The sequence below is a fragment of the Xiphophorus maculatus genome, chromosome 3 (assembly GCF_002775205.1).
Source record: "Xiphophorus maculatus strain JP 163 A chromosome 3, X_maculatus-5.0-male, whole genome shotgun sequence".
Classification (NCBI taxonomy): Eukaryota; Metazoa; Chordata; class Actinopteri; order Cyprinodontiformes; family Poeciliidae; genus Xiphophorus; species Xiphophorus maculatus.
Window position 1 is genome coordinate 30,633,190 of NC_036445.1, and position 72,089 is coordinate 30,705,278.

At 40.0% G+C, this 72,089-nt stretch overlaps 3 protein-coding genes across 6 annotated transcripts in view; 2 read left to right on the forward strand and 1 right to left on the reverse strand.

Moving 5' to 3' along the window:
- Positions 1-3,003, forward strand: part of LOC111608155 (ectonucleotide pyrophosphatase/phosphodiesterase family member 2-like) — a 23,445-nt gene extending 20,442 nt beyond the window's left edge. For both annotated transcript variants that reach the window (XM_023331328.1, XM_023331329.1), the window contains 2 exons: positions 1,532-1,685; positions 1,797-3,003. In XM_023331328.1, the coding sequence (XP_023187096.1) occupies positions 1,532-1,685; positions 1,797-1,967 (325 nt within the window). In that variant the 3' untranslated portion in view covers positions 1,968-3,003. The remainder of the gene's footprint in view (positions 1-1,531; positions 1,686-1,796) is intronic.
- A 1,487-nt stretch (positions 3,004-4,490) lies between these two features.
- nod1 (nucleotide binding oligomerization domain containing 1) lies at positions 4,491-17,753 on the forward strand. 2 transcript variants are annotated; one of them, XM_005812597.2, is made up of 12 exons: positions 4,491-4,728; positions 6,117-6,313; positions 6,405-6,579; positions 7,234-9,046; positions 11,038-11,121; positions 12,303-12,386; positions 12,493-12,576; positions 12,646-12,729; positions 12,818-12,901; positions 13,885-13,968; positions 14,097-14,180; positions 15,566-17,753. In XM_005812597.2, exons 2-12 carry the CDS (start codon positions 6,137-6,139, stop codon positions 15,636-15,638), a joined length of 2,826 nt encoding a protein of 941 aa, XP_005812654.1. In that variant the 5' UTR covers positions 4,491-4,728; positions 6,117-6,136; the 3' UTR covers positions 15,639-17,753. The 2 variants fall into 2 exon arrangements, with proteins under 2 accessions (XP_005812654.1, XP_023186084.1); XM_023330316.1 differs by lacking the exons at positions 4,491-4,728; positions 6,117-6,313 and having other exon boundaries at positions 6,416-6,579; positions 7,238-9,046.
- A 3,849-nt stretch (positions 17,754-21,602) lies between these two features.
- LOC102232239 (E3 ubiquitin-protein ligase znrf2-like) lies at positions 21,603-52,404 on the reverse strand. Of its 2 annotated transcripts, XR_002752497.1 has the most exons (6): positions 51,559-52,404; positions 32,965-33,060; positions 25,758-25,863; positions 25,475-25,548; positions 24,421-24,541; positions 21,603-24,308 (listed from the first exon to the last, which is right to left on the reverse strand). XR_002752497.1 is itself a non-coding variant. In XM_014473922.2 (5 exons), the coding sequence occupies exons 1-4, from the start codon at positions 51,965-51,967 to the stop codon at positions 25,491-25,493; spliced, it is 669 nt and encodes a 222-aa protein (XP_014329408.2). In that variant the 5' UTR covers positions 51,968-52,404; the 3' UTR covers positions 21,603-24,541; positions 25,475-25,490. The 2 variants fall into 2 exon arrangements, 1 of the variants encoding a protein (XP_014329408.2); XM_014473922.2 differs by having other exon boundaries at positions 21,603-24,541.
- Between the last annotated feature and the right edge of the window lie 19,685 nt (positions 52,405-72,089).

Here is a 72,089-nt window from a genome sequence, read left to right on the forward strand (position 1 = left end):
CAACATTAGTCAGTGAAATTGATATTTACTAGCCTCTACTAATTATAAATATAGGGAACAAAAGAAACAAATATAAGGACTAACAAAGAATCAGGACAGTCTTGTAAATGAGATTTTTTTAAAATCACAATTAGGTTTTCCTGGTTAAATGAAGGTTAAGTAAATAGACAGAAAAAATAAACAACTTGACCTCTGCTATTAAAAATATAGGGAACATTTCTGAAATAATAAATGAACATTCAGAATTTTTTTCCAACAATGGACAAATCTCTAATGGTTATTTGGGGCTTACTGGACCCTCAGAAACCCAAGGTTAAAAGCTACATCTTAACTTTAATCCTAATCTAACTCCACTGGATCCTAGGATTCCCACATGTCCACCTTTAACTAATTACGGACATATAAAAATGTTTGCAAAGGAAACATTTGGATATGTCCAAATATTAAAATGTTTGGAAATATCCAAATGTGTCGGTTTTTGTGGCCTGCCGGACAGAGAACTGGTCCTCTGGGTCGGCTCAAAGACGGCAAGACTCTGTCATCTTCGGTGGAGGTGTGAAGTCATGCGGCCCTTCTGAGTCTAACTAGACTCGATGAACTGCAGGCCCCGGCCTGATTGGTTCCAAACCGGGATTGGGTGCCTTTACATTCGCCTTGAGGGCCCCCAGCCGGAGCGGAGTCCTGAGAGCTGTGGTTCCATTGGGGCCGGCCAGATAGGCATGTTTGCAGTCAATTGATTGGTGGGTTGGTATAAAGGAGTGCTTCTCAATTCCAGTCCTCAGCCCCCCCTGCTCTGCATGTTTTAGATGTGCCTCTATTCCAGAGCAGCTGATTCAAATGATTGTATGACCATCAACTGCTGCAGAAACCTGTTGATCACCCATAGATTCAATCCAGGTGTATAGCAGAAGGGAAACACCTAAAACATGCAGGGCAGGGGGGCCTGAGGACCGGAATTGAGGAACGCTGGTATAAAGACAGGTTACCTTCCATATCTCTCAATCAGAGACTGTGGCTGACCAAAGGGGGAATTCGCTGGGCTGAACAGGCAGGTTTGCAGCAGTAGAACAGGAAAGTGGACAAAGTCTTTTTAGAAGTTTACTCCAACTGATAAGTGAGTGGTGCTGAGAAAACTATTCTGCAAACCATCAGTTTTTAACCATCCGTCTGTCTTGGTTGGGTGGAGGAAGCGTCACTAACTAGCACTCAGTGGTGCTTCTCTCAGAAACTAAGAAATCAACTTTTAATTTTTTCTTGTGTAGATAGGCTTTTAGGTCTCACTTGTACCTGCACTTATCCACATTAATCATCATAACAATATTTTGCCACAGTCAGAAAGAAGGAAGAGACTGAATGTAAGTTCAACCAAAAGGAAGGGAAACCAAGAAAAACCTTCAGCCATTGAAAAAAGACCATTTTTATTTGGACTTTGTTCTTCATAAGCTGTTCATGTCAGACTCTCATAATTTTTAGAATGAATTGCTGAGTCAGAGTCAGCAGACTCCTAAGTAAAAGGTGAAATCTTTTCCAGCCATGTGAGTGGAGTCGTCCCCATTCCGACTCATTACTTCGTGGTGATGACCAGCTGCCTGGACGCCACACAGACTGCACGCTTATGCAACGGTGCACTGAGAAGCGCCACTTTCATCCTGCCACACCGACCCAACAACGACGAGACCTGCAACGTAAGAACCAATCACATCGCATGTACCTTTCAAGTTCTGGTCCTACCTGTCCACACGGCTGTTTCTGAGAGCAGCGGACATGACTTTCTGTGTGTGACCCCAACCCAACAGAGCTCTGAGGATGAGTCCCGCTGGGTGGAGGACCTGATGAAGATGCACACGGCCCGGATCAGAGATGTGGAGCTGCTCACAGGCCTGGACCTGTTCCGGAGAACCAGCCGGAGCTACACCGAGATCCTTTTCTTTAAAACATTCATGCACACGTATGAGAGCGAGATCTGACCTCTGCTGACCTTTTCTGCAGTTGTGGCGGAGGAATGTGGCACACACTTCCATCTCTGTCTGTCTACAGTATGTACGGCTAGAACACCACTGAACTCTTCCAAAACTGTGCAAAGGTCTTGAATCATCCCTCATCTCACCTTCCTTTTGAGGACCCAGAAGATCATGTAGCCTTTCGGTTCCCTGAAGGACTTTCTAGAGTTGCAGAGATACAATTTTACATCCTCTTGGCACCTTAATATAAACACGCTGCACTAAAAAATCAGTTTGTTTGCACTTTTTCTTTTAAGCTACAAATCACATTCAAAGCATCCCAGAATGAAAGGTATAATAATCATATTTTTGCACTTATGTGATTCCTGAGCAGGCGTTATGTTACGCCTCAACCATCCAAAGATGGTTTAAAGGCTGCTGCCTCTGCACTTTGTTGCCCCTGTATCCCATCAGCTAAAGCTGGAGTCCAAAGAATCTTCTCTGCAGCAGCTCCAGGTGACTATACAGTCACACATATTTTGGTTTCTTTCAGAAATGTTGTTGCACAGTACATGAATATTCTGATTAGCTTAATGAGAATCATGTGGAATTTGTGTTAATCATCCATCCTCAATACCTGCTTAGTTCCTGCAGGGGGAGCCTGTCTCCAGGGGTCTGTGTACTCCCCCTGCAGGTCGCCAAGTAGACACACACACTCAAACCTTAGCACAATGAAGTCCCCTTAGAAGCTGTGAGATGAGTTGCAGTTGTACCACTTCATCAGGCTTAGAAAATAATCAACAGGCCGATATGGAATCACTCTGGCTGGAGATTATTGAATAAACCTGATCTGTATGCCACCCTTCATAAAAAAGTCGTTGCTTTTAAATGCAATTTAATGGTAATGATGTATCTGTGTTTGTGAGGTTGCGTGTGTGTGTGTGAGACAAATATAACATATCGGACTGTAAATGTGGCTTGAATGTGTGTGTGGGTGTGTGTTGTGACTTTGATTTGTGCACAATTAAATTTGTTGATTATAATAAAAGTTTGATCAAAATCACCATCTGTGAGTTCGATCTATTTGTCTGTACGTTTTCCGCCCCATGAATTCAAATATCTAAACATGGTGAAGATGACTTGTTGAAGCCCGACCTGAACTTCAGAATGAAGGGGCTTTTAGTTACTTTGAATGTGTTGTGGGTTTTGGTACCGTACGGTGTGGTCTGGGTCTCTAACGACCTGTTGATCTACTGGGCTGTAGATCAGCACAGCCATCGCTCAAGCCCAAAGACAAGAAAGGTCTTCTTTTCCTATGGTTGCTTCATTTGACTGAGTGTTTTTCATTAAGCGAACCTGGATGATCATGACCATGATGAGAGGGCAAGTAGGTGGTGGAAAAACAAAATTATCCAAGCGCCGTTAAGTTGAAAAGAACTTATTCAGGTTTATTAAATGATCTTGTACGCAATGAGAACAAAAACAGAATGAGTCCTGTCATACACATTTACAAGACTCTCTTTGAGAAGAAGTGCAAAAGTGTTTAGGAGACAAATTCTGAGAACTAACTTCTCACTCAGTCACTTTGAGAGAAGTTGACTTCTTTATCTGCATCTCTTGCAGCTGCAAAAACCAGCTCTGGCAGATCATCTGAAGAGTGGCAAGTAGAGAAACCTTTTCCACACAAAGTCCACAAGTAACATAAAAATAAAGACATAATATAAAGCATAAGTTCAGACAGTCATGAGACTTTAGGGACCACAATTCAACAGTCATAAGACTACTACCATAAGCAACTGGTTGCTAAATTTACAGTAACTAAGAAGGTGGTTTGGTAAAAAGCATGGGTATGCATATTTATACAACCAAATGTCTGAGGTTTCTCCCTATAAGATTTTAGTTTGTTTTTCATTAGAGTTACACAAGACAATAACCGATAATATATTGGTGCCCAAAAACTTCTACCTACTGTTGACATCCAAGTTTTAGCCTTTTTAAATTTAATTAGGACAATGTCCTAATTATGTAAGAACATTTTAGAGGTTATAAGTAACAATTGGCAATTATGAAAGTGACTATAACACAACGAAAATGTAATCAGTGCAACCAATATTGTATAATAATACATACATAGGACTGTACTGCTATATATTTACTGCTGCCTGTTAGCTTAGATTTGGATATTTATCATTTCACAGATGGAGAAATATAATTTCATTGAGTATTGTGACATTTATTTGGTCGTTAGATCTCATGGCATAAAAAACTGTGATCATCTGATCTACGTGTTGCACACAATTACTGACTGCTAAAATGTAATTTATCTAGATTTTAATACATCTGAAATAGTTCAAGTTATGACATTTCTGTTTCTACACTGTTCCAGGCGTCAGATTTATATAACCAAAAGGGGTTATAAAAAGAAATGTGGCCCTAACAACAAGGTAGAGCTAAATGAAACGTTTTACCAGTTTTGTGTTGTGCAGTTTGATGCTTCACCTGTGTTACCTCTGTCACATGTCAGGGTGTTCCTGAACACCTCATGGCTGTTGTTGTGAGATCCTGGAGAGAAATGACGCAGTTTTCCTGAACCGTTTCACTTCCTCATGCGGGTGCTGGTGGAGAAACCACCCCTCTTACTTTCATTTCGACATGGCAATTTCTCTGAAATAACATAGTGTTCGGAGTCACTGCACAGTGAAATGAGACTGGACTGCAATAAGTTCGGCTGTTTTCGGAGCTAAAACCGGTCCGGACTAGGAGGTCGAGCAGTGGTGTTCGCTTCAGGGTCTGTATCTCTGTTTACAGCCGTAGTGACTGGGTCAAAATCAGTATGTTTTTATTCTACTTTTGGCATTTCGGGATAAGAATTATTATTGTAGCGTAGATGTTAGTCCACATGAGATGATTTCAGGCTTAACATGTTTTGTTTTTTACTTTTTCTTCTTTTGTTGTTGTTGTTGCTTTTATAATCACACAACAGCAATGTAGGTCAACGTTGTATTGCCAGAATTGATGTGTTAAGGCAGGAAAAATTGGCAAATATAAGAATCTGAGCAAGATTAAAATTTTTGATGACGACTGGGTCAGAACTTCTCAGAACCTGCAGTTCTGTGGGCTAGCGGTGTTACAACGCCCTCTAGTGTCTCTAGAGGGCGTGATTTTTTCCCCCACCTACAATGTAGGCTAATTAGTTTATATTTGATCGATGACAATAATACTCTCTTTCACATACTTAATTATGAATGTGAAAGTATTTTGTTGAAATTTGATAGCATAAATACTTAGGAAATTAATACAATATATGTATCATAGCTTACTCTGTAAAATGATCTTATGAAGAGATGATTTTTATGACAGTCTGTGTTGATGAAAAAATATTTATTTTTGACTGTCAGAGTTGAAGTAAAATCATCTATAAGTGATCAGAGGTCACTTTTGAGCCATTCGGCCATCTGTAGATGGCCGAATCTTCCTCTCTTTGCCATTTTATTGCATCTGAGGTTCCGTGTGATTGTTTTGTTTAAATTAGAATTATGTTGCTAATTAATGTTTTGCAAATAGCAAAAGGTTTCACTTCATCTGTGCTTATCCAAACATTTAAAAATCCATAAATTCTCCCAGATTTTTAAATTGTGTAGTCATCTGTAATCATTCATGATGTGCTTTCAAGCGTTATCCTTTGACAGATTTATTTCAACTTTTGCGTTCCTCTCTCCATTGATTTTCCAATCAATTTTTAAATCAAATAAATATAACTTGAATAAATGAATGAATAGGTTTCAAAAATGATTTTGTAAGAGAAGAAAAAGGAAACCAATTTGGCTATTTGTGGAAAAAAAGAAATCCCTCATCCTACAGTGGAATATGGTGGTGGCAGAGTGACAGGACCATGTCATAAAATCCTGATGGAAAATATCTGATTACTAGTTTATAACTTTAAACTCAAACTCACCCAGATTGTGCAGCAGATCAATGATCTGAAGCACACCAACTAGAAACCCATATAGACAAAAGCTTATTAAGTTTTAATAATTAAAATATTATTAAAAGATAAAAAGTAGTTCACTACTCTTTTGTCACCTTGTAGCATTCAGCTTTTGATCCGTTTTTTTCTGATACAAACTCAGTTTTGTTATGCTACTGACCAAAGTCTGGTCTGTTGCTGTTCCACAGAGGGTGACTGACCGTAAACAATGGGTCAGGTAGAGGAAGCCAGAGTGTCGTGCCTTGACCTCCTCACATGCCACAGAGAGCTGCTGGTGTCCACGCTCAGGAGCATCCAGTGCCTCCTGGACAACCTGCTGGCCAACCGCTTCTTCTGCGAGGAAGACGTGGAGATCGTTCAACGAACCATCACCAAACCAAACCAGGTTGGATGTCCTGGCTGGGATCCATTCCACTCATCTATAAATACACCGAATAACATCTTAAAGTTTCCGTGTTAATATTTCCCTTATCCAGGTGCGCAAAATCCTGGAGCTGGTTCAGTGCAAAGGAGAGGATGCCTGTGAATACTTTGTTTTTATCATATATAAAATACGTGACGCATATATAGACCTGCAGCCATGGTTAAAAGAGACCAACTACAAGCCAAGCGGAGACATGGAAGAGATGAAAGTGGTGAACACCGACCCTAGTGAGTGTTACAAATGCAAATACATCAGTGCGAAGTATGTCCTTTAACTAAGGCGTGTTTCTACTGTTCTGTCCACCCACCTTAAGGTCACACTGTTTCAGAACAGAATTATATCATTATGCTTATTAGGCATAATGAAATAAGGATCTGAATTTAAAGGAACTCAGTGTTTTAGCAGTTCTGGAAGTTTGTTCCAGATTTGTGGTGCATAGAAGCTGGATGTTGCTTCTCCATGTTTGGTTGTGGTCCTGGGGATGCAGAGCAGATCAGAACCAGAAGACCTGAGAGGTCTGGAAGATTGATACAGCAACAGCAGATCCTTAATATATTGTGGTGTTAAGCTGTTTAGTGACTTATAAACTAATAACAGTATTTTAAAGTTTATTCTGTCAGTGGAAGGACTTTAGAACTGGGTTGATGTGCTCTATCTTCTTGGTTTTAGTCAGAACACGAGCAGCAGCGTTCTGGATCAGCTGCAGCTGGAGGGTTGATTTTTTTAGGCAGACCTGAGAAGACACTGTTGCAGTAATTAATGCAACTATAAATGGATTAGTCTCTCTAGAACTTGCTGAGACATTAGTCCATTAATCCTGGAAAAAATGTCATTTTTTATATCAGCCAACAGAGACTTAGTGAATGTGCTTTTCCCTTAAGTCAGCAGGTACTGTGAGAAGCAGCGACATGAGATGAGCCGAGACACCAGCTTCATCATGTCTTATGGACAACAAGATGAGACCCGATTGGAGGATCTCTACACAGACACTGTGATGGAGTTGTTCAATGACTCTAATGAAAGCCTTGGCTTCATACAGAGTCTGAACCAGCTTCTTGGAGAAGATGGGGTCGTTAATCCCCAAGGTGAAATCATCTATGTGATGGGGGATGCTGGTGTTGGAAAGTCCATCCTTCTGCAAAAGCTCCAGAATCTCTGGTCCAAAAGGGAGCTGCAGACAGATGCCATCTTCTTTTTCAAGTTTCGCTGTAGGATGTTCAGCATCTTCAAGGAAGCAGAGCTGATGTCCCTCAGAGACCTTTTATTCAAATACAATTGTTACCCAGATCATGATCCAGATAATGAAGTGTTTGATTACATCCTGCGCTTCCCTGATAAGGTCGTATTTACTTTTGATGGCTATGATGAAATTCAGGAGGACATAGACCTGATGAATGTTCCTGAAGTTGTGTCTCCAGAAGACAAGGCAAACTCCTTGCAGTTGCTCCTCAGCTTGCTCTGTGGAAAACTACTTAAGGGCTCCAAAAAAATACTGACGACCAGAACTGGGATTGAGTTGCAAAGTCGAGTCATTAAGAAGAAAGTAGTTTTGCGTGGATTTTCTCCAGACCACCTAAAGACGTACATCAAACTGCAGTTCAAGGAACAGGAGCACCGGGACCTGGTGTCTGTTCAGCTGGACGCCAGCCCTCACCTCTGTGGCTTGTGTTCCACTCCACTCTTCAGCTGGATTGTATTCAAAAGTTTTCGCCACCTGCATACGATGCATGACACCTTTCATCTGCCTGAAACCAGCATCACGCTAACAGACATATTTCTTCTGCTGTCTGAGGTGTTCCTCAGCCGCTTGGCCACCCCCGCTTCTCCCCTGCTGAAGAAAAGCACCCGCTGCACCTCAGAGACATTCAGGGTGGGGCTCAGGCCCCTTGCTGGGTTTGCTAAGCTGGCTTTGCAGGGTTTGGAGAGAGGAAGTTTTCTGTGCAGCCAAGAGGAGATCAGTGAGTGTGGTCTCACAGAGGAGGACATGGCCCTAGGTTTCCTCAGACCCATTCGTGAGTTTGACGCCAGTGATGCCCCCGCCACCTTCGAGTTCATCCACATCACCCTCCAGTCGTTTTTGGCTGCATTTGCTCTTGTGTTGGACGAGCAGACTTCTGGCAACTCCATCCTCAAGTTCTTCACAGAATGCAGCCGGAGGAGAGAACCCTGCTGTCTCCCTTTAGCTTTCTGTACCAGGAGCTTTGTGAAGCCTCGCGAAAAGAGGCCCTTCTCAACAAACGAGCACCTGCAGTTCACAAATCTGTTCCTGAGTGGACTGCTGTCAAAGACTCAAGCAAGTCTGATGGGACTTCTGGTATCTCCTGTTTTATTGAAGAAAAAACGAGCCTTGTTGAAGGCTTACTTGTCCAGTAGCGTCAAGGTCCACCTGGAGGGCTTACCCTGTCATACTGCTGATGGAGAGAAGAAAGTTCACGTTTTGCCCCACTTTCTTTGGATACTACGATGCATCTTTGAGACAGGGAGCAAAGACATTGCTAAGATGACAGCAAAAGGCATCACAGCAAGTTTTATCAAGCTGGGCTACTGTAACGTGTACTCAGGTGACTGCACGGCCATAAACTTTGTGCTGCAGCACCGTCAGAAGCTCCTGGGGCTCGACATGGACAACAACAATATCAGTGACTATGGGGTGAAGCAGCTCCAGCCCTCGTTTTGCAAGATGACAATTGTCAGGTATGAAAGATGTCTTTTTCACTACAGCTTTCTGTTTGTCCTGTAATGGGCTGGTAACCTGTCCAGCATGTGTACCCCACCCATTGCCCATTGACTGCTAAACATAATTTGCAGGACCCAACCCCCCAGGCCCTCTCCACAGTTCATGAAATTCTCCAAGTTTCATGAACTTATAGCTTCTGAGTTCAAAGTGCTATATTGTATTCAACTCATGTAGCAGTAACATTCAGGAAGCTGCAGTCTTTGCCGTGTTTCTGGGCAGCTACTTAAAGTTTATTGCCCATGTACTGTAGCTCCTTGTATTAACTCTTTCTTTGTTCCAACAGCGTTAAATGGATTTTAGTTTCTCATATAAGTTCAATCTTAAACAAACTTTTGCTCCTGGTGATGATGACCCTGGCTAGCAGTAGCTTAAGCCTGTCACAATAAGCAGTTAATCAGTTAAATTGCATGATAAATTAAAATGATGATTAATATTTTTTTCATGATTAATATTTTTTCCTAATCCAATGGATTTATGGTTTCAGTTGTGTTTGTTTTTTATTTATTGTTTTTGGTTGTTGTGTTGTGTTTGTTCTGTTCCCGGGTCTTTTTGCATGGAGTTTGCATGTTCTCCCTCTGTATGGTGGGTTCTTTCCAGGTACTCCGGCTTCCTCCCACCAAAACATGACTGTCAGGTCTCTAAATTCTCCTAAAGTGTGAGTGTATGTGTGCATGGTTGTTTGTCCTGTCTGCCTCTGTGTTGCCCTGCAACATTCTGTCCAAGGTGTGCCTGTCTCTTGCCTGAAATGTCTCTCTGGAGATAGACACCAGCACCCCTCCTGACCCCATTAGGGACAAGGGTGTAAGAAAATGCATGGATGTTGTGTTTTATTTTGGCTATTTAAAATCTCTTCCAGTTGTAGTGTGGCATGTTCTGTTCAAAATTAAAATTCAATAGTGTTTGGGAGTGCAAACTTACATTATTATGCCTTTATCAATACATTACTTGAAAATGGTCTCAAAATTATAATATTATTGTCCAGCTTTGTGACAGGCCTATTTTGCATTTTTTCTGTTTTGATATTACTCCTTAACAATTAATCTTCCAACATATTTTATTGCAGTTCCAGGTAATTGTGTGTTGATAAAAACCTACAGAAAAAGCAGTTTCCCATCTCTATGAGTGTGGCACGTCATTATGAAGATCCTAATTTTATATGACTTCTGATTCAGCTGCTTCTATGTTTCACAGAGAGGCAGGTTAGAACGGTGGCTGAGAGCAGAAAGCAAAACAATCCCACTTTTTTGTGTGAGTGTTATTGTAAACTGAGGTAAAGAGAGAAAAACACAGTTTCATTAGCTCAACAAAATTATTCTGTGTGGTCTACAATACAATGCATGTTGGCTCAAAAATAGATTGTGATTTTTATTTTTTATTTTTTAAACTGGGCTCGAAAAACTGAAATGTGCTTCTCATCTCTAACTTGTACTGGTAGAATTGCCACCTTTGTCTGCTGTCATTATTTTGACTGTTGGGTCTACACTGTTCAGTTGTTTTGATTATACTCACACAGAATATTCTGGTAGGTTCTGCTTCCTCTGAAACTTTGCACAACGTATGCCAGAGCAACCACAAGAACACCACGTTTAGAAACACATCGCTGATGCTCTCTGCTTAGCAGCACTGTGGAAATACCCTGTGTTTTACTGTCAACTTTGCCCAAAAAGTTGCTATAATTTTTGACTTTTTATTTGAAAACAAAATGCAGCAATAAAATGACCTAAACATCCCAAGAAATTAATGCTGTAGGAGAAAAATTAAAATCTATAACCAAAAGTAATTGTGACAAAAAGGAAATACAACATTCTGGTGATTTAGCTTCGCTTTAGCTTACTGTAGTGGTTAACACAATGTGAATGTAAATTTACTGATGTTTTAGATTCTGAGTGTATTGACTGATATTCAGTCTTTCTCATTTAATGCTCTGTGTATTTCTTTCTTCCTTCAGATTGTGTGTCAATAACCTAACTGACAGCAGTATTGAGGTTCTGGCAGAAGAGCTGTGCAAACACAAGGTTGTGAAGGTTTTGGGGTGAGTAACCATGATTCCACATCAGCTTCTCTAATATGAACCAGTATTTAAAGACAGAGCTTCTACACCCATGGAACTGTTTTATATTTCCACCCCGGTCCATCCGGAAATTCTAATGTGTTTTATTGTGATTTTTGGAATAGAATAGAATAAATCGAGCAGTGTTGTGAGCTGTACCGGCTGTGAAGTCTGACATCTGCTCGGAGGAAGGACCTGCAGCTTCCAACATGTACTAACATGTACTGGTGTTAGTTATTCCTTAGTTTTCCTTGCAAGAAAACCCAGCAGATTGCACCAAGTCATTGATTTGCAGCAGTCACTCCTCTTGGACAAGAACATGGCATCAGTCTCCTGCATTGTGTCATTGACTTTACAGCAATGCACTATACAGAGCCTGCATGTAGTGACAGTGGAGAGGAAAACCTCTCCTTTAATAGGAAGGAAAACCTCCAGCAGAATCAGAACCTGGATCAGTACAAGCGGCCATCAGTCATGACCAACTGGAGGTTTGAGAAGACAGAGCAGAGAGACAAAAGAACTGGTGTATGAGTAGCTTCTATGCTGATAAAAACTAAAAAGTAAAAGATAATAATGCCACAATATTCATATTACTTGGATTTTGATACACCAAAACATCTCCTCTAGTAGTCATTTTAATTAAATGCATTTCGCAGATGATTTTTTCCACATATTTGAGTTTAGAAGCTCTCATCACTCTGCTGCTGTTCGTAGCTTCCTAACGGTGAGTTTAAAACGGTACTGATTGACTGATGGAGCTCCTCTACACTGGAAAAATAAAGGTGATCCAACTTTAAAAAATCATTTATTATAAGTAATCAAATTGAGTTCATTAAAGTGTATTAAGTTGTCATGTTAAGCAAATGCAAATAAACGAAGTTTGACAAACTTTATTTGATTACGTTTAACAAATTAACTCATTCTTTTAAAGTTGGAGCTCCATTTCTTTTTGTCAGTTTCTACGTCCTCCACAGCTGGAAATATTTCCTAACAGGTTCAGTTACCTTTTCTTTTATCCAGAAGGTAAAAAGTAGAGGAATCTTCTGTCAACTAGCTGGTCAACATGTGGGGGAGGGGCAACTCTGTGTTACTCTATCATGTGTATCTTTGCAGGTCATAACATCTGAGCAGTGATTTAAAGCTGTTCATCTTTCTTTCCTCAGGCTTTACAACAACAACATCACTGATGCTGGAGCCAAACTGGTTGCTCAGATCATTGAAGAATGCCCTCAGCTAGCAGTTGTGAAGTATGTTAAACACCCGAAGAGTCCAATATGTCACATGACTTTAATAAGAGTGATTTTAAAAAAAAAGTTTGTTTTTTTGGTGTTTAATGCTGTGATTAACATTTAGGGTCGGTAAAAACAAGATCACACCTGTGGGTGGGAGGTATCTGGCCATGGCAGTTAAGAAGAGCACTTCCATATTCGACTTGGGGTAAGTTCATCAAAGTTGAACTAAATATAGATTAGATGTTCACTAGATAACACTGATGTTGTCCTCTAGGATGTGGGGCAACAGCATCGGTGATGAGGGAGCTGAAGCTTTTGCAGAAGCTTTGAAGAATCACCCACATCTCACCAACCTCAGGTAGCAGGAAAGGCCAACAACAGAGCAGTTACTCACCGGGTGATCCACACACACTGATGTGTTCAGTTTGTTTTTCTCTGTGCTCCAGCCTGGCAGCCAATGGCATCACATCCAAAGGAGGGAAGTGTCTGGCAGAAGCACTGAAGGAGAACACAGTCCTGAGGATATTCTGGTATGAAAGTTTATGAGTTTAAGATGAACCATCAGAGAGTTTGAAAAATGAAACTTTTCCTGTTTTACGTTTGTTAGGATGAGGAAAAAATGTGTTTGCCAAGAGCCAGAACTTTCTTTAAATTCAGAAGTTTACAATCCAGTCAGATTACTGTGAGGTAAAAGAACTTGGGAAAGCCCAGATGATGATATGACTTTAAGTGGAGGCAATTTATGGATCTATTTTAGGTAGTGGAGCTGCTCCATTAAATCGTTAATTGTAGCATCTGTGATTACAATTATTTGCTTTTTAATCAAAAGTTGTAAATCAGTGGAATAAACATTTTCAAATTCAAAACTTCTTTTTGCTTCTAAATTATGGAATAAATAGACATATGAGCTTTACAGCAATCCTCAAGATATTTATTGTTTTTAATCTGTTAGAGCAAAATGCTATTCCAGTGTTTCAGGAACTCTTGATCATTTATGGAACTTCTTGTAGCGTTGGGGACGTCTGTGCTGCTGCTACATGTATCAGATTCAGATGCCATTTTAGGCTTGAATAGCTTTGATGATAGGCTAACTCCTTTGAGCACAACAGCAGAGAGGCTGGTAACAGAAAGAATTTGTCCCCTGTGAAATGGACTGAAAGGCCATTCATGAAAAAGCAGCATAAAATCCAGATTACAGTTTGGAATTACAGAATTCCAGAAAACCCAAAACGTTTGACCCAAGTCACACAGTCTAAAACCCAATTCCACCAAATTCCAAGAAAATTGATTAAAACTTCTGATTTTGAAGAAATTAATAAAAAATATCTTTCTCAATATTTCATTAAGAAAATATAAGTATCTATTGTCAGACGGTGAGGAACAAAAGGTTCTGTGTCCCTCATGCAGTTTGTGTAACTGTGTGGTTTAAACTGCAGCTCAGCCAGACATCGAGCTCACGGTGAGAAGGCCGGCTGGGTTTGTCTCAGTGTTTCTTGTTTCTTCTTTTCTGCAGGTTGGTGCAAAATGAGATGATGGACGATTCAGCTCCACACTGGGCCGAGTTAATCCAGGCCAACACTGGACTGAGCCACCTCTGGTGGGGAAACCAGCCATGCATTGAAAGTAGCGTCACTGTAACGACTTGGGCTGGACTCGTGCCGCTGCTGCCGGTCTGCCATCGATTGTGAGAAAGTCACCGACCGACTGTGTTTTGTCTGTCTGCAGGTTCATCAACAACAGGTTCACAGCTGCTGGGATCCAACACTTTGCTGAAGCACTAGCTTCCAACTCCAAGCTCAAGGAGATCTGGTGAGATTAAACCGCCATCTAAGGCAGTGGTGCCCAAAGTGGGTCCTCGAGGGCCGGCATCCTTGTTCTCTCCCTGGTTCAACACACCTGGATCAAATGATGGCTCATTAGAGCAATAAGAAGAACATTGACATGCTGACCACCGGGGAGAGAACTAAAACATGCCGAACCCCAAGGACCGGCTTTGGTCTCCACTGATCTAAGGGTTTATGTCGTGGTTTGATCACTTGTTAAAACAACCTGTGGCTTCACGCTCTCTGTGATCTGCTCAGTGTGGTTCATAAAAATACATTTTGGGTTCAGTGTGGATAATATCTGTTGCGTAAGGTCAACATGGCTGGAACCAGATGATGGTTCCCTCCACAGTAGGGAGGAAACTGATTGTTGAGGTGCAGATAGAATATTTAAAATGCAGTCATGCTTTTCTTCTCACATAAACGGTGGCATAGCAATAAGAGCAGTCAAACAGTACAAATGTACTTGGTGTTACCAGAGTGTTTGGCCTGGATGTTTGAATCACTGAGATTTCTCCAGGATAGAAAGTCTTTATCAGTCTGTTTGTTTTACACTTCACACTACTGAATCTGTATCTGAGGGTGAAAAGGTTCTATTTGACCTGAGCGTGATCACAGGTGATTAAGCTGCTACCATCGATTTCCTCGGTAAATGTATTATTAATATTTCTTATGTTTACACCACATGCCAGTAATAACCTAAGCTATCGACTCAGACATAGAAATGAAAGCAAATGCCTCCATAAATGACATCATGTTTAAAAACATGTAATGATGTAAAACAGACACAATGAAACCAGTTGAAAACTGTTTAGAAAATGTTTCTATTCAAATCAATATTATGAGATTTGACAGTAACTGATCCATTGATCAGTTAGTGATCAATAGATCATTAACTGATGATCTATTGATCTATTGATCAGTTAATGTCAAACACTTGATGCTTTACACTTAATGCTTTGTCATAACCAAGTATGGCACAATTACTGCTTCAAAACATAATAATATTAAAGGTTAAATAGGCATCTCTAAACTTCTAAATTGTTTTATTTTTATTGTATGAGATATCTGTTGTTAATTGGCCCCATGTAAATAAACTGGACTGGACTAAATGTTATGGAAGACTGCTGACCAGGAGGCTAAACAACATTTTGCTTTGGAAACTTTTAAAATTTGGTTAAAATACATACATATTAAAGTTTTCATAGTGAGTGTAAACATGTCATTTTAGAACACTGATCATTTTGCATTAAGATAAAATTCAAGCTAAAGTGATGTCAGTCCAATTAGCTTTGAGCAGTGTTTGGATGAGGACCTGTTGTCTCTGTGTATGTGTGTGAACTGTGTGTGTGATGGCTTTTGTTTCCACAGCGTGAAAGGAAACCAGCTCTCTGAGGAGGAACAGAAGCGGTTTGAGTCAGAGAAACGACTCCTGTTCCACTGACAGGACGACTGGATCAGAAACACAAACACGTTTTCTGCTGCGCTTCAACCAACTCAACAACATCACTTCCTGTTGTCCACGAGTTGAGCAGGATGGACTCTGTGTTCACAGAAACAAGCACTGGGATTCAGTTGGGATGTAGTTTCTGATGTGAACCAAGATGCATCAGAAACATCAGTTCACTCTGAAAATGATGTCCTGGAATCAAAATGTCTGCATGTCAGTCGCCATCAACTCTAATAAAGGGATCGACGGCTAGTTGAACTTGTTGGCCAAAATATGTTGTAATTTTCCTGAAAGCGTTGTGGTATGTAAAATCTCATAATTACTTTAAAAAATTGTATATCAAGTTCTATTTCTCACCTATGTAGCTTGTCATTTTTTCAGCTGCGCTATGCATGCTGGGCCGATGATGTGGGCAGGTTATATGGAGTTGAGCCTTAAACTAAACACAAGTCAAGGTCATGGAGGCTGACAAGGGCAGAAAACACCTGGGTTGGGGCAAACTGTCTCAAAGTTTTGATGTGCAGCTACACACAAGATATCTGTTGAAACTAATACACACGATTGGCTTGTGCTATACTGTTTACTATGTTAGCTAGAGCTAACCCCGTTAGCAGGAGTTGGCATGAAATCAAAAATGGGAAGATAATGAATGATAAAATTGAACTCTTTCTCACAGCCTCCTGAAAACCTTAAATACAAATTAGTGAAAAATCTTCATACAAACTTCTAATCCTTTAAAATAAACTAGAAAAACTATTTTATGGATATTCATTAGTTATTGATACAGACTCTTTGACATGGACAATAACAAGTATATAGTCACTGTACACCTTATGATTTTGAAGAAGATTTACTTCAAAAATAATTAATTGAATATGTCCTACTGAATTGGACATATTTATTTAAAACAGTAAATCAAAACAATTTCACATGTTACATTTTAATGGGGGGTTTTTTGTGTGAAATTGATCGTTTATACTTTTCCTACAACAAAGTTAAGTTACAATACAAGGATTTTATTTAATTTTTTCAGAGTAAATGCTACATTATGAAAAACCCCAATACAGCTCAATTCATGGTTGAACCGCAAATCCATCTTGGGAACTCAGAAAGGATTACCTACAGCTTCCTGTTTAAATGAAACCGCTTTTTGTTAAACTGAAGTGCCTTCCTTTCCAACTGAAACCATCAGAAAATATTTCACTAGTCTGTATGAGAGTTCTTCATTAATCTCTGTTTAAGGTTTTCAGTGTGCTATGTTCAATTTCATTTGTGTCTGTTTTAGCTAATTCTGATTAATGTCCCCATAACAAAGTATTTGTATTAGCCTAATGATTTCCTTTGTCACATGTTGCAGACACAGACTCAGTCCATCTGCTGGAAATTCTCCAGGATTACAGTTTTTCTTTGGTCTTAATTTGTCATTTTTCATGTGAGAGAAATTTCTTGTGAGTTTCATCCCATGTCTGACTTTTACATGAAATAGGAACTGGTCACAGTGAAAAACCCCCAAAACAAAACAAAAAACATGCCAACTTCCCTGTAGAATATACATTTTGGTTTTGTTTGAATACAGTTACATCTGACAGAAAATAATTCTCTTCATAATTACTGGTATTGCTCATACTTTTACATAAAAATGCTGGTTGGTTCACAATTGTGCACATCCTTTACTTGGCCAAATCACATTTGGTTCAGTTCAAAGCTTTCTGTCTTCTTTTGCCTGGAACATCTTCACCCACGTGTACCTGAAAGGTTCTCACAGTCAGGAGAGTGAGGATGTTTCTGGTCCAGATAGCTCCCACAGACACAAGTTTAGTTTACATCCATCCTCATGTTAAAGCAAAGTCTATAGTAACGGCAGAACCAGAGCAGCAGAGTAGCTTCCCTAATGCATATGAAAATGATTTTAATAATGTAAGCAAGTTCACAAAGGAAGATTTACCAACTGATTGTTTACTGATTCCTTGTCAGGTTGGTTTCTTGATTACTCCAGGAGGATCAGTATCGGAGGATAGTTTTTGTCATACTGAACATCACACATTTTGTTATCACTCTGTACCATTCATGTATTTATTTATCATTTTGTACACAATAAAAAAATATTGAAATGAATGTTACTGGAGTTGTCTGGTTGCTTCATGCCTTTTGTGTTTATGGTCCAAGAAAATGAAATTCACTCCCATAAATTAGAAAGACCCCATGTTTAGGTATTTTCAACTGTAGTTTTGACAATTAGTAGATCAGATCACAGAAAGGCAACAGTAGCTCTAATAATCAGACTCACCAAGATATACATTCCATCGCTGAACACCCAACACATTTAGCCAACCTGAATATTGATGATGACCATGTCTTTCCCTTTATAACAGTATACCCATATTCTGTAGACTTCTTCCAACAAGGAAAAATTCCACATCATGAAGCTTAGTGTGTCTCAAACTGGTTTCTTGAACATGACAATGATTCACTGTCCTCTAATGGCCTCTACAGTCACCATATCTCAGTCCAACAGAACATCATTAGGAGATGGTGAAATAGAAGATTTACATAACTGATGTGTCAATGTGGACCAGAATCTCTGAGAAAAGTTCCTGACAACATTATTGAATCTGTGCCACTAAAAATTAAGCCAGTTCTGATGGCAAAAATCCAACAGGAGCTAGATGTACCTATAGGTAGAAAGTGTTTTAGCAACTGGAATAAGAACCTGAACTTGACTGCATTGTCTAATAACTACAATGAATGTAATAATAGATGTACATTTATGTATATCAATTTGAATTAAATTAATAAAGTGACTGCTGCTTGGAAACACCTTACAAACAATCAAACTTGACTGCTACATGCTGGCAGTTATCAGTAAAGTAGGAGTCCTCACTCCGTAAACCAATGTATCGTGGATGGAAACATAGCAATTACAAAACACACAGAGAGACACATGATATGTTATCGGCACATCTATTAAGGCCTGTTGAACACTTCTGCTTCAATTCACAGAAAGAAATACAAAATACAGAGTAAAATCTATCAACAAAACTGTTTGATCAGATGTGGACAGAAAAGATCAGTAGGAATCAGTAGTGTAGCTGTCATTATAGAGACATGGAGGTACACGTGGATCTCTGAGATGTCCATTAACTCAACAGAAAGTGGAAGCGGAGACGCCACTGCAGGGAGGAGCTAGAGCACCACTGTGTGGTCGGACCGTGTATTACAGGGCTCTGCTAATCTCTGTGTGGCATTCAGGCTTTACACGGTGAGCATGAAAAACAGCAGCCCTGTTTATCCCAAGGTGGATCCCAAAACTCCACAGTTCTCTCCATTTCTTCTTCAGGAATCAAACCAGGTTGACACATTCAAAAACAGAAAAGGTCCTGTGACAGTCAAAGTTCCTTCAAGTGACTCCAGTACCTCACACGTGGCTCCAAAATCCTGGATCCACAACTGATATGTATGGAGACTGAAAAAGGGACAGTTATCAGGGGAAATACCTGGACTAGTTCATTTTGGTTGCAAACAGTTTCTCTTCCATTTCCTGTTGTGAGATTGAAGTGGGACCAGTCTTGTTTCAGTTACAATGTTTCATGTGGTGACAGTTTGATCTTTTCAAACTGTCACCACATGGGGACAGTTTAACAAATATGATTAAAAAAACCCCCAGTTCTTACAAAATTACCTTAAATCAACTCTGTTAAGCCAAAAGTGCGCGTGTTGTTTCATGTTCAGGGTTCTGCTGCATGTGCAGTTCTGAGTTTAAAAAAAGTCAATACTTACATTAACTGGCATGTTTTAGAGGAAAAAAAAGAGGAACAAAACGTGGGGAGGGGGGAAGTTCATCATGTTTCTCAGCAGCAACATGTGGCAACATTCACCATAAGAGAACAACTTTTAAAGTTCCTGTTGAAGAAGTTGAAAAACAGAAATACATTTTCCAAGTTTTTTTATGGGGACAAAACGGGGGAAAGAAGGAGAGAGCTGGATTATGTACTGGAGTCACAGAAAAGACAAAAAAAAAGTTTCTATATAGTTATGGAGCTTTGGGATCAGGTGGTTCCCTTTGTCTCCAGATTCAGGAGGAGTTTGTTCATCAATGATGAAGTCTTCAGACAACCTGCGCTCCTGCAGGCTGAACGCTCAACAGTCTGATCCAGGTAGAAAAGAGCTCAATGTTTTAGCTCACTTATCTGAGCTTATTACTGTCCAGCTCTAGAAGACAGCAGCTTATCTGCAGCTACAGCAGCTGAAGCAGCAGCTTCTCTACCAGATAGAGGAAATGTTTGCAGAAAGCAGAACAGACAGGTCCAGTGTGTAACAATTACCAAAGACCCAAACGTACCTGAACTCAAGCATGTAGAGGAAAGTGTTTATGGGTTGGTAAAACCATGTTCCAGTTGGTGTCTTAAGTTGCTTAATGAGTTCGGTTTTATTAGGAGTATTTACAACCGTTTGGTTTTCCACATCTTCTTACTGACTGAAACCAAAAATAATCTGTATAAAGCAATCATGGCACAGTAAAAAAAAAAAAAAGAATTTTAGATTTTGTTTTCAATGCCACCACCTTCCTAAAATAGTGGCTTTAGTCATTTTTTTTGCCAAAAGGTACCAGGCTCATCCACCCATATCCTCCTCCCCCTTGCTCTCTGCTGTGCTGCAGCTAGCATAGCCTGTCATGAGAGCTAAGGCTAGTTAGCACAGCCAATGATGACGGCAGATGAATGGTTATTGTTTAATGGCATGTTGTTTCTCTGCCATTAGGACATTTATCAGCAAGTACTTGAGATTGATTGACAGTAAGACCCTCCTCCTGGCTCTGATTGGTTGTTTGGGGTCAGGAGCGGTGCATTTCTTCACATTTCAATATGAGCATAGGGAGGAGATGATCGATCTTTTCAGATTATCTGTCTCAAAACTGTCACGACATGGTGACAGCTTTAACAAATGTAATGTAAAATGCCATTTTTAAAAATAAAATTACATACAGCGCCTTTAAACATAACTGATGCATAAGTACTCACACCCAAAAGGTGATACTTTGTTTGGTTTACACTGCTATATTTCTGGCAGCCAGAGGTTCCAAACTTCTTTTGTTTGGTAATAATGGAAACCACTGAGCTTTCTGGGACCTTCCAGACTGTTGGAATGTTTTATGTATGCTTCTGTAGATGTGTTTGACTTCATTGCTTGGTTTCTGATCTGATTTGCTCTGTCAGCTTCTATAAGCATGTGACCCACTCCAGATGATGTTGGGTCAACCAGCTGGACTGCAGAAACATCTCAAGGATGACCGATCAGATATAAAAAGGGCATGAATATTTTTGCATGTATTATGTTTAAATGTTTACATTTATTGTATTTTTTTAATATGTGAAAATATGGATTTGTCATTATGGGCTGTTTACTATGGCTCATACTGAATGAGCCTTTCATCCTACAACATGTGGAGAAAGGTAAGGGGTGCTAATACTTTCTGCTGGCAGTGTAAATAAGGGAGGGGGGATTTTATACATCATATCAGGACAATATGAAACCTTTGTGAAGGGATGGCATCTGGGTGCAGTGTGTTGCATCTACCACAATTTGTACCAAACTCCAGAACATGAGAGTCAGCCAGCTGACTGGTTGGTCAGAGGGAAGCTGTGGACTGGATCTTAAGGAGCTGGAAGACGTTCTGACGTATTCACACTTCGTCCCTTCCTTCTGCCATTTTGAACCGGTAGAACCTTTTTTGTCTCACCTCGGTATTCTACATTTATTTCTCATTTTAGTTAAATAATCACAACTTAAATCAGATACATTTTCCTAAAAGCCCTGAAATCTTAATTCACAGTATTATCACACAACTTTGTCTCACTCTATTACTCTTTTGCTTGGGTTGTTCTGATCCTCAATCAGGTTTGTTGACTCAAAATATGACACATTATGAACCCTGAATACAACAAAAATAACTCTGTGACCTCCTGCTGGTAAATATTATTTATTGGAGTCATCTATTCATATCTTCTGACAGAGACTATGAGCAGAACATGGAAAATGACTTTTGATCTCTGGTAGTCAAAGCAGGTTAAGAAGATTCCTCTGGTTGGAACCAAACACCCAGCGACCTGTGAAACTGAACTACCTGAGAAACCCCAACTACAGCAAAACCCGGCCGTACTGATCCACTGGACCGGAGGAAAACCAAGGAACACACAACTCTTTTCCACCAGACATGGTGGTTTCAGCTGAGCATGGGGTCGATCGGTTTTAAACCAAAATATGCAATAAATGCAAAGATTAGCCTTAGTTATGATCAATTTCAAAACAGTCTTGTGTCAAAGTGCTTAGATGTTCTTCAGTCAGGAACACAGAAGGCCTTCTGATGGAGGGCTCCCATGTTTGGGAAAAGTTTCACTCATCCCGTCTGGTCGGCCAACACCGGCTGTCAGTAATTGTTGCACACTGTTTCTTTAAAAAGTAGACCACAAACAACAAAGTATAAAAGACAGAAACAAAAACACATGGTCCTCTAAAACCTTTAGAAACTGCTCCTGTTGTGTTGTCTTGATGCACCAGTGCGACACGTCATCGCCGTGGCAACAGGAACTCCATTTGTTTCCAGTTAAAAATAAAAGCATTCGTCACATTATTCTCTAATGTGACAGAAAAGGTGACCACTGACGATAGTTTATGTTGTAAATTTGGAACTTTTCTTTTTCAAGCGTCTCATTGTGAATGCCTCAATATTTTACCTAGTGATCAGTTTCACTTTTTGAAAAAAAAAAGTCTAAATAAAAGTTCATTCATTTGTTCTCTAAGTGTTTATTCCCTCCAGAGCGCTGGGAGGCGAGTGATGACAGAAACTCAGATCAGGAAACGAAGGAGCTTTTCATGTCCAGCAGCTCTAACCAGATCGTCTCTGTTTCAGGCAGAAATATTTCTACATGGTAGCAGCAGTAGAGAAATAGAAAACCAACAGAAGCAGCAGTTCTGACATGCATGCTGCAGAATCATTCTGGGAATGAAAGAACACGGAGAGAACGTGTAGAGAAATACAGCAGCATTTAGAAGCTCATTTGTTCCTGTTGAGCTCGCAGAGAGTTTGACACAAAGTGAAACACGGCGGTGCTGGCATCATGCTGCGGGGAGGTGTCTCATACTGCCAGGTGGATCGGTTTAAAAATAATTAGAGGCCATGTTGTTTAAGTCTCTGTTAAAAATAAAACTTGTTTTCAGTGGATTTTGACCCAATGTGAGTTTGTTGATTTCTATTTAATTCTGTTACATTTTTAAGTATGTCTTATTCTGCTTTTAATGTTTCCTTATACTATTATTGTCTGTTTTATATCCCTGTTGTACAGCACTTTAGGTAAACAAGCATTTTTTTTTATAAATAAAATGGACTGGTTCAGAACAAGACAATCCCAGAAGTGACGGAGTGGCCGTCCATGGACTGCTTGATCCAAAAGAACGCATCAAACTGTGGCTTCTGTTAACTGGATTCCTGCCGAAATAGTGACTGATCTGGTCAGTGGTTCTGTTTGGGAACCAGCGGTCCGGTTCCCAGGTGAGCAGCAGGTCCGCTCCACGCAGCACAGGTGTGAAGCAGCTCTCTCAAACATTTGTTCAGTGATTCAGCTCTGCAGAAACACTAAACCTTACAGAGTATTTTTGGTCCTGCTTCTACTGCAAATGTTTAAGTCCACCTGAAATATAGCAAAACTAACTGAAAATGATCTCAGCAAGATAAAGAGTTTGTTTTCAGTTAATAATTCCTTAAAATAATACTAAAAAAAAATGAAGAGCTAGTTCCGCTAGCAGATTATTTCACTTATAACCTGGAAAAATTTCTTTTTAAGGAGTTATTGACCTAAAACAAGCTGCTATGTCACTTCAAGTGCATTAAAACATTAGAACTAGGGAGTAGACAATAATACTTTGTAAGATTTAGTGTTTTTGTAGTGAAAGCAGAGAGAAATGATTTTGCAGTTTCTACAGCAAATGTTGGAAAAAAAAAGCTGATCCATTTCTGTCTAGGGAGAACAATTCAGCTACATGTTTTTCCCCGTTTTGCTCTGGAGCGACGCACTTCCCCAAAGTTGTTTTTGTTTTGTCTCATTTTACTCACTCTTTTAAAACACTCTGCTATAATCCCTAACTCAGCTATAAATTAAAGTATCTGTAAATTAATGCTAAAGAGAAGCCTCTTGCCAAGGTAGAGAAAGTGCTGTTGTAAAACATCTTGAAATGGAAGAATAAAATGAGCTTTTTGCTTTTCTCCTGCTGGCACCGGCAGCCTGCAGAGGCCTGAGGCTGGTAACTGATGCAGTGGGTGTTGCGCCTGCAGAGTCCTGCTGCACAGTTCGGGGTTAAAAAGCACTCATGAGACGTGTGACGGACGCTTTTCACAGTTGATTGGCACCGTTTGGCGACAGCTGCCGGCGCAGATGGGGGCCGCCCGGCTCCCGGCTGCTTTAATGGCAGTTATGGTGAGATGATCCTGCAGCAGAGAGCTCCTGTCCCACCCTGCTCGGTGCTCAGCATCGCTGCAAACAAGGCACTGGGAGAAAAAATCCGACGTTGACGGAGGAGGAGGGCAGCGGAGCTGAGCTGCTGCAGCAGCAGCAGCACTCTCCTCCTGTCCTGATGGAATGTCAGGCCTGACTGAGCGGATGTGTCCATTCACTTGGAGAAAAAAAAAGAAAGTGCAACTCAAACATAAAAACAAAAACAAAACACAGAAAAAGACACACAAAGTTTATATCCCTGAAGATTCCTCCAAAGAGATTTGGCATACTGCGGTTCTACACCGTGTGGTTGGCTGTTTGGGAGGGGGTGGGATGGGTCAGCCAATCACAGTGTTGGCGGGGTCCAACAGTCTGGCTGGATCCGAGCTTCATTCTGTCAGAGTGGGTTACCTGGGATCACATGACACAGAACAAAGACACAGAGTCAGAAACGACCCGCTTACTTCTTCAGATACACGTCAGTTCAAACACTGGACGGTGTGCTTCTACTGCAGGACGCTGTTCCACAGAGCAGAGGACAGTTTGGACTGTAAGAACATTTCCCCCCAGAACTCTCCGACCTTCACACTGAACTGAAAACCTGTTCCCTCAACCGTGGTGGCACTGCACCAGAAATGGAAGGAATCGGCACAAAAACCACTGAAGAAGAGACTGACTGACTTCAACTTCCTTCTTCAAGGAATGTAAAGACAAGTGGAGAAGCATCAGATTTTAGAGGTTGGAGGATTCCTCTTTTCAGATCACGTCTTTTCTCTCACTAATGCTAGATAAGTTTGTTTTGTTTTTATTTACCCATAATGCCCTGCACTAGTTCATTTGTGTTCACATAACGCACTGAACTGCAGCAAAGTTCACTTCAACCGAATTGACGGTAGAGACGTTTTAAGGTCAAAATAAATTATTAGATTAATCTGCATTATGTAATATTATGTGTTAAATGTTTCTTATTAATCGCATGAGTTAACATTCACAGCCCTAAAACATAAACATACATTCACATGTTCAGTGGAAACAGCTCAGTTCTGAACTTCATCAACAAAGTAAAGGCTGCAGAATTTTGGAAAATTTACAATAAGGGTGTAACATGACAAAAGGTGGAAATGCAATGAACTTTTATTTTGCCGACAGGAGTCACACTGAGCCGCTGAACACGACAGCAGCCAATCCTGCTGCAGTAGGCGGAGCCACAGCTCAACATCTGTTCTGGACTCCACAGTGGAAACGCTCACAGAAACGGCTGAGATAAGAGAACGTTCCGGGAACAGAACGGACTGCACAGGACCTCCTGGTGGGTCAGTGCTTCCGCTCTGGGTAGAAGGTTACCTGTGCAAAGGAAGCTTTAATCTGCCGGGTGCTCCGGACACGATCTGTTCACCTCAAACCACTCGTCGATACAGCTGGAACACAATCAGAGCAGAACAGTCACTCAGAGCATGTTCTGACATTAAACCTAGAGACACATGGTGTGAGCTGTTAGAGGAATCTGCACCGTATGGAGCCACATGTCAACTTCTACATTTTACAATGTGTAATGAAGCGTTATGTGTCATTTCTGGAGTCTGGTAACTTTCATGTGAAGAGCAAGGACTAAAAACGAGCTTCCCACCCTTTGTGATAGATGCAGAGGCAGGGCAGGCGGGCGATGGTGTTTCCCTGCTGCAGCTCCTCCAGGCAGATTGCACATTCTCCTGCATCCTTAGACAGGACGTCCTCTAGTGGCCAGAACACACACAACAGCACAGGCATGAGAAAGACTGATGGCACCATTTCTAATGCCATCCATATTGAAGAAGTAAAATGGACACTGCTGAATTAAAGGGACAATGCAACAGTTAATTCCATATCATTATGAAAGGTAGACCATCATAAACCAGGCAATATGAACTATGAGCTGCAGGCACCTTGAATGAAAGTTGTAGTTTCTACATATGCAGTCAGTGAAGTAACCACATCCTGCCTGCTGCTGGCAGAGGGAGCAGGTTACTGCACAACATTTTCCACTGATTAAATGGAGGTATTCATAATTTTAAAAAACTGATAAATTAGTCTTACATTAGGAATGTGTCTGATGAATGTCAGTATAGTTCATCCAACTTGATCCTTGGTATGTGCAGAATATGTATCAACTGGCAGTAGTGCGATGAATTGATTGCGATGAATCGATTATAGAAATAACCATCAACTAATTTAGTAATTGAATAATTGCTAACTAGAGTATACAGACTAACACATGCAATTTGCTAAAATAACACACGGAGCAGCAGTTAAATGCCCACAAAAATCAGTGAAGGTCTCACTGATTTACCAGGATGGGTTTAAATGTTCTCACAAATGTGTTCATACTCTGAGTTTAATATTGTGGCTTTGAAGGCCACAGGAACCCCCTAGCCCTGTTTCCAGTCAGAGTGGTAACTCGGCATGTGTGTGTGTGTGTGTTCCTATGAGTGAACCCCTCCCACTATGAATAGCACTGGTCTGGCTCTTAAGTAGAAGTCAGTATGTGCACCATTAAACCCATCACCTGCAGCAAAACACACAGAGTCATTAGGGCTGATCTTATGTAACTGTGGATTAACCCACATAGGCCGGCAAAAGCTTGTTATTATGGGCTGGAGCACATGGCATCCAGCTCACTGAGGCCAAAAGCATCTATAATGCACAGTCTGCAGCGAGTGGACGAGACTGTGGGTAAACACAGACTGAAACCAACTCGTTGTGTTTACTACGTACAGGTGTGTGTTGACTTAATGCCAGAACAGAAACATTACCTTAGATGACTCCATTTTTACCACACATCAATCTGAGAAGGGCCATACAGGCCGGTTCAGAGTCCATCAATCTACGACACAAGTGATTTAAAAAAAAAAAACACCTCGGACTAGGAGTGGATGTCCCGGCAAATTCAATCATACATTGATCAGAGTAACACAAGAGCTCCAGGTCAGACTCTGCATGCCTCAGGTAGCATGCTCAAGGGTCAAACTCATGACCAAAAGAGTACGGCTGATTTGGAAGACTGGCCAGGAGAACGTCTCTTCTTTCTAAAAAGAACATGGCAACAAAACATTGGTTTGCCTAAATCATAGTTAAAAAACACCAATGTTCAATTTGCTCTGCGTCCAATGGACCTGAACAAGGACCTGGACAAAAACCTGGACAAGGACCTACCATCATCTCTTCTGCATATTCTCTAGCAAAATGTGAAGCAACCTGATGCTTGTCCATGATTCCAAACATATTGTGAAACTTAAGACTTACCAAATGACCTTCATTCACCCTTAGTTTATTCACACCAGGCCCGGACCAAAAGAGGACATTAGTTTTTCTCTAGTCGATCATTCTAAAACGGAGCAGGATGGTCTTGTTCATGTTCTGAAGACTCAGAACCAGAAACATGAAAAAAAACACTGGAGATACGCACCTTCCTCATGGACTGAAATCTGAAATCCTCCTGAAGGCCTTTTCTCAGCTTCACCAGCTTCACATTTAACTGTCATCCACAGGAAAACTCTTTGTGTCACCTGAGGCAGACCACTTCATGGTGCAGCTCATTAAAGCGCAAGATGCAGTAAGACCAAACTTGGGTTCTTTGGTCGAGAACAACACTGCCTGCTGTGTTAGGAAATGACCCAGAATCAATCACCAAGGCAACAATGCAGCTTTTATAGAAGAATGACAGAAAGTCTTTGAAGTGACCGAGCTAGTGTCCAGACATCTATACTGCTGAGAATTCTGAGACCGAGGAGAATTTTAATGTTTGATTGCATAAGACAACATTTCATTTGTTTTTCATTATTTAAAGAAAACAAAAAACACCTCACTGCATATTACTGTTGATGTCAATGTACTGTAAAGGTCCCACTAAATTACTGAAGGAATAAATATGGACCAAGGTTAAATGAACCATCAAATATTGTCTGTGTAATGAGTGCAAAAATGTTGATCTGTTATTTAAGAGCTTCCTCATTAACATGGGTAACATCAGTTCTAAAAGGTAAATTCACTAATCTGCTGATCAACACGCTGACCTCCACACCATCCATTCTGTATCATGGCTGTTTTAATAGAAATAGATGAGTGCGTTTCTGAGCAGGCTAGAAATAAGACCGGAAAACATCTCTGCTATTACGTTCGCCTGGAAGCTGCTGTGTGTGCCTGCTATGAACCACCAGTGGATATATTTAGGGACCAGAAGGTGCTCTCTCTGTTTGTGCGTGTGTGTATGTGTGTGAAAACAAAACATTATTTGAGAGTCCATGCTGCAGTTTTTGTTGACATGAAATGTGGCAAATTTGTATCTTCATCAGTTCCTGTTTCTGTATGAATCTGCTAGAGACCCACATTGACTGCTGAAGGCAGCAACTGCTCAGATTAGACAACACTGTGAAAAACAAATGTCCACTTTGCAGATTTCTTCTGTTCTTGTTTTCGTCCCACTTAAATGTTTCCTATTTATGAAGAGGAAAACCATCTATCAAAAACTACCATATGTGAAGAAGTCATTACCCACTAAACCCAGTAACAGGTGGTTCCATCCTTGTCAGGAACAGCTCTGTGATAACTGGTAATGAGTCTTTTTCATCACTGTGAAGGAATTTTGGCCCACTCAGCTTTGCAGAATTATTTTAATTCAGGCACACTGCAAATAGTTCCATCATTTTCAACCTGTTTAAGGTCATGCCATAGCACCTCTATGAGCCTGCCAGCAGTCTGGATTTTTACCGGGCCACCTTAATACTTTCTGTTTTTGCCATTCAGGATTTTCTGGTGCAGAGCTGATGAAATGATTACAGGTCTTACAGTAGTGCAGGAGCAGTCACTGACCACCACACTAGGTTAGTCCCAAAGCCTTAGAAATGGTTTAGTTACCATTTCCAGACTGACTTAGTTTCTTATCCGTTCTTAGATTTCTTTCAATCAGGGCATGATGTGTTGCCATTTCAGATGGCTTAGCCTACAAGATTAGGTCATGTTTTCAGAGTATTGTGCAAAGTTCGAGTCAAAGTTGTATTGATTCAGTAGCAGCGATGGACTTCTACAGTATGCATGATATGTGACCGCTGCAGCAAGCATGATAAAAATTTTCAACATGCCCAAAGAATTTTTGGCAGCCTGATTAAACCGTTTATGCTCCAGAGTTAGACGTGCAGCATGGCAATGGCAGAACTTATTATCCTATGACGCCAAGTCAGCCAAATATGTAAACGTGTGACATGGGTATTAGTGTTGATTCAAAGGTTAACATGCTAACAGACGGGGAGTTTATGTTATACTCTGAGCCTTGAAACTGGTGCTTTGTCAGCACCGCTGCTGGACCAATGGATAGAACCATTTTCACCAGGAGCTAGGGGCGGGCTCATGGTGATCAGCAGCCAATCAAAATGTTCCGAGTCCCACGTTTAAAACTCTGCAGCTTATGTCTAGTTCACTTGGCAAGACTTTGCAAAACTGAAACAAAACTTCAGACATGTTGGACTGTCTTAGCTCCATATGGTAGCATACGGTGAGTTCCCCGAGGACAAACGAAAACACAGCTTGTTGAATGTGATGCATCAGAGAGCGAGGTGACGGAGACATGGGAGTAAATTCTGAATACAGAAGACAAAACAACAGCCACGGCACACCAGAGAGTCCAGTGGACATCTGAGACGTTTTGCATCTTTTTTTTTTCTCTGATAAACTTAGCCCACAAACTATCGGCATTGCTTATTCCCAGTCGGCCATGTTCGTTAACACTGAGCTCACGTTTGGTCTTCAGACTTTTTGCAAGATTTCCCATCTGACATCAGATGAATGTTGGTGACAAAAATCGGTTTGTGTGTGACCAAACCTGTTATATCTATGATGTTTTTATTGTCACGTGTAGGGTCTCTCAGGTTTTGAAAATAGGCCGACAATTCTAAAGTCTTGCCAAGTGATCCAGGAATTAGTTTGGTTTTTCATAGGTCAAATTTTAAACACAGTAACAGAGGGTAGGTAGGTCAATATGCAGGTTACAACTGATTATTTCCCCCTGAATCCATAAAAATGATCATTTATATAAATGTAATTTCCAACTCAGTTTAGCACTGTTAATTGTTTAATAACCATTGCTCTAAAAGCTGGGTTTAACGCCCAGATCAGGGATCATCTTATCAGGACTGTCAAGCATTCACAAGCACTGCCAGTTGTTCATAATGTTGAGATGTTTATAATGTGGCTGTGATGTGGATCTCTGGTTTTGGAAAAGTGGAACCAGTTAAGACCAGGACTGCTTAAGAACTGGAACTGGTAGAAAAACCAGAACAGCAGCCATCCACCCCCTCAACACTGCTCCATCACCTACTACATTAATGGCTGCCTCTCCTTCTGCTGAGGCTCCAAGTGTGGTATTTTCCTCACCTTCTCCTCCATGCAGAAGCAAGCTAATAACACCACAATTATCATATGACCGACACAGGAAGACACAGAGGAATCTGTGTCAGCTGAACAGGAAACCCGTTTTTTTTGGTTTTCAAACAGGAACTAGACTTGGCCCCGAAAGGGTTCAGCTCTTTCGTGCAAGTACAGTGGAAATGTGGAATGATTACGGTTTCAGAAAGGAACAGTTTCACAAGTTTACAAGCTCATGTTCATGTTGAACAAAAGGCGACAAAGCAACTAAACCCCAGGAAGAAAGCAGAGTAATGAGAAAGGCCTGCAGGGCACATTAATCGTGATTCTGCCGTCCTTAAGTACACAACAGTGAGAATAACAAGGAGAAGCTGCCCTCAGGCAACCACAGCATTAGTCTCTGCTTTTGGAAACATTACAGGCAGATTACACAAGATTTCACAGGGAAGCGGGTTGGAAAAGGAGCCTGCTGTTACATAACCAAAGAGCTGGGAGCGCTTCATTTTCACACAGACTCAGTCACTTTTTGAACATTAGAACCTGTTGGTGTTATTAGCTCATACCTTATGCTCGTCTGCCTTCAATAAATGTTTTTTTCCTCTTGTTTCAGTAAAACAACTCTTTTGGTTTAAAAAAAAGCAGCATTTCTGGTATGCTTGATGTAGCTTGATGTTGAACTGATGTAAGAGAACGCAGTAAATTATCAGCCACTACAGAGGATGTCAAATCAGCCAGGAAAAAAAACAAACTGCATCTGATCAGTCTCACTGATAGTTATTCAAATTTATTTCATACAGTTGAATTAACCTTAATGGATAAAAACAAGGAAATCTTTATAAGCAAATCTAACAGTTTATTAAAGATATTCAGAAATGGAGCTGCACCTAATAATTATTTTGTAGTTGATTATGCCATCGATTATTCTGATGTTAATTATAAAAACATTGGCAGGTTCTGCAGGTTTTTCATTTAAACACTAAGACCTTTTTATATAATATTGGAAATTTATTTAAATATGCAAAGAAATAATTAAAATTCAAGAAAGTATTGAGATTTAAAGATCTGTTTGTTCTGAAATATTCCCACCAGACTGTCAGAGATGTACAGATGTTAATGCCCAAAACCCGGGTACTATGAGAAGAAGTGATGTTTTCTGGTTAAGGGTTGGGTTTAGGACTAAGGGTCTGAGGCATGTCCTTGTAATGGGTAGCTGCAGGGTAAAGGTCAGAGTGTCAGACATGTGCATGACAGAGAACTGAGAGATGGCGTGTGTGTCTGTGAGGAAGTGAAAGGAGAAAGAGAAGAAAAAAAATGGGTGCCAGGGAGACACACATATCAAAATTACAAACAGTCACATGTTAACAATAAAGTTATTAAATGGCAATAAACCACACCTATCATCTTATCAGTGTTTGCCATTTAAAGTCATGGAATAATCTGCTGAACCTGAAACATTTACTAAAGATCCAACCTTGGACCACAACGCGTTTCCTCCACAATGAGCTTCTTCTTACCGGAAACATACCACATATTATACTTAAACAATCAAACATGTTAATATTTCTAAACCAGTAATCAGATTAAAAGTAGTTAACCAAGTCACTTTTTGTCATTTTACATAGTAAAAAGATACACTGTAGCTTTCCTCCTGCGTCTTGGCCAGTGACGTCTGCTTTATCAGAGAACTCAGACACATTAGCATGAGGGCAATTGGTCATTATTTACAGAAACATGTAATTAATGGATGGAAAAGAGAAATGCACATTTTGTAGCTGGAAATACAGGCACTATTATTATAGAGTTGAAGTTGATTGGACAGTTGAGGAATTTCCTCAAAGATGTTGGGTGTCATTTTTATATTGAGGAGATGGTAGCTCTAGTAGGCAGCAGCTGAAAGTAAGTAATAAATTAACTTGTAATCTAACCTAGTTACTTTAAAATCAAGCAATTAGTAAAGCTACAACACTACTCTTTTCAGGGGTTAACTAAGTTACCTTTTTAAGGTAACTATGCCACTAACTTGTACATGCAGACAAACAGATAAAATTTATGACCTTTTGCCTGATGATGGTGAGCTGAAGCAGCAGGCGAGGTGAGACGGGTCGATAATCTTCACACCTTGGTTCAGAAAGTCAGTGCTGTGCGGCTCGTTAATGCTTAGATAAGTTTAGATACTGCTCTGATAACTCTAATCAGAGTTGGACAATAAATACATAACAATATACACCATAAATATCAATAGATTATACATCTGATAGAATTTTCAATATACAATATAAAGAATATTCATGTAAAGCAGGTTGAGAACCGCACAGCATTCTGGGGTTTGTTGGTAAAGCATACCGTGGAAGAAAGTCACATCTCTATCAGCGCTCTACAGAAGCGCAGCATGCCAGTAGCTAGTAGTTTAACTCTAATTAAAAAGGAGGCCTCATTCTTACCGTTATAAGTGACGCGTGGTTTGGTTAAACACAAAACCAGGTGAAGATCCATTTCATCCGAGGACACATACTTGGAGCACACTGGACACTTGAACCCTGACAATAACAGAGAAGTAAATATAGCAACAGTGAATGGTGGGAGGTGGAATGAGAAGAAACTGTGAAAAAACAGAATTAGAAATAAACTGATAAATGTGACAGTTCTTCCTGTGGATTTGAATTAGGTGTTTTTACATTTCCTTTCTAGTTTTCACATCTCAATTTGTCTGATGACTTCATGTTATGGTAAATAATAATAATAAAAAAAGAATTTTAATGCTAAATGCACATGCGGACACCCTCACCCTTTTGTCTTTTCAACCTATAGAACTCTGAACTATAATGAGATCTTCAACCATAAAAATGTTTTATGGAAAACTAATAAAAATAGGTTGCTATTTCACATATTGCTTTGAAATGTAAACAATAATTGCAAACTGGAAAGGGAAAAGCTTTTAAATTATTACATACAATATAACATAAATATCCTACAAATATAATCAACATCAACATAATAAGAGCTGCCAGTCAGTGTTCATACAGCAACAGCTCTAATCAGTCATCATGCACAGCAGATCTCAGGAAACTATGAATTTCTATTATTAATAGAAGGGAAGAGCAATAAAGGAGGAGAGACTCATCCATCATTTATGAAGCTATTACCTGCATCAGCTATGTCTAAAGGAAATATGGAAAATTAAACCAAAACCTAACACATTACAGACATTTCTGTTGCTCATCTGAGGGGGGAAAAACCAGAAATCACACATTTGACCCCGAGGTGTTTAATCTTTTGATCAGCTAAGCTAGGCGGCCACAGATTTCTTTGGCCATTTTGAAAATTTCTGCAGCATTAGTGCCGTAATTGTAACACGTATAGCTATGCACCACTGAAGAGCATTTACGCAACGGCAACTCTGATCGCTTGGCAATGACACAAGACAACTTTTTGGTTTATAACTATAACTGGAATTTTATCCCTTTTCATCGACAGTTCTACAAACCAACAAAAAACATTCTGTCAATCGACCAGATGGTGGTCTGTTGACAAAATTCAATCATGGTGATGATGATGGTAGGAGTTTGTAGCGCAATCAGTGGGTTGCTGGTTCGATTCCCATACCGTCCACCTCTGTCATTGTGTCCTTTGGCAAGACGCTTCACGACGCTGCCAAAGGTGAAGTGAGGACCTGACAGACTGCCCACGGCAGATGTGGCTACTATCCAGAAGCTTACACCAGTAATGCGTTTTTGAACATGCAAACACAGAGCAGGGTAAGAAACACTGACAGCAGCTTTAAAATGATCCATCCATCCATTTTCTGTACACCCTTGTCCCCAGTGGGGTCAGGAGGGGTGCTGGTGCCTATAGCCCGAAGCTAACGTTTCGGGCAAGAGGCGGGGTCACCATGGACAGGTAGCCAGTCTGTTGCAGGGCAACACAGGGACAGACAGAGCAAACAACCATGCACACACACTCATACCTAGGAAGAATTTGGAGAGACCAATTTACCTGACAATCATGTGTTTGGACTGTGGGAGGAAGCAGGAGTACCTGGAGAGAACCCACGAATGCACAGGGAGAACATGCAAACTCCAGCTTTAAAATGATTCAGTTTACTTTTTTGCCATTATTTTAAGCTTATTTTAAGCTTTAAAATTATTCAGTTTAAATAAGCTTAAAATAATGGCACCCAGGTAAGATGCTGGCATCAAAACCATTGCACTGCTCACGTGTTGTACATTAAATTTTAGAGGGAGTGTGTGCTTGCAGAGGAACGTATGAACTGTAAAGAAGAAATAAAAGGTTCAGGGAGATTCACAGGCAAGAAGTCTCCTGTTCCAGGGATGTAACCAACACTGGGTTTCACTCAGCATCTTAAATATGCTCTTTACCTTCAGAGTGATGCAAATCAGACAGAAATTTGTATGCATTGTGTGCAGGGCTTACAAAAAATAATAAAAAAAATCAGCTATCCTGCTGTTACTGATGGACTGAATAGATTAGGGCTACCAGCAGCGGGCTCTCTGCTGATTGTCCGACCTATTTAAGTAAATCACAACGAGCACAGACATGCACAGCAGTGTCTAACAAGATTTCCCAGCCATCTGCTAACAATCAGGAATGTTCTGAACGTGGTAGGTGTGTTTATTTGAAAGCTTGCTGAGGTTGAACTGCAGCCCTACACCACTTCTCCTTTAGGCTTCCTGATCACAGAGCTGTGTCCCCCCTGCCAGGCTGGGATGACTCATCCAGTCGACTGAATGGGACAGTCTCCAAAGGAAAACAGATCTGCCACGCGTCTCCATGCACGTCTATCGCAGGTCATGCCTGCAGCTGGATCTAGTGGATTTGTCCTTGAGAAACTCACATTCAGGCTGGAATATGGTCATTAATGACATTCCTATAATTCTTTAACCTGGGGCGATTTTAGTTTTTACTCCATTGCTACACTTCAACATAAAATAGTGCAGTGAATTGAGCTGAAGACCTAATAATAAAATGGTCTTATTAAGTCTTGGGGATTCCTTCTTTTTGACAGTTCTCTGACTTGTTAGTTTTGCTTTTAGAAAAAGCACAAACAAATACATATATATATACAGTATATATATATATATACACACAAACTGAGGCCTGGAATGGTCAAAAACTGGCAGAAGTCCTATTAAGCCTGTCATGATAAGTAATAGATCAATTAATTGCATTCATGAAAATGATCTTGACAACTTTCATTTGGACAACTATATCTAAAAAGATGCTTAATATTGTTAAAAAGTCAGGATTTTGAAAATTGTTGCGAGCATTTGAGTTAGTTAGTTAGCACATTTTATTTATTTCTTCATTTTCTTTTTTTCTTTTTACAAAAGTTCTAACTGGCATTTTGCCTTTTTTTTCCTGTCTAAGCTCAAGAATCATAATACATTTTAATTAATGTTGTTTTGGTTGTTTGTTTACTTTTTATGGAAAACAAACCATAAACAGATATGGAGAGGGTTAGATGATGGACCAGAGCCAGTGTTGGATAGGTCTAAGTGCTGCACTGACACTAAGCAACAACAAGCCGAGTCCATCAGCAATCATCTTAACATTCAGTCAGAATAAAGCTAATCATGATGACTGACCACCACACCAAACAGAAGACTGATGCAATAACTGTGTGCTTGTTTACATTCAGAATTGTATTCAACTAAACTGATAACTACATACATTGTAGTAAATTAATTTGGTTGCAAAAGTATGCAACTTCGCAATACAAGAGAGGACAAAAGAATAAATAGAAGAAAGAATAAAAAGGTTCTGCTTTCTGCAAGCATGGGGCATAAAGTGAACAAACCGAAGGCTCCAGACTAGCTCTGCATAAACAGAGCTTCTTAGGTCAATCTGTGTGGAGGCGTTATCCAAAATGTCACATAGCAGCAATTGAAGAGCCAAACAGAAAGTGTTTCTGCATGAAAGTCTGGGAGAATTTAATAATATGTGACTGTATTCCTGATTTAGCAGCTCTTTGTTCTCTCAAAAGAGCAGACAGTCTGTTGATGAAAAGGCTACAAAATGTGAAACTGTCAGAAGGATTTTTTATAGACCAATGGCATGCATTGTTTCTTTTCTCATATCCCAAAGCAAAGTCACACTCTTCCTGAAACTCAGAGTGTTTCTTTCCAAGCATGGTGGTTTCAACCCACGTTCCAAAATTGAAGAAGTCATTCGGATGAGACCAGAGACAACATCAAGTAAGGAGAAGTCTAGTTACCCAAAAACTCAGCGACTGGGATTCTAATAGGCAATGGATTCTTTACTCAGACGATGTGTTAAGAGCCAGAATTCCTGAACTCTTCTAGCTTTTATACAAGTCTTTATTCTCCTGATTGTCAGTCAAAAATTTATATTTATATTTAAGAGGTTTGGTACTCTTTTGCTCCAAAACAGACTCAAATCGTCAACTTAGACAATTTACTCTGTCATCTACTGCAGGGTCCTAGAAGATTCATGAGAGTTTTCCCAACAAGTCTACATGTGGTTTGTGGACTTAGAGAAGACGTTTGACCATCCCCCTTGGGGAGTCTTGTGGAGTATTGGGTACCAGATCCTTTGATATGGACTGTTAGGTCCTTGTGTGACCAGTGTCAGAGCTTGGGTTGCAATGCCAGCAGTAAGTCTGGCTCGTTTCTGGTGAGAGTTGGAGTCCGAAAAGGTTGCCCTTTGTCACCGAATCAGTTCATATCATTTATGGAAGAAATTCAAGGCATCCGAGGTGTTGATAGGAACTGATTTGGTGGCCTTAGGATCACATTTCTGCTATTTGCAGATGAAGTGGTTGTATTAGCTTCATCAGGTCGGCATCTCCAGTTTTTGCTGGAGCAGTTCACAGCCGAGTGTTAAGTGGCCGGGATGAGGATCAGTGCCTCCAAATCTTGAGTCAGTCTTGAGCCAGAAAAGAGCAGAGTGCCTTCTCTGGATAGGAGAAAAGTCCTACATCTGCTGGAGGAGTTTAAGTATCTTGGGGACTTGTTTACAAATGAGGGGAAAATGGAGAGGGAGACTGATAGGCGGATTGTCTGTCGTGGTAAGGAGAGAGCTGAGTCAAGAGACAAAGCTCTCGATTTACCGGTTGATCGACATTCCTATCCTCCTATAAGGTCATGAGCTTTGGTGACCAGAGGCAACCACCTGTAGTGACTTCTCATCCTTAGTTATAGGGTAAGAAGATCAGTCAACTGGAAGTGACTCAGCCACTGCTTCTCCACGTTGAGAGAAGCCAGTTTAGGTCCCTCAGATGCCTCCCTGGTGAGGTGTTCGAGGCACATCCTACTGGAAGGAAACCCAGAGAGAGACCCAGGACATGCTGGAGAGTCCACATAGGATGGAAGACCTGAAGCCAAACCTCCATCTACCTACCAACTTTCTTTAAATAACCCTGGGAATGCCAAGGTGCTCCAAGACTAAAAGGGATTTAAAGTGTCTCCAGTGAGTTCTGGAAGTGTAGGAGAGACTCTAAAATAAACAACTTTCGGCTTAGTTCCATTTTCACCATGAGGGACCAGGGCAGCCGACATAGGTTGTAGACATGACAACAAGATAACAGTACTCCTTTTCCTGAGCAAGAGACTGATCTCGACCTGGAGGGGAAGTTGTTCTGTTTTAAGCCTGAGAACTGACCAATCGTATCACAGGATCTCCAGTCAGAACTGGAGAGGACAACCATATGAGCTGCCTCACGACTCAGCTGCAAACGCCTACAATGCAGACTGAAGATCTTGGCATGGAGAGCCCAATAGGTCAAATATGACTGTGAATTTGTGGGATACGTGAATGAAGTGAGTAAGCGGGATCATGGGGCTGGAGCATTTTGTTTTAAAGCATGACAAGACAACTGAACATGAAAAACTCCCAGCTGACAAAAATGATCATTTTTCTCCTTCAGTGCTTACAAACTTCACACTATTACCCAGACTTCCACCTGTTTATGACCACTCAGCATTTAATCTGCAGCTTGGAGAGCATCCCAGGGCTCCATGTTTATTACCCACAGTCCTTTACTGTGGGTTCTGCTGCAGCTCCTGAATCAGCACATCTTCCACTTCATGCTATTAAATGGGATTTATGAATTACTATCGTATTGATCAGTTCACTGACCATCCACACTGCATGGCAGCCCTTCATTCTATAACTCAGGGAAGCACACACAGACATCAGGAGGAGCTGAACGACTCCCGATCCTTTCTGTATGAACTTTAGTTTTCCACATGGCTAGGCAGAATCTCTGAGTGAAAAGTAGCTGGAGCAAGGAGCAGATCACCCTCCTGGGCCAATTAAATCACCTCGTTTCTCTGCAGTCGGCCTGCAATTTGGAAGAGCTCGACTCACAAAAAGATGGAAGACAATATCCTTTCTTCCTTTCTTTAATACAGTTGTATTAGGCTGTATTAAAACAGTTTTAAACAGATGCTTAATATAAGCTGTATTAAACAGCTTTAAAATCAAGACCCAGTTACCTTTTTTTAAAATAATTTTATTACAAACAGAAGTCACCTTTCAATTGCTACTTATTAAAATTTGACACAAAAGTAAAAAAAAAAAAAAGAGCAAAAAACACACAACGAAATTGGTTAATGGGCTAACTCCGAGTATGGGTCATACTTTCCTTCCCTGCAGTATTAATAAATATGTGTGGGTGTGATTTAATGCAAACCCACAAGTTATCTGCGAATACTTGAGACCGCCTCTAGAAATGCTTAAAACTGCCTAATTCAACAATTCAAATATTCCTTAATATGCATAAATATATTCCAAACCAAGTACAGCCAATCAGTGCCAAGGAAAATAAATGGTGTTCCAGAATCGGCTCCTTTACAAAAGGCCAACCGATAGCAAGTCAAGCAGCACTGTTAATATGTATTTCGACTCTGTTACTTTTGAATGACACTCAAGAGGTGGTGTTTCAATGTTACGATCTTTCTCGTTTAAACGAGAACACATTTTGGTTTAAATGAAATATATATCCATTTATACTGAGTCTTATACTGTATTTCCTTAAAATGATAAGGTTTCTCGTTTTAACAACATACGGGTCCCTGAATTTATTTCTTCGATCTGCCTGTTAAACTCCTCTGTACTTGAACATTGCACCCTGTTATTGTTAACATTCAGAAATATATCAGTCCGATATGAACATTTTAACTTTGATTGGTTAAAACTGCTTAAATCAGCTGAAACAGAAGCTGAATGTCTGACAAGATGTGAATTTATTTACCTTTCCAACAATCTGACAGTGAGAGGAGATCTGCCTACTATAGAGAAGGAAACTGCACAGAAAGTCAGTCCAAAATAACTGGTATTACCTTACTAATACTGTACCTTAGTACAGCAGAGGGTTACCGTGCTGATATTAGAGCAGACAATCATTCACATATAATTGATATTACTGGCACCTGCACTTCAGGGGGAAGTGTGAAAGAGTAAGTAGAATGTGGGGAGAGGTTTGAATAAATGTGCTCTCAGCCACATGAACAAGGCATGTCTACCTAATGTGGCCCAGACGCCTACCTGAGTCAGGATCTTTGTCTCCTCTCAGTAAATATTAGCATCATACACAAACACAGCACTGGGAGACTAAAATACACCTCCTGGTTAATGGAAAAACACATTCCAAAAAGTGGACCCAAAACATGACCTTCGTCACTGTTAAGCCCCGATTTAAAACAATGACGTCAACAAGTTTGTCTTATTTAGTGACGCAAGTTATTAAGAGAGGGACAGCATAAAATCAGTTACAGGGACAAACTATTAAGCCCTGGAATACAGTAAGAACAGAGTATATCAAAGTAATTCCACTAACTTTAGTTTTTTTTAATTCTCATCAACTGAACTCAGTGTTAAAAAGATTCTGACTGGGGGTGCTCTGGTGGCGCAGGTTTAAAGCATAGCCCACATATGGAGGCCTTAGTCCTTGATGCAGACATCACAGGTTCAATTCCCGGCCAGATGACTGTTGTCACATGTCTTCATCTTCTCTCATTACCCACTTTCCTGTCAATTCACTATCAAATTAAGGCCACTATAGCCAATAAACCCTTAAAAAGAATTCTGACTAACAATCTAGTTTTCCAGTATAAAAGTGTTCTGAAACACTGACATTTTCAACTGTATCATTTCTGTGCTTTAAATTCCTCATAATAATAACCACTTATTTATATTTGCTGATGTCTCATGCAGATTTAAATCTTCACTAGTAAAGTAGTTCTGGCACTATGCACCTTGTTTAAGCTGCAAATAAGAGGCAAGCCTTCTAATCACGCCACTGTCTCCCAGATAAGGCCACAACTCCCACCTTCAGCTGCTGGAACACTAAAGGTGAACAGCAAAACATGAGGAAAAACTAAAAGCACTCATGTGACTGCATGAGATCATGTGACTTCTTTATTTGTGTGAATGCTGCAGAGGGCCCAGCATGGTCAGACCGAAGTCCAACCGTCACATAATTGCAGGACACTCGTTTTTGAACACACCCATCACGGTCCACAAGTTCCGCTACATAGGACCAGAACCAAGAGGCTGTTCAGTGTTGGTGTCAAACAATTGTACTTCCTTATGGCTTCGGACAATTGCGCCTCAAAACTATCAACTGGAAGTAGGCCTGTCGCGATAAACGATAAATCGATTAATCGTACAATAAATTAAAACTATCGACGTCATTTCAATTATCGCCACTATCGTCTCTTCCACCCTTTTTCTCTTTCTGTTGATGACACCGAATGAAAAAAGGCTCAACTCCGGTGCTCTCCACTGACCCTCCCTTCCTCATTTCCTTAGTGTAAAGTCCAGCACACATGACACGATCTTAGAGCTGTCGGCCGATTGTCGGCCCATTTTCAAAACCTGACAGACCACACATTAGCCGACAGAAATCCTAGGTATAACGGTTCGATCGGGTTCGGTCCTGCCGTGTGGTGTCCAACAATGGGCACAAAATAATGGCTACAAGTTCAGTGAACTAATTTTAAAACCAGGCTTTAATCAATGCTTTACTACAATCTACCTGCAATGTATGTGGCTAGTGTCAGCGTAAAGTCCTGACTGAATGAAAATCATTATAACCTATTTACGTCACGTTAACGAAGAACAGCTGAAAAGTTACCGGGTTTATCAACTGCGGCAGCAATTTCGCTCCAACTCCTCCTCTTGTCATTTCTATATTCTTTGCATGTTGAATAAACATTAATATTGTTTCCACGTATCATCTCCAATGTTCGCTGGACCTCTGGTTGCGCCGTGTCAGCTGTTTGGGATTCCCCAACGTAATTTCCCCTCAGAAAGCACGGAGGAGAATCCGCGCTTTCTGATTGGCTACCTGTCACATTCAACAGGCTGCGTTAAGATCCCAGTCGGGGAAAACCCCTGATTTAGATCGGAGCGGCAACGACGATCTACCGTAACACACCACACAATCTTAGAAAGACCAAAGGTCTAAGATTGTCATAAGGGGAAAAATAGGAGCAAAAAATCATGTAGTGTGAACTATTGCATCAGGTAGTCGATGTGCCCATCTTCTCTATTTAAATCTAATTATTACTGAAGGGCAACATAATATACAGACTTCATAATCTGCACTCTTTTGGTTGAATGCAGTATTTATTTACACTTTGACTTTATGTTGTTTAGTTTTTATCAAGTACTTAATGGAGACTGAGAATCCATTTTGTTTTTGGTTGTTTTGTTTATTTAGTTTATCAGTTCCAGTGTTAAATATTCTTTTGAATATAAAGTGCATCTATCTTTGGCAGGAAATCACATGCATTATTACGTCATTTCCATTAAATCAGTGTAAAAAGGTCTTCAGACAATATTATCGTTTATCGCAATAGTTTTTTGAGACAATTAATCGCTCAGCAAAATTTGCTATCGTGACAGGCCTAACTGGAAGTTGAATAGTCGGAGCTGGTTTCCGCATAACCAACCACGATTCTGACCAATTATATAATAGTTTTGCATGCAGATGGGGGTGAAAAGTTATGCAGAAAGGCTGTGGCAAAAAGAGGTGGAAGACATGAGGCTGAGATCAAAATGACGTGATTTTTGTCATGCAACTTGGACACTGCAAACCGATTTGGGCAGTTTTGCTCGAACATGTAGTTCATGATTGCTCTTAAGACAGATGACCACAACTGATTGGACAAACTTTCCAACAGCATTGCAGAAGAGGTTCTCATTCAGAAACATAACAAATTCAACAGCTCAAATGTGGAACTTGTCTCTACCAAGCCTTTCCAGATGGCTGGATGCCACAGTGGGAGGAGAAAAGGTGCAATTTTGTAACTTTCAATTTAGGGAGCAAACTGGAAACAAATACGTATGAAATGAGCCTTTGGTGTCCAGCTAAAGGCCCTTAGCAGGAGATACTAGGAAGTCAGGTTAAGCTGCCAGAAGCTTATCTCATCATGACAGATTGCAGCTAACTAACACTGACTCCTCCATAGCTCATCATTCCCAACAGGCCTCACACTGACCTGCATGGCTTTTCCCAAGCAGGACACTGTTGATTCCCCACTCTGTTAGACACATAATGGCACCAAGAAACTTAATAGAATAAAGTTAACTTTAAAAACATGCATATATAAATCAGGCACTGTTTTACCTCCTCACTGGTTTTTAATAACTGCTCTGGTCTGGAGAGGGAAGAGACGGTCCCTTCTGCTAAAAATAATGATTCAAAACAGGAAATAGGACTGGTACCTCTCTAACAAAACAATGAAAAAAAAATTACATCACAGAAAGAGTAGAACAATATTATTGATAGTATTTTTAATCAAATATAGTAAAAAAGAAATGTTCATCCTTCCCAATAATCAAAAGAAAAAACCTTTATCCATATCATAGTGATCAAATCTTCTACTTGGTGATCAGCTCTTTGTAATGATCGCCAAGTCTTGGTCTGGAATCAGCCAGGATCTCCAAGTACTACATCATTATTAAGGTTATCAAATCGCGCTCTGTGTGACAAAAAAATGGGTGAGATTTTTTTCTCACCCTGGACAATGCTTTTCCAAAGTTATCAGGGTTCAGGGGTCATGGTTATTGAGACTGTAACATTAATAGTTGCAGCATAACTTCAAGTTATCACTGCACAAACACACAGATATTATAGATTGTGTGGATGATTCTTCCTGACTGCATCAGCCCAGAAATCCAAGAACACAAAGCACCATGCCAAGTTCAAATTACTCCAACACTTTCTCCAATATGGGCCTCCATGTTCCATCAGTTTGCACAGGATAGAGTTAGAACAAAGTCATAACTTTTTCATGATGAAGACTGAAACTTTACTAGATTCTGGTGTTTTACAAGTGAAAAAGCTTTGCTGCTTTATACAACTCGCAAATTAAAATGTTTATCAGGTTGTTGAAGTTTGATTGTTCTTGGTAATGTAGGCGGTTTGGAACAATACCATAACTGAATCACATGCTGAATGTTAAGTTAGATCAGTGGTTCCCAAAGTGTGGGGCGCGCCCACTTGGGGAGCCGCAGTGAAATTGTTGGGGGGGTATGGATGAATGAAAAAAAAAACAAACAGTTACATAAAAGTGTTTCACTGTAAAGATGGTTTATAGTGTGTTTTGTTGCGACCTGAAGTGTGAAATAAACTTCAGTGGAGTTTGAAAACAAAATATGTGTATAGGTTTATGTCTGGTTGAACGATGTGTGTACCCAGTTGATTTTGTTTTTCTTTTCATGGGGGAATTTTATTGTAATCCATAGGGGGGCCCAGAAAATCCTTGGGAACCACTGTGGGGGCCCAGAAGAAAATCTTTGGGAACCACTTGGTTGGATGAAGAAAACTGACCAGATGCATATAAACCAAGGTGCACTGAGAGATTATACAGTTCAGAAAGACAGAGTGTTTATAGAAGTGAGTGAAAGCTCAAGATTCTTAGAACGGTGTTTATTTCCACAGTAATTGGGCACACTGTATTCTTTATTCCTACTCAAAACAAGAACATGTTCTCATCTACAGACAGTAAGAAACACACAGCAGCACCTGCAGTTGTCTTTCTAAACTCCAACATTTACTGTGGAAACTGAAAAATGCCTACAGACTGATCTTTGCTGATAACTGAACTGAGTTTTGGTCATGTTCCACTTATTGATTACTCATGGCCATGCTAAGAGGGCTAGTTGAGGCACAACGCAAAATAAAAGTATACTTTCCAAGAAGAATATGCCAACAGAATACAAAAAAAAATCCAACTGCTACATTGTTTTTGTGATCAAATCCCATTCACACAACTGTGGAATGAAACCTCTGTGTGGGCAGAAGAAATGCAAATAGCACTGCATATGCCAGGCCTGTAGGGGCGGTGAAACTTTGTGTGCATTTATATCCAGAGCTGTGTTTTTGTAACCCTTCTGAGGTTACACATGTGATCTTGCTTATGTAATCTATGTCTATGTTCAAACAGCAAGTGCTAATGCTCAATTCAGGTAGAGAATTTTAGCAAAAAAATAGCTAAAATCCTTTTTTTTTTTTGCATTTTTGTTCATCCGTCATTCAGACTTGTGTGAAAGGTTTACGACCCCTCATGCGAGGAACAAAAACATTGATGTTACACATCAGCAAACTATTTATGGAAGTAATAATGGATGCCATCAACTACAGATCGCTTTTAGATAATAAAAAGAAAGCATAACGACTAGCAATGGCCTTTTGAGGAGAACTGAAGTCTGGTGAATGTGTCATCAGAACCAAGAGTAATGGGATTGTGATGTGATGTGCTTCACTGTCACAGTCTTCGTTCATAATTTCATAATTATATTTTCAGCCACTGCTTATGTCTTCTGGTCTCACGTCAGTGATGTAAAAGTTGGATAAATTGTCACTTGACCATTCAGACTGCAGACGCTTTGAAAAGTATCGGATATATAACCAATTTAGTACCATATGGAAGTGGCACAGATTGGATTATTTTTCTGGGTGAAAAGATTAGTTTTGGTTATTCAGACTGCCACAATAAAGTTGAATATGGGTCAAAATTGAGCAAACAAAATCTGATTTGGGCGGAATTGCCTGCTGTATGAATGTAACTTGTGTCTTATTGTTACATTCATACATCTTATTGTGTGTCTTGTGTCTTTGTGCACAAAGACACAGGCTACAAATTACTAATATTGAGCAATATTAATTTGCTCAATATTCCACAATGAGCAAATTTTGCTTTAATAACAGAATAATAACTACCTTAATAATCTGAAGTGGCGCAGCAGTACAAACAGAAAGTAGAGGTCCGCCATTGTTATTATACTATGTGCAAGTGAAAATCGGGTAAGCACAATCTGACGTAACTGACGTGACTGTTTCCAGATGTTTTTGGTTTGCGTACGGACACGATTCACGTGAAGTTTCTAAAAAAGTCCAACATAGAGCCTCTTGTCAATTGTTTGTGGACCCGGCCAAAACATTATTGTCCTCTTGCTCACATGTTGTGAACACAGAGCTTGGGGCTGTAGAGTCTGAAAAGGACTCCTTGGGTTCTTTTAAAGTTCTCTGAACCTTGAACAGTTGGATCCCGAGCCTGAATTTGTAAGGAATCTTCACTCCTTGTTCTCTTGGCAGCTGTCCTAAACGCTTTTGGCTTGTGGATAATCTCATTTGTTTGGAAATGGCCTTATGAGGTCGAGGAGAAGCAACAATTGCTTGTGTAAGGTCATTGGTGATTTCTTTCCTTCTTGGGATTGTGCTAACACACACAGCTGAACAATCGGCAAATGGCCAAATCTGCTTTTGAGTCGCACGTTGATCGAATGCTGCTTACCTGAATTCCTCTGAACGCAGCAAAGCTTGCCTATTTGCACAACGCTTTTTCTTTTTAGTTTGGCCTGTTTATTGAAACAAATGATGACATAATGCAATATGTTATTCATTATGTAAGGGAAAAGGTGATTATATCATAATATCTGTATACTCAGGGGTAAATGTCTTTATAGCCATTTTAGAATAAATTATTTATTAAATTTATTTAAATTATTTATTTAAATTTATTTTAGAATAAATTTTGAAAAGTGTTCATCAGGTGGTCCTTGAGTGGTTTTTAAATAAGATCCTTTATTCTTACTGGACATAAAGAGATAAATCTGCAAACATGTTTAACTGCATGAGTGTACATCACTGATTTAGTCATAAAACCTTTTATAGAAGACCAAAACTTAGCAGGTTATGTTAATTATTGAGCTCTCAGCTGCTGAGTCATGCCCAACCTGTTTGGTTTGTTGGATACGGCCAGTGCAAACCAAAAGATGGAAAGAGATACTAAAAAGAATTTAAAAAAAACTTTGCCCTGGTGTGACAGGGTACTGAGAAACCTCTGACTGAATGCATGCCTATTTAAATGTGCAGGAAATTCAAAGGTGTTGCTCATATCAAAGGTCACACACCCACACATGCGCGCACACGCACGCACACACACGTACCTGAAGCCTGAGTTTAAGGTCCACTTAAACTCATGTCCTTCCTGATCAGCTCTGTCTCTAAACTAAACATTTCTCTTACCACAGTATGACTGAAAGTAAGGCTCACTGAATCAATAAAACCACCAAAGAATGAATTTGGGTTTCATTTTTCTTTTTTTTTTTACATGTGAAAATAAATGCTGAAACATTAAAACAGAACTGAAGTTAGGCTCCATCTGATTCTCACTGACAGCAAAACTTGCAACCTTTCACATTCGGTCCTGTTACAACCACAAACTTTAATGTCCTTTACTGGGTGAAAAAAGATCAACACGAAGCCTACAGCTGTGAGGTGGAAGGAAAATGGTTCATTACCTTAATTTATTTTTGGATTTTTTTATGTAGACAAACAAAACATGATTTTATTCTCAGGCCCTTTGTACTCTGATGTCCTAACAGAATATCCAGTCATTTAACTTTCTTCACTCAGCTGTTCTGTCTCTGGAGATCAAGGAACACCGCGGGGAGAAAGTTGTGGAGAAGTTAAAAGCAGCATTAAGTTCTAAAACTTTGAACATCTCCCAGAGCTCTGATCAATCCATCATCTGAACGTGGAAACGTTATAAAACACTGGAGAAAGTTGGTTTTCAAATAGATAATCAAGTCTCCTGGTGGTGCTAAACTACAGGTTGTCAGATCATCGCTCTGCAATAAACTTACAACCTCCTGCAATGTATACTTCACATCATACCAGTCCACGTAGTGAGAGCCTTTCAGAGCATGCAGCTCGGATTGCAGAACTAAGGGGGAGGAGCTTACAATTCCTTTACTTGTTTTTGCTCTGGGTTGATCCTCACAGGCAGTCCAAACACTATGAGTGTTCTAAACGCAAGCAAGGTTGTAGGATGATGTTCTCAGCTCATTATTAGCAAGCTAGCTAGTGACTAAGTCATCAGTATGTTCATATATTGAATCCCTGCTGTTCTAATACTGAGTTCAGTATGAGTTGGTGAACATGGAGTCTATTCTTTAAAAAAAAACAAAGGCAAATTCTTCTTTTCGTTTCTACGCTCGAATTTAATGCAATCTCCATTTAACCTGTTTTACATTTTGACATGAAAGAAAGAGGTTTCATGTTAAAATGAAGTTCTAAGGGTGCCTTGACACAGATACGAGCTCTTCTCCTTTTTTTGTTTTTGTTTGAAAAAAACAAAAGCAAAAGACTCTCCACATTTAAAAATGCAAACTAAATGCGGTGTCAGAAAAACAGGGATTAATTTTTATTTTGGTGTGGCAATACATGAACATATTTTTACTGTGGCTGGACTGATTCTGCTCTTCCCTTCAGCGTCTTGCCACACTGTCTCTGCTGGTGAGAGCAGACCAGGAATTTACTTTGTAACTTTGTGCCGACCAATAGAAATGCTCACACTTGCTCCACACTAACCAACAGAAATGCTGTTGGTGCTAAAAAAAAGAAAAGTAAAATAACATAAAAAAAAATATTTTTGTTTATTCAGACAAATAAAAATGCACCTTCGCCTCATCCTTTGGAGGAAGCCCCACCCCCAGAAATGTGGGACAGAAGAATGTGAATATAATGAAATTTGTAAAAAAAAAAAAAAAAAAATGCATTCTTTCGGATTAAAAAGAAAAAAAGTTAAATCTGAAAAATATTTGAAAAAAAATTTAATCTCAAAGTGCAGAAAACTACATTAACGTATGTTCAGGTATACACATTATAAATTACTCTCTGAATTTGTTTTTACTTGAGATGTTTCTCAAAGTTTTAGTTTTGAAATACCGTATTTTCCACACTATAAGGCGCACCACATTATAAGGCGGACCTTCAATGAATGGCGTATTTTAAAACTTTTTTTTCATATATAAGGCGCACCGCATTATAAGGCGCATAGAATATTTGCTAGTAAAGGCTGGGGTTACGTTATGCATCCATTAGATCAGGGGTGGGCACTCCTGGTCCTGGAGGGCCGGTGTCCTGCAACTCTTGGATGTCTCCCTGGTCCAACACACTTGAATCTAACAGCTGAATCACCTCCTAAGTGCAGTCAGGTTCTCCAGAGTCCTGCTAATGACCTCATTATTTTACTCAGGTGTGTTGAAGTAGAGACACATCTAAAAGTTGCAGGAGACCGGCCCTCGAGGCCTGGAGTTGCCCACCCCTGCATTAGATGGAACTGCGCTAAAGGGAATGTCAACAACACAGTCAGATAGGTCAGTCAAACTTTATTAATAGATTACAAACCAGCGTTCTGAAAACTCCGTTGACTCCCAAAATGAACAGCTGTTGCTTCCTCCACTTCTGCACCATTGATTCGTTCATGTTAAATTCTCCCGCTGCTGCTCTATTCCCGTGTTCTACTGCGTGACTGATCGCCTTGAGCTTAAACTCTGCATCGTAAGCGTGACTCTTAATAGGAGCCATTTTGGGGTCTTTACACAAAACCCAGCATGCACCGCGCGCTTCTTCTTCTAAGGGGGAAAATGAAGTCGGCGGCTGCTTACCGTAGTTGCAAGACCTGTTGTGACTCAATGTTGGTCCATATACAAGGCGCACCGGATTATATGGCGCACTGTCGGCTTTTGAGAAAATTGAAGGTTTTTAGGTGCGCCTCATAGTGCGGAAAATACGGTAATTATTTTTCACATTAAAATTTTTTTAATTTAGTTTTTGCTTGCAATATTATTGGAAGAAATTTCTCACCCCAGTTCCGAAGTGTGTCCACAGAGAATAGACTTTAAAATACTTCGTTAGTTTAGAAATCACTGAACGGTTTAGTGCCACAATACATTAAAGATGTACTGTTGTTTCAACTTTCCTCTGCATCCCAAACATGGAGAAGTTAGCATTCAGTTTTAATGCTCAACTATTCTCAAACAAACTTCCAGAAAACTACAAAACTATAAACACTGAGATCCTCTAAACAAAGGGTAAAAAATGTTTAGTCAACTTTGATTATTAACAGACATCATTACAATTCATATCCAGATATTTTCTCACATGAGGGAACAGTTACTTAAAATATTTCACCTCAAATAAACTTTTTTCTTTGATCATCAACAAGATGTATCCTTAGAACTACAGAAATATGGTGCCACCGGTACAGAGCTTGCTCAAGCTTGGCAGGAGGATCGTCTTTCCTGTGGTCTGAATATCTGGGAAAACTTTTTCCTGACGGACAAAAGACAGAGCTTGAATCTAGGAAGACTATGTACACACCAGAAGCAGTGAAGGAGACAGCTGCCATGACTCCTGTGTGGCCCCAGCTGTGAAGCATCCACATAAAATCCATGTGTGGCCCTCTTCATAATCCAGGTTGGCGATTATGTGTGGGTTGTTCAGCATGATGCATGCTGGGGTTCAAGAATCAAAATGCTATGGACCTGTGGCACTCCTCAGATCTGGACCACACTGAGAATCTGTGGTCAGGTGGAGGAACAGGTCAACTCCGAGCACCGACAGGACAACAGCTGCAGTTACAACCATTAGAGGTGACCGACTGCGGTTTCCTGGCCAATTGGCCAATTCTGATTTTGTTTGGTCCGAAAAGTTACTAAATATAGCGACAAAGTTCATAAGTAGACAACAGCAGGGGTAACCTTTAACAGCACAAACATGCATATGTGACCTGGTGGGCGGGTCTGTCAGTCAGCTCTCTCTCTCACAGCAGAGAAAGAGGAGACAGAGGCTGATTTTCAGATCTTTTAGGAACCAGATAAAACCTGGACTAAACAGTTGAACAGTCAGGGGAGCAGCACAGCGCCGTGTCCTCCTTTTGCTCACAGCCAAACACTGGGCGCCCCATCCTGGTCATTCAGACATTTGTTATGTATTAAATGTTATGATAACCTGAAACTTTCTCATCTCTCTTTTTTTTTTTATTCCTCTAGGTTTGAGTAAACGTTCTGGGATGTTTGGTTCTTTTGGAGAACATTTCTGAAGTTTCACTGATATCACTGTTGTAAACCTCCAACACATACTGCCTGTTGGAAGAGCCTCCACTGCTCATAGGTTCACTTAAGAACAAAAAATACTTAGAATATGACATTACATAATTCCTAACTGTACAGATGTTTACTTGTAAAGTTGTTGTTGAGTTTCTACAACAATTACAGACTAGGGTATTTTCTGAAGTCCCTCATCATTATTTGTCATTCTGACGGGCTTAATTAAGGTAATTATTTTTGGAATATGAACTGAATAGAAGCCTTTAAACTGTAATGGTCTAGAAAACGCTTTAAAATTAGCTTTTTTTTATTCTACAGATTAAAACAAAAAAGAAAAACTTTAAACATACATTTCTAAAGGCAGAAGAATCTGGTTTAAAATAAGGTGGCTTCAGTTTGCAGGTCTGGTAAAGAAAGGCTTTTGTTTGAGCAGAACTTTAGTCTTAATTTTGGAAACACAGAACCGAGCGGAACTTGGACCTCGGATAAGAACCTGGACAAGCCTAGCTGTGTAAAATGATCTGCGGGACACTCGTTGGGTGTCCTCCTCTGTGGACATGTAAATTAAACTACACCTGACCGAACCGCTCGGCCTGTAAACAGAGTCACCGCAGGTCACTGAGCGGTCAACAGAGCACACCACCTACCTCCGAACAGGTGAGGCGACAGGTGAGCGGGTAATGATCCTATCACCAGCCGATGACCATCGTTCCCTCTTCGGTCCCTGTCCGCCGCCTCCTCCGGGCTGCTGCCACCGGACTCCGGTGAGCTGTAGACGCCGCCGCTGCTCGGTATGCTGATGCCGGACTGAGCTCTGGCGACGGGACCCCCGGCGACCCCCGCGGACCTGGGCCTGGCTCCGTGTGGGTGACCAGAGTTGGACGCGGCTCCACTGGCTCTGGACACGCCGTGTGCGCGGTACCGTCCCCCCGCCCCCGCTGCGGCGGTCCTGCCGCCGCTGCTGGAAGTAGAGGACGGAAGGTCCGAGCCGGAGTAGGCTCTGGTTCGTCCGTTAGCGGCAGAGTTGGGCGAGGGGCTGCTCTGCTTCGCCCCCATGTTAACCTCCGCTGTTTGGCTGTGATATTTAAAGAGGCAGTCTACAAGCCGCAGCGGGACAGTGCGCCAGATTTCCGCCCGGGACAGATATCTATACCGGGACAAAGGTGTTGGAAGAAAACAAAAGAAACAAACTGTCCGTTGCTAAGATCCCATCAGCCAGGGAGAAGTTCGATCAGCCATCCGTTACTCCAGCTGGTGATGCGTGGGAAAGTTTAGACGCCGTGACCATTGTTGCTCTCGTGCTGCAGGTACCGTGAGTCCCCTCCTGGTCTGAGCTGGCCAAGCGCTCCTCACTGCCCGCTGCAGCATCGCACTTGAGCGGCCGGCTCCTCGCAGCTCGCCCCCCGGCAGCACATTGCTGCCCAGGAGGAAGTGATGGAGGAGAAAGTCTGAAGCAAACCGTTTCTCAGCGGCACCAAGGAGACTTGTGCTGACAAAGCTCGAGGTACTCACGTCAACGTCCGTCGAGACACTTCAAAATAAATGCAATGTCACGTTATGTTACAGGTTATGGACAAATAGTTGTTAAATTACCAGGGCTTTGGGTGTAAAACCAAGACAATGTGACATTTGTTCTATTTCATATGAAAACCTCTGAAACTTTGTTTAACCACATTTTGGTTGAGTTTTAGTTTTCAGTCCTCTTGGTTCACTTTCAATAAGGTAGAGAATCTGATAAAGTTCAGTCGTCCCGGTAAGATCTTCAGGAATTCTTTCATTAACATCGCTTAGATACAGCTATACAGATACATAAAATAAATTAAAATATTAATAATAATAAAAAATATGTATTTCTATAACTCCATCACCAGGTGAAACACATTATATAGACTATTACACAAAGAATAAGGAATTTTATACCTTTATTTTTCTTGTGATGATTTTTCTGCTAACAGCTAATGAAAACAGGGCATTTAAAATGAGAGTATTGAATCAGATAAGTAAAACTATTTTAAAAAACAGAAAAGTGGGCTTAGTGAAAAGCATGTTTAAGACCTGCTTATAGGTTGTTATTTTAAAAAGGTACTTTTAATTTATCAAACGAGACTCATCAGGGTGTCAACAATTTGAGAGATTTGAGGAACATTTGTAAAATGGAAAATTTCAAAGAAGAAAGACCAAAAGGTTGTTCAACAAACCACATACCTAACTGTGTGTAGGTTATTAGTTTTCACATTTTTTCCTCAAACAAATTAGTTTGTTGTTCCTTACATTTTACAGGATATCAATTTTTTAAGATTAAATGATGAAGAGGCTAAGTTTTCTTTTAAAGAGTTCAACATGTTCTGAAACAATGAAATCGATCCATCCATACATACATACATTCATACATACATACATCCATACATACATCCATACACTCATCCATCATCTGAGCACATGTAAGGTTTGGTCTTAGTCCGATTCTGACTTGTGATTGGCTGGGAAACAAATGTGTTTCATCAAAAAGAAGACGCTAAAATAACCTCCTTTGGGTAAGGCATTGATTGCTCATAACTGATAAACAATCCCCACCTTTTAAAAATCTCGACAATCTATTTAATTCGGGGTGAATTTTCATCTGTCCATACAAAAGAATAAGCAGGACTTTTTCCTATTAAATAGTAAATGTCATGCTTTTATTTTGAAAAGCACGAGGGATTGTGTTATGTAGAATAGTGTATATTTCTGGTTACTTGATTGGTAAGGACAAACACGTCTGATGACGTAAGCACAGCAACGTCAATAACAGGCAGTCTATGCATGAACTGCTTTCAGTTGTGTTTAGTGTTCACCTGCAGCTCACGAGGACACGTGGTTGAGTTACGAGTGTGATTTACACTCGTAACTCAACCTTTTTATTCATGCATGCTTTTCAAGCTCAAACCTGTTCCTACAAGATGGCAGTGAACTGCATTCTGTGCTGGCACCGTGACACCATTCCATCATCCTGATCATGCACCACACAACACTCCAATAGGGTCTTGACAGGGTAGGAGTCAGTTCACCCTGGGGTGTCAGTTCGATCTCTGCTCCGTCTGCCTCACTGGTTGTGTCCTTGGACAAGACCCTTCAATCCACCTTGGCTGCTGCTGGTGGTCAGAGGGCCCGGTGGTGCCAGTGTATGGCAGTCTCACCTGCCTCAGGGCAGCTGTAGCTCACCACCATCGGTGTGAGTGACTGTAATTCACACCGATGGTGTGAATCAGCTTTACTTAGACCTCTGGTCTTCATAAAGCTACACACTACAGGGTATTTACCTTTTGTGGTGTGGGTGGTAAGCAGATGGACGCTAACACTCATCTAGGTTCTGGTGCTGCTGGAGGTTACTTCCTGTTAAAGGGAAGTTTTCCTTTCTGCTGTCACTCCATGTATGAGCGATTGCTGTAAAGTCAGCGAAACAATGCAAGCGATTGTCCACTGTCGCTACATACTCATGTAGGAGGACGGATTGCTGCAAGTCAGTGTCCCAATGCAATCTGCTGAGTTTTTTTTTAGATAGAAATCAGTTTCACAAATTTGAATAATAAACTAATCTTGACTTCATTGTATAATGCTTACATACAATCCAACTTTATCAGTTGGACTTTTACTTAAGTACATTGTTTGAGTACCTGTTCTAACCCTCTCCAGACCCCAGGAAAACACAGGGGTCTGGGGCAGCTGGTATTTTTTCACCTTGATCTAACAAAGTTCATAGTGGTACCACTCAGGCCAGCACATTCCTTGATCTAAACTCATTAAATTGCTCATTTATATCTTCTATTATTAAGACACAATTAAGATTAAGATCTTAATAATCTTATATCTTTATATCTTTATATAAAGATTCCACATTAAGGAATCCCAAAATAAACAACACAAAGCTGGGCTAGAAACTGAATCAGTCATATGATGTCAAAACTCTGATGAATCCAGTCACAGACATCATCCATCCAAATGTCACATGAAGTCTTAGCCGCTTTGAGAGTTTCAGCTCAGTTCTGCTTGTGGGGCTCTTCTATTGGTCCTCTGTTCAGATAACGAAGCAGCTCATTTCATTGGCTGAGCAACAGCTGAGACAGACATGAATGAGGTCTGCACGTGTAACATCCTGAGGTGTGTAACCTGGCAGCTCACTGTGCCTGCTTTCTGGTTTCACTTCATTTTACTTGAAAATCTAATCAGAATCACAGAATCTCTTTGTGTTTGCCAACACTGCGATCCAGTTCAATCTGACCCAGCATGTTAGTCTGAACATGCTGACTGTCTGCACACTCAGGTTTGAACATCTTCAAGCTTCTCAGCTGGAAACTTAAAAAAAACTTAAAAAAAAAAAAAAAGAAAAGTAAATAGTATTTACATGAACCCTCTTAAAACTTTTGTTGTGTATGATACACTAGGTCAAATAAAATACTGTTCAAGCAGATAACTGGAAGTAGCACATGGCAACGTTTATTCGAACCGAGAACATCACTTCTTCTTCACAGGTTTTCGCTCACCTCTCTTGTGCACAGCAAGAGCGCCACCAATGGCGAATTGGTATATTTCGTTTACCTTCAGATTATACCACCAAACAGCCTCCAGCACATAGGAGCATAATCAGACCAAAAGTGTCTAACAATCTTAATCCTGGAGGTTCCATCATTTCTTTGTCTGGAACACCACAACTTTGTCATCTGAGTTTTTAAATGTTGTTTTTTAAGGTTTATTCCTTTTTTTTTTTTCCTCCATGGTGGAACAATACAGCTTACTTCTGCAACCGTTCTTTAAGAATTAAGTTCTAAACTTTGAATTTCTTGTAATTTTTCTCTTGGAGATGTGATTGGAAATTTGGCCCATCTTTTCCAGCATGAGCTTGTTGAAGGTCAAGTCACACAATCCGAATTGAAATTAAGTCTGGACTTTGACTAGGCCACTCCAAAACCTTCATTTGTTTGAGCAACAGTCATGGTTCCATCAGTTACCATAGACTATTTAGATCCTGTAGGCTCAGACAATCACAGATATGACCAAACCAAACAAAGTCTGAATGTTAAAAATAAATCAAAAATGCTTCAATAATGTTTTAATTTGATGTTTTAGTTTGATTTAAGCAACAGGAGCTATTAAAACTTGTTTCCCTTCTATGAGATTTTTCACTTAAATTGTACAGAATACACGTTACATTATTGAGACAAGTTTTTAATGGGACAGTATTATAACTTTTTGAGCTTTGCATCATTATATTTTTATTCCCTCATCACAAACATACCTGGAGTGTTGCCTTGATTCATTCATGCATGTTTGAGAAATCTTTTAATCTCCATGACAACCATTAAGCTGTGCAAAACACCTGGATGAAGCTAGCCCAGCCTTTGAGGATGAAGCTCCCCCACAGAGATGTAGTTTCCAAGCTTTGGAGCTTCGACCTCAAAGAGCAGCCATCCCCAAATCCTCCACTTAGCTCCTTCAGACTAGTCAGGAGCAATTAGCAAACACTGCTGAGCTCATTGTACAAGCTATTCTAAGAGCAACGCTGGTAAAACTTTGTTAAAGGTTAATGGAGCTATGGTGACTCCCTGAAGACAGAGTTTCAGAAAAAGCAGGAGTTTTTAATGAGACAGAGGCCCAATTTCAAGACGTCAAATTGCTTTTAAGTCATATTTAATATTATATATATATATATATATATATATCAATTTTTTTTAACAACTACAGTTACCTGATTGTGCTATAAAATGACACTGTGACTGGAAAATATATAATACTGCCCCTATGAAGTTTTTGTCATGGTCTTTATTTTTTGCATTGTAAAAACCTGGATTTTGCATTTTAACTCAACTGCATACTGGTTTGGAGACTTGTGAGCCACAGCTGGGAAGATCCACACTCCCGGAGTAACACCACATTGCAAAACATAAGGAAAGCACAGACAAAAAAAACATACACAACTATATTGTTGTAGACTGCATTTCTTATTTTTCTTTCGACCTCATGTAAAAGAGCAACGTGCAGCAGTGGATAGTTTAACGGGTCTTACAATAACAAATCTTATTTCTCGGTCAGTAATTTAAAAAGGAGCTCCGATTTAAGTTAAATCCATAACTGCTGGTATATTCTGGGTGAGAGTAGCTTTATAAAGTCACTATTCATTGTGTAATAATACACACTGCAGTTGAAAAGAAAGAAGGAGCAAGATGAGGTAGAGGGATCCGATAAGGATGATTTTCTACGTTCGAAAGGATTCCAGAGCAGGATTTTTGGCTGACGTGATTCACAGTATTTCACAGTTTTAATTCTCTCTTACCCCCATCATCAGCACCTGATCATAACAGAAGTGGGACTTTATGTTGCATCACATAACAGCACGATGTTACATCATTTATACATCATAAGTCCTTTGGTTGTGTCTGCTTTGGCTGAGCTCAAGCAAGTGCTGAAAAATAAATCAAGTGGGGGTTTTGGGTTTGGTGTTTGCTCATGCTGATGTTTCCAAGGTGTGTTTTTTCCACTAAGTTAAAATTAAAAAATCCATACATTGATGTTTTCAAGCTTTAATTTTTTGATAATTTTCTGCTTACACTCGACGAAAAAAAATGTTAGTGAAGATTGGAATATTACAATGGAAACATTCTCACTACAGAAGTGTGTGTTTAAAGAGAATAATGTTTAAAACCCCCATAAAGGTTATTATTTTTGAAAGGAACTTTTATTCTGACAAATGAGCCTTATCAGAACATATATTCTAATTGATTGAATATGACTGTAGACACTGACTAATCAGTGCCTGGTGATCTTCAACTATTGGTTTATTGATGGTAAAATGCTCCAACAGTTGACTGACATCACTCCACTCCACTCATAGTGCCACCTCTGCAATCTGCTCTATTTTTTTTCAAACCCCGAGCTGGTCATGATAGATGGCAGGTTCTGGTTCTGCTGGAGGTTTCTTAATATTAGTGGGAGCTTTTCCTCTCCACTGTCGCTACATGCATACTCTGTATGAAAGATCACTGTAAAGTCAATGATTCAATGCAGCCAATTGTTACATTCTTGTCCAGTAGAAGTGAGTGATGCAAGTCAATGATTCAATATGCTGGATTTCCTTACAGAAAACTATTATTCAAAACTACTTTGAATAATTAATTTAATATAATTTACTATTTGAGAACTTGGATTTATTGAGATATATTTATGATTGAATTAAACAGACTTTTCTGCAAAGTGCCTCTAGACAACATTTATTGTGAATTGGTATTATAAAAATAAACTGAATTGAATTCATTGAATTGAATTGAATTGAATTGAATTGTTTAGCTGGGCCAAAAGCAATAATGGTTCTTAGAGTTGTAAAGGTTGTTGACCCTTGCTCTAGCATAATACGATGCAATGTCACTGATGCAGCAACAGGTGGCAGCATTGCTTGAGTAAAGTGTTAAGTACTGTCTGAGTCAAATGGCTATAGAAAAACATCTGCTGAGAAACTTCACTTGGAGTCTGAAGGTAATGTTTAGCATTTTGTAAAAGTAACCAAGGTTTTCTAAGTAAAGTTAAATTTTCCTCTAGCGCTTGTCTTCCCCAGTTCTTGTGTAATAACAATAATAGAGGCCCACTGTAATGTTCTCTTTTTGTTTTTAGCCTCTATTTTCTCAGAATGGCTTAGATACAGGCATAAGCTTTATAATGTATACATACGCTATCTGCATGTTAGCATGCAAAAAGACAGCTGTGTTAATGTATTTGAATATTTAGTGTAAAACCAGAAAAAACTGTTTTTTGTGTTACACATGTCTTCTGCTGTCCCTGTTCACTAATTTCAGATTAGAACTATGAGCTGAGGATGTTAAAGTAGCTTACTACTTTACTAAAACCCTCCCTGTAACAATAGACATGGAAAAAAAATGACTATAAACAGTGAAAACTCAACATGTGTGCTAAATCTAACTGCAACCAACAAGTCTGAAAAAGGACAAAGAGAAACTCAACAAAATATCATACCAAAGTAAAAAAACAAGTTTTAAATCAATCACAAAGCTTTAAAAATGAAGATAAGAAGAATTTAAGAGGCAAACGGGCCAGATATACATCCGTCAATCACCACTGTCGATCAGTGATCACAAGGGCCGACATCAAAGCCATCTTCAAGCCTTTGAATCTTGGCAGGAGAGCAAATATTCTTCAAATAAACTCCCTCTGACTTAGTCAAGGGTCCAAGTTAAGCAATCAGGACCATCATGACTGTATGAAAAAAAAACATCTTTTAGAATCAGGATGGTGCTTCTTTTCTGCTGGACTCCAGTAATAACTGATTGAAGAAAAAAATTGGTCAAAGCTCTATGACTTCTAGATAAGCAGTGAGATCAAAGCCATGACAATGCTTAGAATAGTTGGTTTTGATGAGTTTGATTTGGTCGAATTTCTCGTAGGACTAGGAGTGCAGTTAGCCATTTGGGTAACCTAAGCACAATACTTTGTGACCTTTCCCCCCACTAGAAATTAGCAATAATTTGGCATTTGTCACTACATTTCTCCATTTTTCAGTGGTTTAAAAATCAAGCCTCACAAAGACAACAGATTTGAAATGGGATTAAAAACAGAAAACAAACATCAGTATTCACAAAAGGTAACTCCAAGTTATTTGGGGAAAATTCACCTTTTTGCAGGTTTTCCGCTAAGCTTAATATCTAAAATATTTGAAAGAAAATGAAGCTTGGGGAGCTGAAATACCTGTGTGCAATGCTACTTAACACACTATTGGCTGATTGGCTAGACAGTCAGTCTAGGGTTGCCAATCATTTCCGTTGGCTTTGATTGGCTGTGTCCAAGACATCCATTGGCTGGGTTTATCTATGTGGTTTAAAATCCAATAGCAAATAACTTTTGTTTTGTAACTCCAAAAATATAATACATTTAGAGTACAGAAAACACCAAAGAAAAAATATCTGCCTGGATTGTCATGATGACATGTTTATGCTAGTATTGGATCTAATTACACCATTTAATCACAGCATACCTTCAATGTGATGAAATTGGTTTCTGTCCATTAACTAGATTTATAGCAGCTCTTTCTGTTGGAAATGTAACTCTGGTTGTGAGTCATATAATAACATAAGATTACACAATTGACCACTTACTGACCCCAGTTCTACATCCAGCTGTCTGTGAGTTCTGACTCTCACCATCTGCATTCCAGACAAAAAACTTGAAAGGAAGAAAAATGGACTTAATTAATTGGTTGACATATTTTCTAGACTATTTCCTGGACAATTTGGTGGGGGATGTCAATCAGACGGATTAGGCTTGTTTTTCTGTTAGTCCTCTGCTGACAGTAGAAAATGATTAAAAGGCTTATGTGACAGTAAATCCATGTTGATATTATTAAGCTTTCATCATGGGCAGGATTTAAAGATCTAAATTGCTTATTAACTTAGTTTTTTATGGCTGTTCACCTATCAACACTTCAAATAAGTCAGATATCAGAGGCATATCCCCCCAGCCCACTGATTTAGATACCCTGATTCTGCTGGGGGAACATCCTTTCTACGATGGAGAAAAAGGCATCGACACAGACAGGATTACTGAGGAATGTGTCCAGGTCAAGGTAGACTCCCGTAATATGAACTTGGAATGTCCTTAAAAAGGACTTATAGGATTGTTAAAAGGACGCAGAGCCTAAAGTTTGCTGAGGGCTGGCTAAAGCTTCAGTTAGCAGACTAAAAACCTTTGGGGTTTTTTTCCACAACTGTTCCTCACAACATCAATAAGGAGTTTCTGATTCTTATACTTGTTCTACCTGAATAGTGGACCATGTAATACTTAGAGAAGAAACAAAACAATCGAATTTTGTATGAACCAAATAACAAAATAAAAGACTTCTAGAACATTGTTTTTTAGATTTTTTTAGATCAAAGTGAAAATGTTTGGCTAAAATGTGCAGCAGGTTGTTAAAGACAACCAAACAATGTCCAAAGACTTCAAAACACCAGATAAAGGACAGATGTGGAATGTGGATGATTTGGTCTTACCTAATGGCCAAGACCTTGAGAAGTCTACCATAATGTCCTCCTTGTCCATCATCCATGATCACATTGGCGATGTTTGGATTTTGTATGAGGGTTAAGCTGAGGTTTGCTATGCAGGTTACTCTTCATTGCTTCATGGTTGCAACATACGCTTTCTAAAGGTCATTGTGTCTTTTAGTTTCTAACAGATTCACCTTTCTTTTAGCATTATGCTATAACTGTTTGGGGCATTTGTTAGTTATGTGCTCTAAAATCCAATTAAAATCACTATTAGTCATTTCTTTACGGTCAAAACTGTCACATTTATGTCTGTTAACTGTACAGAAATTTTTTTTTTTAGGAATGATTCTGTTCTTGTTAACATTGGGACTGATAAAAGCTTGCCCAGTGAGCACTTCATTCAAATCTCATCCATGAATGGTATTATACTGGTACAATGGATTGATGGATAGTTTGTTTTATTGCTCAGATACATGTGTAGTTTAAACTGATTTATTGCCTGCCTGTCATTGACATTCTCATTTACTATTTCTGAATTACGTTGCAGAGTATATGAGTATATATCTTAGTAAATGATTAATTCATTAATTAATTTAGCTGCTGTGGCTCAGAGCTATTAAAATCCCAAGATTAGGGTGTCTATCATCTAATCCACAGTCCCATGTCTGAGTTCATGCTGCAGTCGATGGGTTGCTGGTTCGATTCTCACTCTGTCAGCCCATGTTGTTGTGTTCTTGGGCAAAACAATTCATTGCTGATTCGATGTCCACCTCTTGTCATTGCCTTGCCTCACATCTACATGGTAAGATTATTAAAGTAAATCAAGCATAAGTGACCTCCTTTCCTTTAAGATTTAGCATGTTATATTGCCAATTTGACAGCTAAAACCAAAGGTAGTCATTGTCAGCGAGCAGCTTTTTGCCCTCCAGCAGGGAGATGTTGCTTCTGTGATGTCACACTGCAGGGGGTCGATACAGTATTCCCCTTCTCTTAAAAGTCAATTCACTACACCATAAGCAACTAAATGTCAATTAACTGTCCATGTAAAATAAAAACAATGCCACAATCTACTAAAAGCTAAAGGCGATCAAACAATAATTAGTGCATAATTTCTTATTGGACAGGCAGTGGACATTCAACTGATTTATATAAATAAACCTTTTCAATAATAATCCAATTCATTGAGATGCAGACACTTGTTGAAATCCAGAGCATTCCTCCAATAAAAATTTGTGCCATCTATCAGAATTTTAATGGACATCTACATGTATAGAGCACTTCAAAAGATCCTACACTGGATTGTTAACCTGAACACACCATTACATAAAAATAAAAACACACCAACATAGACATGCATGTATGTCTTTTGTCTCAACATATAAATTCTTCATGTAAAGTTCTTCGATCACATCATCTGCTGTGAGGAATGACAGCAGAGCTGGGACAAAGCTCCCATTTCTGCTAAGTTTGATGGCAGTTCAGTAATGTATGGATACAATGAAAAACCCCACTAAACTCTTCTCAACACATGCATGTGTGCCTTATGTCAGTGATCTTCAGATGAAAAGTGAGCAAGACTTTCCTGCGACAGACCTGCTGAAGGCACAAAATCTGCCAAACGTACCCAGTCTCATTTACATTCATGGATGGCATAGTATTAGCATAGTAATAGAAAAAAGTGCTAAGAACTAACAGGAGATATTTGGCAGCTGATACTCAGGGCCCAATTACAAGCGTTCGCCAGCATTCTCCTTTACTCAGGGGCTTTCTCATCTCACAGCCCTGTGCTCTGCTCGGCGCTGCACAGTGGGCCTATCTTCAAACTGTCAGCCTGCTTAGAGCTCCAAAATGCTCTGCGTGTGTGTGTGTGTGTGTGTGGGCATGTGTGTGTGCGTGTGCATGCGCATTTAAAAACAGACCAGCTTTGCACTAATGAGGACAGGGACAGAGACAGCTAGAATCGTATGTGCTGCTTCTCCTCTGCCGCGCTGCTTGCAGGATGGAGAACGTAAATAAGCTCTCCATATTCTGACAAGGCAGTGGGCTGGAGGCTGCAGAGGAGCTGCAACGCAAACCTGACCTGGGATCAAAACCTGAAGTTACCCCGGGTCTTCTATTTAAACTGTTTCACAAACAGTATTCCTCACTGACCTGGAAGATGTTTGGAACACCAGTGCAGTGTGTTAATGGAAGAATGGCAGACCAATTAAAATACAATGATATGCAATGATAGATGCAAGAAGGAGCTGGGTTTAATCTGTAACATACAGTTTCCATGCATGTGTCGGATACTGTGGAGAAAGATGTATGTGAACCAGGTTTTTACATCCTTGTGGGGACAAATTTTTGCCTACAATATGGGGTTGTGGGGCCCAATCCTGGTCCCCATGAAGGGAAATTCTGTTTGTGGGATAAGGGTTAGGCTGTAGAAAATGAATGGAAGTCAATGTAACGTCCCCACAAGATCCGAAAACACGGCTGTGTGTGTGTGTGGATGTGTGGGTGTGTGTGTGTGTATGTCATTTCTGTCTCTGTGATGGCCCTATAATGAACTGGCACCAGTTAGGCTATTCCCTCCTGCTGCCCTATGAAAGCCTCCCCCATGTGAGCTTGGTGTAGAAAGTAGCTGGCTCAATGGTTTGCAACCATTTAAAGCATGATAGTCTGAAAATAATATACTTTAAGCATTGAACTGTTTATTAGATGCTTATATAGGCGTTGTGCACTGTCTATATATTAAATATTTAAAATGGGTCCACATCTAAACATAATTCAATCTATACACACATTTTCTTGCCAGACGTTTTGGGTCACCAAATCTTTTAGTTCTGTTGTTCATCCGGTTTCACACTAGTCTGGTAAAAACTAGAGATGCACCTATATTATTAATATCTGTAGCAGCCCAGATGCTGAAAAAAGTTCTAGATCAGATACTGGTGATGATGTGCCCGATCCATAAGGACAGATCTATTCAGTCAAATTCTATGTGCTCATGCTTTATACTTTATTTTACTTTGTATTTAGCATTTGTAATTGTATTTTCTGAACTAATGGAAAGAAGGTTTGTTGCCGTTTATTTTTACATGTTTGACCAAGGTAGTTAACCTATTTTTTTGTCAGATTCAGTTCTTTTATTATTTATTTTGCACTGGCTGTTATACTCCTAATAGCACTGACTGAACAAATTGCCAGTTTTGTGTTGTTTTTACACGTTTGACCAAGCTTGTGAAGTTAAGTGAACTGCACTGGCACTGGTGCGGTTATCAAATAAATTTGTAATTCAGTACATTTATGTCTGTAAAAACAAATAAACAAATAAAAAAAAAGCAAACATTTTTTTTTATTCAATTCTTATCAGTCAAAGCTAAACCTCAGATATCGGTATTGGCATGAGAGTTTGGACCCTCTGCTATTGGCAAGCAATTATGTGGAGAGAAACAAACCAGAATTGTACCTCTAATGAAACAAACATCATGGATTTTTCAACAAAAGTGTTTCCTGTACCAACCCAGCGCAGATGCATTAGCCAATTTGTTCTATAAATGAACTGATTTGGATTTCTACAAACAGAGTCTATAGAAATCACAGTAAATGTTTGATGAGCCCAATGTTGTTCTCTGGATTTCTTTAGATGATTGAACTGAAGCGTATAACTTCTGTATAACTTCAAGAATCCCATCATCTATGGCCTGAAGACTGGGTCATCATAAGAATATTACCAAGTATGAAAGCTCTGCCAGATAACAAGCCCTTACTGCACCAAAGGCAGCCTGCTTAAGAACTACTTTTGATATGAGACTGAAGCGCCCCAATTAGTAAGTTGAGAATTCCTCCTCCATTCATTGGTACCTGGCTTTAGATGGGGCTGTTGCTACATGAAGAAGTCAAAGGAGTGTGATGTCTTTTAACATATCACCTTGCTGTGGGGTAAGGTCCTCAGGGTAAGATCTTCTTCTTCTCCATCCCAATTTGGACAGCAAAAGGGGCCCTGCAGTCCTACTGAGGAGTGGGATGATAAGGTTCCCTGGGATAAAGGGAAAGAACAAAGAAAGAAACATCAATGGGCTGTAGGTTAATATCAGAACAGAGAACCAGTTGTTTTTACACACCATCACCTCAGGCTTTGGAACAAAAGATTGGTGAAATAAAGAAACAAAAAACTGCTTAAGCAACATTTAAAGATACATTCATGAAATGAAACTACCACTAAGGAGAAAAGTTTAGAATCCATTCAACTTCCATAGATTTTGATTGCCTTTAGCTCAAGTGTATCTCTGTATTAGGGTTCATCACTGGATCCACTTCACTCTGAAGGGATTGGTAGAGTTTCCTATGGCAAACTGAAAATGGAGTGACTGGAACATTGCCCGAATTAACAATGTGACAACATCTTGGAGCCTCCTGAGTAGTAATTGTGAGCGTTTTAACTTTGACTTTCTTATTGGATGTTGTAAAGTGAGACCTCTAGGGGTTACTACCTTTACAAAATTTTATTGTTAGCCTAACAGCGCAAGCTAATCCAAGTATAACAACATCCTTCATTTTAGTCTGAACACTAAACACTTCATACCCACATATTGTTGTATGAAGTAGGCCACACATTTTCCAACATTCCTTCTTTGCTATGTCCAACAAGACAAAAAAAAACATTTGGTCTTCCCCTAGTCAGTAGAGATTGCTGGGGTGATTAGGAACAGATCATATTTTATGTAGCACCGGGCCTGAACCACGCATATGTTTATAATTAGCCGGGAGACGAAGGTCCGGCTGCGGTCAGCTTGTGGGGAAGGAAATCATGAGTTCATGATCTTTAAGGGATTAAAGCTATTCCTCCAGAGCAGTGTGTAAGTATGTGAGCTGGAGAGAGGGAGAGAAGGGACATCCCATCTGTTTTATGATCACAGGGCTGTCTGCTTTTCGAGAGGTTTTCCAGGCGATGTTGCACCTCATCACAGCAGGTATTCATTTATAATGTGGGCTACAACTGCAGATCTACTTTCTACTGCCGGGCTATTGTACTGATGACAAGAAGTTCTGATGATGTTTTGCCTTGTAAAAAATTACTGAAGTCCTACAAACTTTTAAATAGCACATGTGGAGACCTTTTTAATCATTTGGGGTCTTTGTTGTAGTCATTCATAGCTTTTTTTTGCACTCTTTGTTTTCTCTAAATATCTCAGCTTGACAAGGCAATCATTTGAATGAAAAATGTTTTTTTTTTTTTTTTTAACCAGTCTTCAACGTAGTGGTGTAGCCCGTAATTGCTTTTCTGGAAGGCTTTTCAAATGTTTTAATGTTTATTTGTGGCTTCCACTGTTGCAAAAATTGGTGTACTTATATCAGAAACTGACAGAAGCAGCTCTGCCTGGTGAAAACCAGCCAATTGCTCCACACTTTGCTTCATCCAGAGGGTCTGGAACTTCAGGATTGTTTAATGGAGCTCCGGTCTGTTGAGGTAGAACTGGTTAAGCAGTCTGACTGGGTTTGATTTTAACTGAAGCACTGGTTGAAAACAAACTAGTTATGTTCTCATTTAAAATGTCTTCCACTGTTTATAGTGAAGGGTCTTGTATGTTGTTTCTATATTGTTTCTGTCTGTTGGTTAATTATTTCTTGTATAAATGTTTTCTTTTTTTGATGTTATTTTTGATGCAGTCCAACATTTCCTCATCCAGTTTATCGTGAAGAAATGTGTGATACACATGTTTTTGGAATATTTAAATCTCATTTGATTTTTTTTTTTTTTTTGGCTGTGTTCTGTTAACATATCTTACCTGAACTGCACAGTTCATTCAGTAGAGTTTGCCGTGTTTTATTTACAGCATCTCTGTGTTATTTTAGTGCATCAGATGAACAGCGTAATTTATGGAAAATCCAGAGAGTAAAAATAGGTTTGCTGGAAGCTGGCTGAAACCGGGTAACCTAGAAATGCTGAGAGTAATATGAAACCCTAATTAATGCCAACTCTTAATGATGAGCCAATATCACAGCTGCCTTTATATACCATGTTTTTTTGTGTGGATGTGACAAAAGCCTGGCCAAAGGCTTTCTTCTTTTACAGAATTTAAAGTCTTCCCAAATCCATCAAAGTTGAGATTAACTCAGATGATTAATTAATCCAATTACACTGAAAAATGGAATTCCTTTCGCGAGCACAGCACACACATGAAGGCACAAACATGGCTGCACTGCGCACAGCTCAGCTTACTGCTGGCTCTGAGGCTGCTGGTGGATTGGAGCCCCAATCCACCAGTTGTTTCCATTTTTCTTCCAGTACCCATGATGCATGTTGCAATTTCCACTTCAAACTGACCCAGTGGGTTGATTAATGGCAGCAAATGCGAGCCAAACATGTAATAAAAACCATGCGTGTACAAATGATCCTTGCTCAGATTGCATTTTCTGCTGCTAAGGTCTGTGAGAACACTGCTGGACAAATAGATAATTGAATATCTTTGTTTTTCAGATTTAAAAACATGCAGTAACTATTTGGGGGGGGAGGAGTCTCGAATTTCACTGAAACGAGTGCTGCCTGTGTTTGTGACATGGAGCTGCTTCGGCTGTGCACTGTTGAGCTAAAGCAGATGGAGAACAACACAGAGGCCCCAATGGCAAGCAAGGTCGGTTTGTGTTGCAGCCCTAAAGGTCTGAAAATACACAAAGCCCGAACTGACAGAGACTCAGAATACAGAGATACACCCAGAGGAGAGGGGGGGGGGGGGGGTGCAGACGATCATATTCCCATTTTCATGTGTTTTACTTTTTCCTGTTTCCAAAGGAGAGCTGCTTTAACTGGATGTGTTAGGCTTCCTGAGTCATATCTGTTTCACTGAAGTGAAAAGAGGATAAATTATCCTCTGAGAAAAAAGCCTCCAGTTCTGTTAATTATTGCTGTAGATTGATGCAAAACTGCTTAAGAAGGGCGACAATCTTGAGTGCAGGGGGTGAAAATAGGTCAGTTGATGTTGATTTTTACAAAAGTGAATATATTTGATTAATTCATGTTTTCAGTGAGTACAGTGCCTAAAAAAGTATTCATCCCAGAAGTTTCACCATTATTTTGCTTTTACAAATCAAGATGATAAAATTTGGCTTTAAAAAACAAACTCATGTAATGTCAATGTGAAAACAATTGCTTCAAAACAATCACAAATTATTAATTTTGTTTTACATAAAACACTAATGCATCTAAAAAAAAATTTTTTTTTAAATATTGCATGAAAATGCAATATTTCTTGCCGGTCATTTCAGAAAGTGAAGCTCATGTAAATAGTGTAATACATTCCAAGCCTTTGTTTTTTGTAATGTTGATGAACATGATTTACAGATAATGAAAACCCCAAACATTCAGGGTGTCAGAAAATCAGAATACTGCGAAAAATGTCATTTAATTTTAAACAACTGTAAAGGTTTCCTGAGTCTTTAAACGCCTCTTACTCTGGGTCAGTCGGCTACACTATCATGAGGAAGACTGCTGACTGGACAGATGTCCAGGAGACAGTTTTGGCACCCTTCACCAGGAGGATAAGCCACAAAAGGCCACAGCTGAAGAAGCTGCTTGTCCATAGAGTTCTGTAGAGATAATATGCTTTCCTGAAAGCATATTAACAGAAAAGTAAGTGGAAGGAAGAAGTGTGGTAGGAAAAGGTGCACCAGCAACAGAGAGAACCACTGGTCTCTCCTGAACAAGAGACAACACCAGAGGCATCTGACCCAGGCCAAGGAGAAAAAGAACTGGTCTGTTGCTCGGTGGTCCAGAGTCTTATTTTCAGATGAAAATAAATTCTGCATTTCATTTGGTTCCAGGGTCTGGAGCGAGAGGAAAGAGGATCGGAATTCACCTGGCTTGAAGTTTTGTTGTGTGAAGTTTCCACACAGTGATTATTTGGGTCGCCATGTGAAGTGCTGGTTTTAGTCCACTGGGTTTTCTGAAGCCTACAGTCAATGCAGCCATTCAGCAGGACATTTTAGAACTCTTCATCCTTCTGGAGATGCCGGTTTTATTTTCTAGTAGATCCCAGTACTGGCCCACACTGGAAAAGGTACCAACAGCTGGCTCAGTGGCCATGGTGATCCTATTCTTGATTGGCCAGCAGACTACCTTGACCTTCAACCCCAAAAAGACAATCTGTGGGCTGTTGTCAAGGAAGATGAGAGACTCTAGACCCAACAAAGCAGATGACCTGAAGTGACCTGGGCTTCCATTGCAGCTTCACAGCACCACAGGCTGATGGCCTCTATGCCACACTGACTGAAACAGAACTCTGTGAACAAGCATCTTCTTCAGCTGTGGCCTTTTGTGGCTTATCCTCCTGGTGAAGAGTGTCCATGACTGTCTGTTGGACATCTGTCCAGTCAGCAGTCTTCCTCATGATAGTGTAGCCGACTGACCCAGAGTGAAAAACATTTAGAGGCTCAGGAAACCTTTGCAGCTGTTTTAAAATAAGTGACATTTTTCACAGTATTCTGATTTTCTGAGACTCTGAATGTTTTCTCATTATCTGTACCCATAGTCATCAAAATGACAAGAAACAAAAGATTGGAGTATATTACTCTGTGTAATGATGCTGTGTCATAAATGAGTTTCACTTTCTGAGATGACTGGCAAGATTCTAAGAATCGGAAATAATAGTGACAAAAGTATGAAATTTGAAATGGAGTCACTTCAAACGTCCAGAGTAACGTACACTACACTTACCTAAGTAAGTGTAGTGTACGTTACTCTGGTCTGTAAGATCTTAAGAGGAAGCTTTGGAAAAAAGAACAGTGAACTAAGAAGAGGTTTCATATGAGTTCATCATCACCCTGACAACCTTCACATATTTCTGAATTGTTACCCACCCACTGTTCTTTCTCCTTGTGGGCACATGTATCTATTCTACATGCCAACACCCAAATCTGGGACTGGGTCTGGCAGGCAGACGCAACTGCAATCTGATAAATATTCAATGATAATATAAGAGAAAAATAAATTTTCTATCCAAAATCAAGGCTAACAGTCTTGGGGTTCACAATCTACGAATTCAGTTTTATGTTGTAAACTAGACTCCAGTGTAGCTCCTCAGTAATTACCAGGCAAGCACAGCGATGGTGGTGCTGCAGGATTAATGTGCCAAGTGCCTTGTGTGCAAAGCTCCCCACATCGTTGTCTTGTTTCTGCCTCTGTCTGAATGCAGTGTAGCACTCTGATGATTGCTGCTGTGTTCTGCAGTATGTGTGTGTGTGTGTGTGTGTGTGTGTGTGTGTGTGTGTGTGTGTGTGTGTGTGTGTGTGTGTGTGTGAGAGGGGGGGGGGGGGTTCGTGTGTGTGTGTGCTTGAAAGAGACTGGGAGATATTCCAATGGTGAGAAAAAGGCAGAGCTCATACTTCAAAGGTGTGTCAGGGCATGCAGCGCTCAGCCAGCCCGGTGTAGATGCCAGCTCTGTATGACCATGTAAATTACATGACAAGTATCCGAGTGCTGTGTTATCCACCTCTAATCTCTTTGCTTACACATTCACATTTTTCACTCCCGCACGTCTTTGGTCTTGCAGGTTTTTTCAAACAAAAACAGCCGCTCTAACTCATTAAAGTGCATTTTATTCCCTTCCCACGTCTCTTCCCCTCCGTGGCCGTCCCATTGGTGTATTGTGTTTCTCCCAGCTTGCCAGCTGTCAAATCCAAGCCAAAGCCTCACCCCACCTCTTACTTTACCCCTCCTCTCCAGCTCTTTCTCCTCATTGGCCGTCTGTCTTCCACACCTTTGTGGCGCTCGCCTCCTCAGCTCTCTGAAGCCAGATCCTCTCTCTGGGGCTGAGCTGTCAAGGTGAACTGAGCCCTGTAGCTGCTCTTCTTTCTGCCTCAGAAACATAGAAGTTCTCTTTACAACTGTAAAGTTCAGGAATTTGATTACTGAAATGGTATAATAGCTTTGCATTCAATGAGGAGGTCAGCTTAATGTTTTTTTTTTTTTTTTTTTTTACATAATTTTATCTACTTACAAACTTTGACAAACTCATTGTGACTGTTACGTCTCGTATAAACAGTACATGACCAGATCAGGTCAAATGTATTCCCTGTCATCGTTTTTATCATGGTACATAATTTTTTGAAAGCTTTTAATCCTAAATGACTTTTAGCATGTTTTCACATCTGATAGTCCAGTGGACCCGGTCCAATTGAGTTGAGACATACCTGTCAAGATGTGGACTTGAGAATACGCAAAATATTTATCTGTCCGCTGTTGCTGTCGGAATGAGGGATGAGTGTTTTCAGTAAAGTTAAGCTGACTGTACAGGAATGGCTCAAGGTATTTAATATTTGCCACAGTTTCTACAGCCATTGAGTGAAAGTACTTACAGGTCTTGATTAGGTCATTTAATTAGCTCTACATCCTTAAAAAATGAAAAAAGTATGGTGTTTTATTAGAGAATTTAGCTTTTTAAGTGCCAATAATCTCGGAATTAATTATAAATAATAAAGACTTTGTAGCATTCCGATTTAGTGATGTATTTAGTTGCAAAATTTCAACATAAATGCTGTACAGTTATTAGAAAAACCAAACTACAATCCAAAAGAATGTGTATTTGTGTATTAAAAAGACAATGGACTATAAAAATAAAATCATAGCAAAAACTGTGGAACAGCATCAATGTGCAGATACCATCAGAAATGGTACTTAAAATGAACAAAGACTGTGCAAATACCAGCACCAGCGTAAACAAGTAGAGTTTCTTGCGAGCACCGATGGCTCTGAGTCTAACAGCTGCTGGGAGGAAGGATCTGCTGTAAAGCTCCTTTGTGCTCTGAGGATGCAGCAGTGTGTTGCTGGAGGAGCTCTGCAGTTCAGAAGCAGCTTCATGCATGGAGTGGCAGACATTGTCCATCAGTGATGTTGTTTTAGCCAGAGTCCTTCTGTCTCCCAAAAACTGTGGATCTGTAATGTTGAAACCTGTTAGTCACGACCCGGTGAACTCAGTACTGAGCCTCATTCCATCTTGTGATCTTGACGTCAGCGTCGGCCCTACAGAGAGCTGGAGCTGGGTTTTACTTTGTCTTTATGTGTACAGAAACTCAGTGGTTTTTGCTGCGTGTGTTTGGAGCGCTGGGAAGCATCGATGATTTATATGGTTATAATACTTTTGGTTATGCTTTTACATTCCACATTCATCCTTGCT

Bases quoted from the DNA above. Each gene is read 5' to 3' on its own strand.
- nod1 (XM_005812597.2), top strand. From the start codon at position 6,137: ATGGGTCAGGTAGAGGAAGCCAGAGTGTCGTGCCTTGACCTCCTCACA. The intron at 6,314-6,404 runs GTTGGATGTCCT...TCCCTTATCCAG, and splicing joins CCATCACCAAACCAAACCAG to GTGCGCAAAATCCTGGAGCT. The intron at 11,122-12,302 runs GTGAGTAACCAT...TTCTTTCCTCAG, and splicing joins AAGGTTGTGAAGGTTTTGGG to GCTTTACAACAACAACATCA.
- LOC102232239 (XM_014473922.2), bottom strand. From the start codon at position 51,967: ATGGGGGCGAAGCAGAGCAGCCCCTCGCCCAACTCTGCCGCTAACGGA. The intron at 33,061-51,558 runs GTAGGTGGTGTG...TGTTATTGTCAG, and splicing joins GTCGCCTCACCTGTTCGGAG to GGTTCAAGTGTCCAGTGTGC. The intron at 25,864-32,964 runs GTAAGAATGAGG...TCTGGCCACTAG, and splicing joins ACCACGCGTCACTTATAACG to AGGACGTCCTGTCTAAGGAT.